Source organism: Manis javanica, chromosome 3, assembly GCF_040802235.1.
Source record: "Manis javanica isolate MJ-LG chromosome 3, MJ_LKY, whole genome shotgun sequence".
Lineage (NCBI taxonomy): Eukaryota > Metazoa > Chordata > Mammalia > Pholidota > Manidae > Manis > Manis javanica.
The window spans coordinates 41668447-41734497 of NC_133158.1; the positions used below are offsets into that span (position 1 = coordinate 41668447).

At 55.7% G+C, this 66051-nt stretch overlaps 1 protein-coding gene and 1 long non-coding RNA gene across 3 annotated transcripts; one reads left to right on the top strand and one right to left on the bottom strand.

Moving 5' to 3' along the window:
• Positions 1-36809: 36809 nt before the first annotated feature.
• LOC108392426 (uncharacterized) lies at positions 36810-44898 on the top strand. 2 transcript variants are annotated; one of them, XR_001852003.3, is made up of 4 exons: positions 36810-36912; positions 37416-37528; positions 37882-37971; positions 44761-44898. It is a non-coding gene; the product is annotated as an uncharacterized lncRNA (long non-coding RNA). The 2 variants fall into 2 exon arrangements; XR_012129102.1 differs by lacking the exon at positions 36810-36912 and adding an exon at positions 37064-37204.
• Positions 43633-46588, bottom strand: CRYAA (crystallin alpha A). The gene is made up of 3 exons (XM_017652657.3): positions 46309-46588; positions 44846-44968; positions 43633-44425 (listed from the first exon to the last, which is right to left on the bottom strand). Exons 1-3 carry the CDS (start codon positions 46495-46497, stop codon positions 44216-44218), a joined length of 522 nt encoding a protein of 173 aa, XP_017508146.1. The 5' UTR covers positions 46498-46588; the 3' UTR covers positions 43633-44215.
• Positions 46589-66051: the final 19463 nt, after the last annotated feature.

Sequence of the window (66051 nt, forward strand, 5' to 3'; positions counted from 1 at the left end):
TCTGCACCGCGGCACAGCTGACTTGTCCGCCCTCCCTCCGGGACACCATGATGGGAGAAGGTCCGAGTGGCTGGCAGAGGCCCTGCCAGGCTGACTTGCTGTCGCTCAGCAGGCACACCCTCCGGAGGGGGCCTCGGCAGGCCCAGCCCGCCCTCGCCAGCAGCTGCTGGCTGAGTGCCTCGGTTTCCATCCTGAAGGGGGGCATCTCTCAAGGGACAGGCCTCCCAGGTAGGTGCCCCCCAGTCCAGGGAACCCCAGAATCAGTGCTTTCTGCTCCACTTGTGTGCCTTCTGGAGTGAGCTCCAGGCAGGAGGCCCTTTGGCTGTGGCGGCCTGATCTCCAGCTGGGTCCAGGCTCCAGAAGCGGCAAACCTACAGGACACACAGGAACTTTTTTCTCTTGTGTTTTCTTGGTTGAGGTGCAATCTGTGTCCATGAAACTGCACCCATTTAAACTGTACAGAACAGCGTGTTTGGCAGATGTCTACCCCCGTAAAACCTACACTGCTGTGGAGACACAGAGCATCTCCATAACCCCCAAGGCTTCCTTGCTCCCCTCTGTGGCCTGCGGCCCCCCACCGCTGCCCCAGGCAACCACCGATCTGCTTCATGTTGGTGGGAGTGGGAGCTGGTGTGGACTTTCTGGAGGCTTCACCCTCAGAACCTTCTATGGCCCCCTCTCCTCTCCAGCCTCACTGGCCTGCCCCCCCCGCCAGGGCACCCAGGAGCCTTGTACATGCTGTGCCCTCTGCCCGGGTGCTCTTCCTCCAGGTGGCCACCTCCTCCCTGCCCCCAGGGCTGTGTTCGAATGTCACAGCACCAGGGAGGCTTGCCCGACGCTGAGCGGTCGCTGGCCCCCTGCATGCCATCTCCCCCAGGCCTTGCCGTATTCCCTGGCTTCACGTGCTCACTGGCCCTGTCGGTAAACTCCAGGAGAGCAGGGCCTTTATCTGCCGGCTTCCTGCTCTCAGAGCTCCCTGCCTCCATCACACCACTGGGGTGGGAGTGACTGCTTTAGGCGGCGAGTCCACACCTGAGCCTCAGTCCTGCTGCCACCGTGCATTAAAACAAAAACACCACCATAGGAGCTGCACAGTGTATGTGGAAGGAGAAGTGGTGGTGGGAGAGTCTGGCTTTTCATCCCATGCCAGACGGCGTCACAGCCAGCCTGAAACCCAGGCTCCTGAGTCCAGGCTAGAGGCGCTTTCCTCCCAAACACACCACCATCCATGGGTGAGGGGCCCTTGCCCGTGAGGGGCTGGGCTAGACTCCAGAGCCAATCTGGCTCAAATTTTGGCTCAGAGAGACCCTGGTGACATGTTTAACTGCCCTGTGCCTCAGTATCCCCTTCTGTAAAATGGGGACAGTAATAGTGACTGCCCCATGGAGTTGTACAAGGATCCAGTTTTGATTGTGAAGATGAAAGTACCTGGATGTATAGTCAGTGTGAGCTAAGCCAGGTGGAGAAGGAGCACCAGGGGACAGGGCAGGAAGTGCCAGAGTCCCCCAGGATGGGGTGCAGAGGAGGCTGGAGCCCCACAAACCCATCTCACTAACTTGCCTTGGGCCTGGACTGGAGTCGGTCACTCCCCACCCCCCTTGTCAGGCTGTTTACTCCCTACCTCCTTGCCCCGCAACCCCAAAAGGGGGCCCCAGTGGGTGGGCACACTGTGGGCATCTAGACTGATGAGCAGACACCATGAAATAGTCCAGATGGCAGAGCGCAATTGCCAGGGCAGATGGGAAGCCTGCACCAGAGGGCTGGCTACCTGCTGCCCAGGGAGGGTGTCCCCGCAGCCCACTCACAGCTCACCCCACTCAGCTGGTTGGCTGGAGGCCGAGACAGAGTCAGGCCTTCGGGGCTCCACGCCTGAGCCTGGGGGCTCGCTCTCCAGGTCAGGCCGCTCTGGGCACTACAGCACTGGGGTGACATGGTTTCAATATCCATCTCTATTTATATTATCTTGATTGCATAAGTCTATGGATCAAGGCAAGAAATGGACATTGATAGGTTTAGAGACCTTGCTCAGATTTCACCAGTGTTACACACACTTGTGTGTTTGTGTGTGTGCCTTGGGCTCTGTGCACTGCTAGCACACACAGAGCTTCACTGGGAGGCAGAAAGATGCTCTCCGCTCAGCTGCAGAGACCATGCTTTGCCAGGTGGGGAGAGATCAGGGCGAACACCAAGGATGAAAGTGACAGGAACAAACACAGAAAGACAGGAATGCCTGTATTCGTTTCCCTGAATTACTGAAGCAAACTACTGCAAAGTGGGCGGCTCACGACAACAGAAACATATCCCCTCACAGCCTAGAGGCCTGAAGCCTGGATCACGGAGTGGGCAGGGCTGGGCTGCTCCTCTGAAGACTCTAGGGGAGGGTCCTTCTGTTCTCTTCCAGCTCCAGGGGGCCCCACGCATTCCCTGAGAGTGACCCCACCTTCCTGCTCCATCTTCACATGGCTTCTCCGGGGTGTGTCTGTCCCATGTCCCTGGGCCTCTCTCCTGTAAGCGCACATGGGATGGCATTTGGGGGCACCCGCTAATCCAGGATAAACTCCTCCTCTCAAGATCCTTAACTTATCCCCTCTTTTGCAGTTAAAGGCAATAGTTCTGGGCATTAGAACTATCCCAGGCACCCACTGTAACACTCCAACTGCTCCTTGGGGAGCATGAGAAGAGAAGACCATTACGACTGGTATGAAAGAATCCAGCTGGAGTAGCAGGAAAGCATTGGCCGACTCACCAGGGACAGGCTCATGCGGGCTTTGAATTCTAAGCCAGGGCGTCTGGGCCACTTGTTCAGTGATGGGAAGACAGAGGCCAGCCCCACCCGAGGCCTGCCCTGAGGTGGGCAGGGGTTCCAGGAGGTCTGGGGCTCAACTGCCCACTGAGGACTGAGGTTGTGCCGAGCCTCAGAGCTCGCCATGAGGCCCGAAGGAAGACGGGAGTCTCTTGATGCCTTTAAACTTGACCCCATCAGCCACATGCCCCATGAAGTAATATTTTTAATAAGCTCCGTAATTTTATTTTGGACAGCATAATTATGTGGCATTTGACTTTTATGCACCAGAAGTTAATTTGATAAATATGAACATTATGTTCCACAATTTCTGAAACCCTTTTTAAAATATGTAAACTGGAGACTCATAAAATGGATGTCTCCTCAGAGAGGCCCTGCCAGACCCCATCCCAAAGGATTCGTTTGTGCCACTGAGGGACCTAAAGGCCCCATGGAGGATGGTCCCCTCCACAGGAATGACAAAGCCAAAGTGTCTCGTTCCCTGACAACAGGGCTTGGAAGCTCTGTGCTGTTTCAGCTCAAACTATCTTCATCCTGTGCAGGGGCCATGATGGGACTTTGCAGCTGTGGAATTGAGCATCTGTGGAGAGGGGCAGGGAAGCCATGCCCTGCCACCTGTCCCCCATGGCACAGTGCAGTGAGCACAGTTTATAAAGTCGGGGCCTGGGTGCACCTGGTGCGAGGCCCTCATCTCGCGAAACCTTCCCGCTTCCCCTCTGGCTGCACGTCTGTTCCAAGCGTGAGCGCCATCCCAAAGCTAACTCTCTTGCCAGCTCCACGCTGCTTCATCATCAGCCTACATCACTCCTGGTCTCCGGAAAGTCCTTTCACAGTCGCAACCCATCTGGCTGCATAATGGCCCAGGGGGCCAGCTGAGCAGGCAGATCCCTCTCCCCGCTCCTGGCTCCCAGGATCAGTGGGAAGGAGAGCAAGCACAGGGGCTGCCTCCAGCCTGGTTCCCACCTCCCTAGTTGAGTCCCCACCAGTCCCTAAGCTACTAAGTAGTGTTTTCTGGGCAGGAGTTCACGTCTGCATTTGCTGGCTTCTCACTACTCCCTCACCCCCAGCTACCAGACCCCAGCTACACGCAGTGGTTCTGATGCGCAGCTTCGTGTCCAGCCTTGCCCTGGGTGGTCCCAGGGACGAGACCCCACCTCTGAAGTATCGACAACTCAACATGAGCAGCAATTTATCAGTCAGGACCTTATTCCCTACAGGAAACAGAAAAAACCCCTGCAGTGGCCTAAGCCACCAGGCGTTATTTTTCCTGTGCAGGAGAGGGAGGTGCTTTTTACCTCCAGGTCTAAAGACAGCACCCCCTCCAGATCTCACAGCGCTGCTGCGAAGAAAAAGAGGAGACAAAGGCAAGGACCAGGCGGGGAAGTCCTCACCATGAAATAACCTACTGGCCGGCCTCCCAGGGGGTCCCCCAGGCTTGCCCATCCACAGGCCCAGGGCCCAAACCTGCTGGTGACAGCGAACTCTGACCCGGATCCCTGCTCTGGCCAAGCCTGTTCACAGCTCTGCCACTCAAGACTTGCGATGACGACCGGGACAGGCTCTTATCCTCCACATGTTTGCCCAACTCCTAGCCTGTGTGGAGCACCATTCTAGGCTCTGGGCCTCTGCACTTATCCAACACACCGGAAGCCTTACTGCTAACATAAACAGTGGGTTAACACATTTAGTATGGTCTAGTATTGTATACTGTATTCTTACAATAAAGTGAACCAGAGAAAAGATCATGTTTTTTTCAAATTGTTACAAATCTCCAAAAAATTTCCCAATGTATGTGTTGAAAACAGTCCACATAGAAGTGGGCCTGCACAGTTCAGACCTGTGGTGTTCAAGCAGCAGTTATAACTGGTTCCCAGCTTCTGTAACTGTTGCTGGTGAAGGAAAAGTTAGAAATGGCTTTAGGGACCAACGTCTACCCAACACAAAACACCCCAAATGCAAAAGCTCTGTAGCACAGTTTACCTGGGGAGCTGGGGCTCCAAACCGTCAACCCCCAACCCACAGCACCCGGCTCCTTAGTGGCTGGGCGACGTTTGGTTTTTTACTTCACCCCCTTCAATACAGTATAATATAAGCTGAGAACAAGCCATGCCTGTCTCTCTCAGCAGTTATGTCCTGTGCAGTCGCTGCTGCCTGACTGAGTGCTGAACCGCTGCTCCTGGGGACACACAGGGTCAGCTTCCCAGAAGTCTCCAGTCCAACATTTTCACCATCAGCCGATACATGGCCGTGCTTGACATGTGTTTCTGCTTGGAGACCCCTCACTGACGCAGTGACATTGAGCTCACAGCCAACACACCTTGGCTCACGTCTGAAGGAAGCTAACCTAACACACGTGTCGTCTCTGGAGGTACATCACGGCCTTGGTGCCCTTAGGACAGGAGGTGCCCTTCCCCACTGTGGCTTGGGGCCGTTTTAAACAGCAAAATAACCAGTGAAAAGCACAAAAATGCTAGAATGCAGCACTAAATGCACTGAGAAGGGTCGCTTGTCTCCGGGGTGCCCTGAAACCAGACAGCAGACCTCAGCTTGAACGTGAGCATCGACAACTCAAACTGATCACCTCTCTGTGCATGTCCACAAATGACCATGACTAATTTGGGGGGTTACAAATAAATTTCAGCAAATCTGCAAATCTGCAAAATGAAACCCACACATAGTGAGGATGGGGCCACCTGCCTTTTCTCCCTCCTATCAGTCCCCAGCCATCAGCTCTGCCTACAGAGGCAGGAGCAAGATGTCCCCAGCACAGGTGAGCACGTGCAGGGGTCACCTCCTTTCCAAGGAAGAAGTGGAAAGAAGATAGGCGTTGTCAGTGCTGTTGTTTGAGCTCTACTGTTGATCACGAGTTTCCACCTCTTGAGCCTCCACTGCCCCTGTTTGTGAGCTTACAGCTGGGGCTTCCTCCCATGATTTCCGGGGAAGTAACTGGGGTCAGTCAGTTTCTTCTGCAGATTGGCACCTCTGTGCTGGAAAGGGCTGAGGATGGGCCCTGGAGCCTGCTTCAGGAGGCCGCTCCCTCCAGCCAGCCCCACAGGGTGTGGAGGCCTCTGACAAAACGGGGGCACTTTTTCCACATTGTGGGAGCTTCTGGCCACTGGAACCTGTGCAGGAATGAGTACTAGAGCCAGATTCAAGAGCTCCATCTCTCCCCACTTTGGGGAAAATGTCCCACTTCCTAGTGGGTAAATGTGCCGGAGAAGGGCTGTCCTATCACACTTTGAAATTTGACAAAATGGAGCAATCAGTCAAACACACCCTCCCACCCACGCTGTGAGCAGGTCCACATTCTCAGATGGTGTACTGAAGGGGCCAGGGAAAATCAGACCCTCAGCAGTTCTGGGGATTCACACCGAGGGACCCCATGGGCAAGAGGCAGTCACCAGCAGGACATCATTCAGACGGTGCCAAGCTGCCATGCCCAGAGCAGGCAGCCCCGTGCACCAGCGCACAGCGGGCAGGGTCCACCATGCCACCAAGACCTCAGGGAGGCTTTGGGGAACTGGAACGGGCAGAATGAAGGCCCACCCTTGTACCAGCTCGGTAACGGCAGCCATGACTGCTGCAGGGCAAAGCGACTGCTGAGGCAAGTGGACGAGGGTGTTGGTGCTGTTTTCAAAACCACAGCTGTTGGAACTGGTGCTTCACAGTTGTTCTGGGTGGAGGGCAAATAGACACACTGGATTCTGCTCACATCATTTATTCTCTTTGCAACCCCTTTTCCACAGGCAGAAAGGAGAGAAGCTTCATTGAATTAATCACAAATTCCAAACGGGCTGTAACCACCTGAATTCCAGCAGGTGGCAGATTCTTCCGTCCCGGAAGGTGGAGGCTGGCCGGTGGCTGGCCAGGGGTGGAAGGTGGGTTCCAGGAAGCCAGGGGCGTCTCAGCTGCCGGGCTCAGCTGGGAAGCTCCCGTAGGAGAGGCCAAGTGGCCACCAGTTTGGGACGTAATTACAAGGCCATCTGCCTGAGAGGGGGACTTAATGGAGTTTCCAGGAAATCTCTGCACAAATAACACAACTTCAGAGAATAAGAGGAAAATTGCCTTTTTCCTCCTTGTGACTTCACACTGTGACCCTCAGGCCCAGACAACTGCGTTCTCCAAATGGATCTGGAATGACTTCTCAAGCCACATCCCCACCAGCTGGCTTTAAAGCAACCTGCAGGGTGGGGTCCTGGAGGCCAGCCCTGACCCCTGCCCCTCCAAGGAGCTCAGAGCCCTGGGACCCAGGCCCATGGGTGCTGTTCATCCTTGAGGCTGGCCTCCAGGACTGCTCCCCATCCTCCCTGACTGTCCCCTCCAGCCAACGGTGTGAGGGGGGCTGCTGGCCTCCAGGCAGGAAAGACCAAGAGGCAAATGCCCGGCCAGGGGCACGGGGAAGGCAGCGCCTGGCACACAGGGCTCACCGCCTCATTTCTGGCAAGAGCCGCCTCTGCCCTCAGCTTTCAGTCAGGACACCAAACCCAGAGGGAGCCCAGAGGCAGCACACAGGGCACAGAGCCAGCTTTCGGGGCTCTATTCCTGGGGTCTGGCCTTGTGTGACTTGAGTCAGCACAGCACCATTCAGAAAGAGAGACATGACTCATTGTGACTCACCACGGCTGCTTCTCCCCAGCCCTCACCCCTCACCTGGGCCCTGTGTGTCCCCTGCTGGCTCAGTCCCCTCCCCGTGTAGGGCCCCCACCGCCCTCTCTTGTCTCATCCCTCCCCGCACATGGCACGGCCCCATGCCCGAGGGGACCACCTGCATGTTGAGGAAGGCCAGTGGCAGGCCCCCTTGCTGGTCCGATGGCCAGGAGTGCCAGGACATGGGCTGGAAGCCAGAGGAAGAAGTGGGCCAGGCCCAGGCTACTAACATGACAAGACCTCTCCCATGAGGATGGGCGGTCAGCAGCAGGCCCAGCAAGGCTCTCCTGGTTTCCGTCACCTCCAGGGGAGGGCAAAACTCCCCCCACAGCCCGGCAGCCTCCAAAGCCCCTAATACCACCCTCCAACCTCCCTCTCCCCCGGCCCTGCCTCCCACAAGCACTCGGGGTCTCCCATCAGCAGCTTCTCCAGCCCCCAGCTCCTTCATTGAACCAAGGAAGCCAGGACCACCTGGCACTGACCTGCAGTGACAATGCTCAGCAGTTAGTGACCCTGAGAGTGTCCTTCAGCAGAGGCTCAGCTGTGCTGACCCACAGGGACCCCACATCTGCCCTCACCCAGGCCAGTGGCAAAAAGAGGAGCCATGCAAGTGGGGTACCCTCTGCAGTCTCAGAGCTACCCTGACGATGGGGGCCAATCTCCTGCCCTCACAAAAGGCCAGCCTGTCCCTTTGTCCTGCTCCTTCATATCTGCTGATTCTAAAGGCAAAAATGCACATGACATTCATGAACAAGAAATAACAGAGGTTCCTCTGCCGGCTGAGCATGTGTCCCTTCCTCCCACCCTTCCCACTGCAGCCCATTCAGGAAGAGCAGAATAGACATTGACAGAGATCTGGAGAGACAGCCAAGCAGACACGCTATTTCCAGGGCCCAAAACAGTGCCTCACACTGTGGACCTGCCCAAGGAAGGGGGCCTGTCCCCGGCGCCCGCCCACTAGGGGCCTGACCCCTGTGCCCATGCTGCAGAACATCTGAGCAGACTTACTGGTCACACTGGCAGGGAAATGAATGAAGCCATGGTAGCACACCCAAGGCAGGGGCAGTTTCCAGAATCTTCCAAAGTTAACCAAAGTAGCCTGAAGCCCCAATCCTAGAGGCAGGAGCCAGGGGTCTTCCTCATCTCAACAGACCAGAGAATCACTCTGGACCGCAGGAGAGGAAGCAGTTGGCTGAAGGAGCGGTGAAGTGAGACCTGGGAGGATGTGGGTCCTGGCCCACCCTCAGCCTTGCGGACCCAGCCCATCATGACTGGGCTCAGCCTGCGCAGGAAAGTCAGAGGGGAGTGGGTGGCCTCCTGCAGAAGAGGAAGCAGGCCCGTGAGGTTGTGGGCTGGGCTCCACATGGAGTCAGGCGTCCTGACAGCCCACAGGGCAGGTAGCACCCTCCCACACAAGGACACAGAACAGCCCACATAGAGGCTGGGGCCTCCTGGGCTGCCTGGCCGCCAGCAAGCCTCCCATTAACAGGTAGAGGCAGGAAAAGACAACATGCCGCTCTCTTAAGTGGCCCTGTTTTCTTCCCCTTCTTCACCTGAATCCACTTTTCCAAACCTTCCAGACCAGCAGGTCTGCTTTCCCCCCCGAGGCCATGCCCACCTGCCAAGAGCATGGAGCCCCAGCAGACGCCCGGTTCTTCACTGCACGGGATGGGGAGTTGTGTGCTGTGCCCGCTGGCTTCTCCCCACCCTACTGAGGATGGTGAGCCTGACTCAAAACCACAGGAGGTGCTGGGTCTCCTCAGACTGCTTGTGGGAGGGGTGCATGCAGAGAGCAGAGCTGCTGAGATGTGCGGGCCAGCACCTGCCGGGTCTCAGAGCGGCCAGCTGGCACAGCAGTGTGGGCAAGAGGCGCAACACAGTTGCTGAAGCCGTTCCCTAAGGGCCCACCCACAACCCACCTGGAAGACCCCATGTGCCTGGACCACCACAGAGGGCACATGAGTCGTGGCCACCCTCCAGAAAGAGGGTCATCTGTATGACACACAGGTGACATTTTCAGACTCCCAGAATTAGGGCAGTTGGTGGATTTGGGGGTCAGGCCCAGGAGACACAGATGGGGGCTGACCCCCACACCAGCACCCCTCCTGGCACACTCAGACTGGGCCCCTCCACTGGACCTCTGACCGCCTGTGATTAAGATCCCATTGCAGGAACCTAAGTTCTTATGGACAACACATTGGCGTGTGTGCCCCTCAGTGAGAGCTGGTGTTCAGGGGCAGAGGAGACCCGTGGTGGGGTGGTCCCTGAAGATCTTGCCTCCTTGACCTTCTGGCTTCAGCCACTTCATTTGGGGAGCAGATCAGAGGCTGACAGAAAAGCCTCCAAGTTCCTGGGACAAATGAGCATTTCAGAGGAGGTGCTTCCTGAGAGAAGAAAAGCATGGACTTTTAACAACCCAAAGATAGAGGGCTATGTACACATAAATGTAGAGAAAAACTTGCTCCTTTAGAAGACAGAAAATTCAGTTCACCTTTCAGAGCTCAGGAAAGCCAGTTGTTGTCTCTGCCCAAACTGCAGGGCCTTTTCCCTGAAATATGAAGGTACACCTGAAAAAGAGTTGCTGTCCAATTCACAAAAGCTGCTGCGACCCTAATTGTGCCCTACCCAAGCCAAGACTGCACCAGCCTAGGAGGGGGCAACACAGAGCCGCAGGTGTGAGGTCCCCATGGTGGCTGATGTGTGGCTGTGCAGTCACTCACCAGAGAGGTTGGATCCAAGGCCTTCTGTTTCTCAGTAATGACTTAGTTTCATCCAAGCAATGGAAGTTTCTCCCGCTGTTAAGTTGCTTTCGGGCAACTGACATCACCCTTAGCATGATATCCTTATCTTGCAGTGAAAATTGCTTTTCTTGTGATTCATCCCCACCGCCCAACCCCCACTGGCATATGCTGAATGAGCATTTTCCTCCCGAATGGCTGTGTATTTTATGGACAACAGGGAATGTGTTGTGCCCTGACAAGTAGATCCCTGAGTAAGGACCCAGGATGAGAGCTCTTCACCAGGAGGAATATTCATGGTGCAGTGTTCACATTGACTGGGAAATCGCTGGGGCTGCACAAATTGGACTTTCTCTGGGTAGATATTGACTATCGTCTCCTTCTTATAATAACTGCTACCAGCTCATCTGCTGCTTTCTCACCTAGATGGCTTTTCCATCAATACATTTGGCTCTTTTGATCTCTTTCCGCCTTTCAGAAAGGAGCTGCTGTTCCCCTTGGCTGGCAGGTGCTGAGGGTTAAGACTGATCTGTGGCCTCCTCCCTGTCTCCAGGGGCAGATTAACTTTGTGCTGGGACTACGGAGCACACCAGGCCGAGGCTTCCTTCCATTAATTAACCCCATTCACTGAATAGATGCTGTTGAGCAACCCCTGGGCCAAGGCCTGGAGATGGGAAAATAAACACCTGGTCTCTCCATGCTCTGGGGAAGTAGAGACCCCTGCAGCAGAGCTGGGGTGGGAGACCTGCCCCAGGAATACCCAGGTGGGGCCAGTGTAGCCAGCCTACCTAAACACAGACATGTGGACAGGAAGGAATCAGAAAGCCAGAGCAGGAAGGGCCCAGACTGAGAAAGCACCAGCCATGAGAGAGAGGTAGGGCTGCAGAAAGGGGAGACTTCAAGCCCCACTGAGGAACAGGGTTCTAAACAAGGGTGTGACCTTTCCACAAAGTGAAGCACGGGCAGGGATGTCCTGGAGGCAGCCAGAGGAGGGCTTTGCCAGCCTAGTCGAGAGGTGACGGAGGCCTCTGTGAAAGCAGTGCAGTCAGGGGTGAGAGAGGAGCAGAGCAAGGGAAATGACATCCCAGAGCTTCCTGTGAAGTTTGCCCTGGAGTCGCCCACACGCCAGCTCTTGTCAGTGGAGGGTTTTCCTGTGTTGAAAAGGGCATAGCTGAGCTCAAAAGCAAGCTAAACATTTTGAGGATCTTGAAAGGGAACAGAAACTCCCGACAGGAATCAGAAGTTGAAGCTACAGACTCAGGACTTGAGAAAGGCAACCGAAGTCAGGAGACACCCACGTCCTCAGCCAGGGTGCCAGGGGTTGAGGCCTTGGCTTTTAGGCAGAGGCTGAGCCAGCCTTGCCACCCTGACCAGGGAGCTTGCCAAGGCTGGGACTAGGCTGGTGTAGGGCTCCTCTGCCTGTAACTTACAGCTGGAAAGGAGCTGTTAACCTGCATGGGACAGATAGAGCTGTTCAACTTGCTGCGTCTGCTGCAGTCCCCTGGGAGGAAATCCCAGTCTGCTGATGGAACACCTGGTTCTGAATTTTGAAGCCACTAGAGGCAGCCACAAAGGGGCCCACAGAGAGGGGTAAGCAGGAGGGTGGGGGGAAAGGCAAAATAAAAGAGAACACATCACCTAAGATGGACTTACAAACTAAGCTTTCAAAAAGTATTCAAAAAACCAATGCCATGAAATCCAGACCAAAAAATTCAACAAATGGGAGAAATTGAAATAATAAAGCAATCAAAAGAGACATTATAATATTATATAGGTTTGAAATCCTCAGCTCTCAGTAAACAAGCCAAGAAGATTATCAATCAAGAACAGAAAAACATAAGGAAGAAACAATTAAAAATACTAGAAATGAAAAATATGGCTGGCCATGAAATTTTTTAAAACTTCAGTGGGTGAGATAAATGCTTCACAGAAGAAATAATTAGTGAATTGGAAGTTACTAATGAGGAATTGGCCAAGAAAAGAATACGGAGGTGTCCAGAGAAGAAAAATATGAAAGAAGAGTTAAAAGACATGGAAGCCAGCTAAAGGACATTTAGCACATGACCACTGGAAATTCTGATAGATAGAGGAAATGCACATAGAGGAATTGCAGTTAGGCACTGTGATTCTGCAGTAGATTGTGAGGTAATGACTCAAAAATTTTCAGAATTGAATACATGACTACTCAAGGCACATCAAATGTCAAACAGGAAAAATAAAAACAAACAAAAATCTTAAAAGTTACTAGGGAGAAAGACAGATTTCATACAAGGAAGAAACATTTAAGCTACAAACAGACTTCTCATCAAGAACAACATATGTCAAAAGGTGGTATCTACAAAATGCTGAAGAAAAATTACAGACAATATGGCAATTGCATACCCAGCTAAACCGTTCTTCACAGCAATGAACAACTAACATCATTTCGAAAAACAGAGACAGGTTGCAATTGCCTTTCCTAGACACTCAGTGAAAAGACTTTTTCAGTTTGTCCTTCAGAACCCCAGAATTGCTCAGGCATGGTAGGTGGGGTGAGGTAGACAGCTAAAATGGGTTTTAGTTTAAAGTGTACAGGTCTCCCTGTAGGCCCCACACCAGATATTGCAACAAGAATCTTGAGTTTCATTATCTGAAAGACTAGCATTAACTCTCTGAACCCAGGAGCCTCAGATAGAGATGGTCAGGAGTGACTGCCTGAAAATGGATTAAATGAAAACTTACATAGTGGCCATGATGGCTAATTTGCTTGACTAGGCTAAGGGATGCCCAGAGAGCTGGTAGAACATTATTTCTGGGAGTGTTTGTCAGGGTGTTTCCAGAGAGATTAACATTTGAATCAGTAGACTGAATAAAGACCTCCTTCACCAATGCTGTGGGCATCCTCTGATCTGTGGAGGGTCTGAATAGAGCATTAAGGCTTAGGAAGAGCATATTTGCTTTCTCTGCTGAAACCGGGATGTCCACCTCCTCCTGCCCTCGGACGTTAGCTCTTCTGGCTTTCGGGTCTTTAGACTCAGACTGGGACTTACACTATAGCTCCCGATTCTCAGGCCTTCAGACTCAAGCTGAATCGCACCGACAGCTCTCCTGGTCTCCAGTTTGCAGGAAGCAGATGGTGGGACTTGCTGATCTCCACACTGTATAGCCAATCGTGACAATAACTCTCCTCTTGTGTGTATCCATACATCTATGCTGCTAGCTTCGCTTCTCTGGAGAACCCTGACTAAATACAGCACGCCAGGGCCCTCTCATCCCTCCTCCCTCCCAGCTGGAAGATCACAGCCATCAAGGCTGGAGAAACTAGGTGACTCCAGAAAACAAATATCTAGATGGTGATTTTTTGAGGCCTGCTTATTAAGGGAAGGACTGAGGACCCCGTCAGCTTCTGTGGTTGGGGCATGGAGCACTGTGAGTGGCCAGACTCTGGCCAAAGGTCCATTCTTGAGGACAGGGCAGTGGACTCTGCCTGGCCACCTCACCCAGAATTAGTAACAGGGAAAGGTAGGCACTGACCTGAATGAAGGGGGAAGCAGATAAAAACAACAGCGGCCCATTAAGAGCACTGCAGAAAGATCAGATCTCAAAGACTCAAAGCAGGTAAAAATAATAAAATATATAGTAAAAAGGGTCCTCCCAGAAAAAACTCAGCTGTCTAATTACTTGATACATTTGGTACTAGAGGAATTAGAATTGTGGAACAATTCTGGCCTTAATCCCTCAAGGTGAATGAGAGGTTAACACTAAGGTCAGTGGAGGCCTGAGGACCAGCAGATTTGGCGCTGATTTTTCCTGCTCAATTCAATGGTGTGCTTCTGTATATCAAACTATTATACATTTTTTAAAGATCTGATGGAACAATATTTCCAATAAATACAAGATAAAATGATAAACATTTGTATCAGGTGAGATGTTCTTGACTTCAGGTGAGGTTTGCTGTGAAGTTGTCTTGGAGTGCGTCCAAGCTGGCTTTCCTGGGAGGCTAATTCATCCCTCCTGTGCAGGCACAGCGGCCCTTTCTTCCCTGCTGATTGGTCACAAGTGTTTTGCGACATCTCTAACTAGCTAGAGGGAATTCACACACCACCCTGCCTGGCCCGAGTTCCAGCATTTGCTCAGCCAACAGCTGTCCATTCTCTACCGGCCTCATGGAATTTCCCACTATATGTGTGTAGATTCAGATTCAGTAAAAGCTCAGTGGGACCTGACACAGACGTTTACTCTCTGGCGTATCTCCTCCTCTCTGGGACTCGGCCCTGCACCTCCAGGGTGCTTACACTCCCCTCCCTGCAGGCAGAGGCGACACTGCCTCCAGGAAGAAAACCAGGTGGACTGGACAGCTCACCCCATCTGGTGCCTCTCTCTCTCTCTCTCTCAGGGATCTCAGCCCCAGCCAGCCGACTGACTGATGTCCAAATCCAGTTGCTTCATATATTTTGTCCAGCTTTCTAGTTCTAGTTGGCAAAAGGAAAAGAACTCATAAGTTCCATACCAGTGACTCCTTCACGGCTGGCTGGAGAAATTCTGAAAATTGTGTCAATGTTTTGAAACACATCACTTCATTAGGACCCCTTAGAAATGGAATGTGATTAAATTGACTGCAGATTATTAAATTGACTGCAATAGATGCATCCTCAGGACTTACCAGCACCCCATCCTGGGAAGACTGTTTGAACAAGAGTCCTGAGTCTGGGGAAGAGAGAGGCAGGTCCAGTGTGGCCACACAGGAGCAGAGGCCAGGTGGTCCAGAGCAGAGCAGATGAGGGAGATGAATCAAAGTTCCTCCAAACTCCAACAATCTGTGGTCTGCATTTTTCTATGAATTTATAGACTCCCACTTTCAAAAACACAAAAGTAAAATGCAGAAATTGCAAACACGTGACCCTACTCAAAGAGAGATGCTCTGGGGTTTCCAACTGACAATGCTTCCTGGACAGACTCATTTCTGAGTAGAGTGGCCTAGGTCCACTGTTACCCAACATCCAATGAAGGGCTATTTCTAGTAAAGAGTTTTCTTCCCAGTTGGAATATCCTTGTACAATCAAGTTCCAAGGAAGTGATTGTCTATCAAGAGGACAGTGTTGGGCATTTGCTTACAGCCACACCCAGCTAGTGAGAGGTCCCTGGCCCACACACCTGCCAGCCAGGCTGGCCTTCAGATGCCACATTTTGTACCCTTGACCTGGCCCTTCTCCCCCAGCTGAGTTGACTGAGCTGGAGGGGACAGCTGACCAGAATAATGAGTGTATGTGCTTGCCAGTGGCCTGGGTGACCTACCAGGAAAAAATTCCTATGCTTAAAAAATATGAACTATTAAACAGCAAATGGATAGACATTTAGTGGTGAGTGCTGAAACTCAAAAGATATTTAGAGATATGAGCCATGAGTTTCATCTGGAACCTGTGGGGACAGGGACACGGGATGCTATTTGACAATCTTGAACTTGATCCTGGCCCTAGAATCATGGGAAGCAGCCATGGTAAAAAAGTTCCCCCAACACTGTGTGCTCTGGAAACGATGCACTGCAAGGAGCCACCTGCCCCATAAGATTCAGACAAGACTCGCCCTCACTCCCTTGCCCACCCCCCTGCCCACTGCCCCCCTCATGAATTCCCACTCAGCCTCATAATCAATCAGCTAAACTGCCACCCACTGACTGACAGGACAACTTTCTCCTTAGGCACGCTTGGCGGAGTCTCTCTCCCTGCCCCAGCCCCGGACCTGCAGGAGCCCAGCACAGGTGGGCCTCCAGGTGGCACACTCCCACCCCACCCTGTGCCCCCTCTGTCTCTTCCTAGCCCTGTTTACTCTGCTTTGGAAAGAGAAGCCCTCCTCTGCCAGCCCTTCAGACACCTTGTCTCAGCTGTGGCCCCAGTGCCGCCCTCCCACAATATTACTGGAATAAAGCCTCTCCTCTCCTAAGTCCCACTTGCCTTCTACTGATACCTGTCAAATGGCCTCTCTTGTCCCTGGGTCCCTGTCCCAGGGGATGCACATCTACATCAGGGCATTTCCTCTCCCTGAACACCCACCCCACCCTGAGCCAGGACACGGAGCCCCTGGCTCCTCCAGGGCACACCTCCTGGGGTGCAAGGAGTCTTCAGTAGGAGAGGAGCCTCCGCCTCACCTTTGAGAGAGAAGCGGAGGCACCACAGTGGGACCAGATCATATGTGACCCCCGCTGACAGTCACATCCGTTCCCACCACCACTGAGCTGTGACCTGCCCCTTTCCTTCATGCACGAAGCTAGACCAAGGCTTGCCCCTGTGTGAACCCGATCTAGGGCTGTCTCCCCAGAGGCCCTGGCCACCAGGATCCTGACTCAGCCAGGAGAGAGAGGCTGAGACAAGGAGCTGCATTTCAAGGTGCTTTATTGGCGTCCAGCTTCCAGTGTCGTGCTCTGACAAGACCGCTCTCAGGAGCCAGCCGGAGCCTGCTCCAGACCATCTTCTGTCATCCCCTAAAACCACATGGCTGTGGACGTGCAGGAAGGCATGGACACACCACTGAGTCACAGCAGCTGGGAGCCAGGGGAATTAGCCACAGAAGGAAAGCAATATGAAAACAGTAACCAGAACCAAATCAGAGGCTGGCTAGCGCTGTGCAAATACACAAACCTGCGGTGGTACACCCTCCAGTGGAGGGACGTCAACCCAGCAGCTACAAGGCTTGCTGACCCAGGTGCAGACCTCACTGGCACCCCACCCCACCATCTATCCTCACCTGGCCTGCCTCTGTGCTCTGTGCAGAGGCTCCACCTGGTCCTTGGGCACCTGGACAGGGACTCTAATCTCCTTCCATCCTCTCCAACAAAAGCATACTCCCGAAATCTCCCCATGGTCCTTCAGTCTCAGCTGCCACTGAGACTGTATTCACTCACCTCGTATGCAGTGTGGCCATGCATACAGTTGGTCCCCCATATCCCACCCTGACCTGATGGGGCCTGAGGAATGGGGAGGTAGGATCTAGGGGTGCGGCAGTGTCCATCTGCCCTCCAAGGGTGCATCTGTCTGCTCAGAATTCGGGTCCCAGGAGTGCCCTTGCAGCCCCTGTCTTTCCCCAAACCTGTCCCCCCGTTGGAACAGGGGCCTCCACTGGTAGAGACCATTCCCCTGGGAAATGCTGGGTCCCACCCCCTTCTCTTTTTCCTAAGTGCACAAGGACACATCAGTTCCCTGACTCCTTCACATGGCCCAGGTGACCCTGAGGAAGGCCAGCTCTGCACCACCGGGCCCAGGGGGCTCAGGGACAGGAGGAGCCCTGGGCAGACATCAGATATGCAGACCTGGGTAAAGAGATGCGGGGGGCCCATGGAGACATGGAGACAGCTCCCACGACAGGGCCAGCAAGCATCTGTCTGAAAGGGGAAGCATGAGCAAGGCTGGGAGAACTGGGGGTGGGTTGTGGGGGGTGGGCTGTGGGGGTGCAGAGGAATGAGCCTTGGGGGCAGGTATGTGCTGGAGGGTGAGTTTGGGTCAGGCTAGGCCTATGCATGGCGAGGTTCCTTCAGGAAGGAATCATTCCGATATTTGCATTAGGAGGGACAGAAGCTTATACAAATCTGAGAAACTGAGCAAAATATAGGGAGCCTGGGAGATAGTTGCCCCTCATTGAGCAAGGGGTGGGCAACGGAGCCGCGAGTGCTATGGACCTAGTCTGTGGCCCCCCAGATTCCCATGCTGAAGTTCCGGGTGGGTGAGGCGATACTGGATCCCTGCCGAGGTCCAGCGCCAGCAGGATGACCCACCGAGAGGGATTCTGGAGCGCCAAGCTAAGGCAGGAGCCACTCCGTACACACAGGACTCTTGCTCAGGCCTGCCTCCTGTTTTTACTCTTTTGCACAAAATTTAATTGGGTGGCAGTTTCATACAGCACAAAAATTAGCACTTGGTGTGTTAGCATCGAACTGATTGCTGTTGGGGGAAATTTATGGCTAATGACTCAAAGGTGTAAAGGAAAACATTTAAGTCACTGCTAACATTTAACAAATTCTGCACGGCTTGCCCCAGGCCCCTGCCGGCTTCCCTTCCCGGCTTGTGGTCACGGGTACAGCCCAGGAAGGAGGGGCTCTGATTCTCCCGAGAATGGAGAGGCAGTCTCCCTCCTGGCACTAGAAGACCTCCACCACCCCACGCCTGGACTGGCGCACGGGTGTCTTCCTCCCCGGGTACCAGAAGCCCTCCCCTCCCGCAGCACATGGGTATCCCGGAGGAGGCCTCCACCTGCCGATCCCCATCCCTGCCTGTCACCCACTCCCCTTCATACATTGTGACTCTGGTTGGACTTGACCTGAGTATTCCCACCGCATCCCTACCCCTTCACCCCTCATTGCCTACTACCAGGTAAACTCAATCGCTATCAAACTGACATCAGAAAATCCATGTTTCAAAGAAGAATTCTCCCAATTACCTAAAGGTCTGACAGGATGCCTTTTACAGGGACTCCCACACCTCACTTCGGATATGGTTGACTGGCAGAGGTGGGTTTTGACTGCAACCCCTCTCCATGGCTTCTCTGAATCAAAGCCTCATGCAAGCCCACCATGGGTCCTGGGCAGGAACTGGAGCGTCACCACCACGTTTCACAGGGGGCTACCTATAATGGTACATCTGCTGTTCACAAGCTCCTTGGGAGGTGGTGGGGGTAACATGAGCCACAGTGACCCACAAGTGCCACACTTCTGGAGAGGCCGAGCATGACTTTCTGTCCTGAGAATCTGCCATCCCTCCTGTGCTGGGTGACATGGCAGGTCACAGTGGGCAGACCCCTTTGTTAGGGCTGGAGCAGCAGTGCGTGAGCAGGGACACGTGGGCAGGTTCTCGCTGCCCTGAGGGCTGAGGGGCCTGCTGACAGGTCCCTTGCAGAGGCTGCCTCTCCCAGATGCTGTAGGCTGAGCTGCTCTGAGAAGCGGAGAAGGCCACTTGCACACGGCAGTGACCCACACCTGCCCTCTGCAGCTGAGGGTGGGAATCTAGCCCACAGAGGCACAAGGAGATGAGCCCTGGCAACTGGTGGGTCTTCCTGTGGGTCCTTCCTCCACACATGGCAGCCGCACTTGAGGGTGAGGGCTGGACGTATGAGCATTCACAGGAAGTGCTCTGACCAGGTGCCCCAGGGGGGCCAGGACACAGACCCCAACCAGCATGACTACCCGCATTGAGAATCACCGGCATAAGGATGCCTAGAAGTCAAGGAAAAGACCAAAATATAAAGGACATGGACAAAGATGTCAAAAAGAATAAATGCCTGTGAAAGGAGGTTCAGCCTCAGGGGTCGTCAGGGAAAATGGATCGACAGGCAGCACTCACTTCCTTGCCACCATGGACGTGGCCATCTGTCAGAGCTGCCGTTCCCTGGTGTGGTTGGGCACAGTATGCCCCACAACACAGCAACTTCATCCCTAGGGTCCAGAGACACAGAGAGCCAGGCCCCAGCGTGTTCCCTAACAACCATAAATCAGAAACCGTGCAGGTGTCCCAGAGGGGAGACGGATTGTGGGCTTTGGCTTATGGCCACACCCCAGAATACCACCCAAGCATGAACACCCTTGAGCAGTAGCCACGCTCATCCACGGGGATGGATCTCACAAATGAGCGAGGGCCAAAGACTGTCAGGACACACACAGCATCCGGTTGACGGGAAGTTCCCGACCGGCAGCCGGCACCCACACCCTGCCAGCTGCGTGCAGACGTGCAGACCCCCAAGTGAAGCAGGGGCTGATTGTCACGATATGACACAAGGCTTTTGCCCATGAGGGAAGAGTCAGGCGGGGAGGGGCCTCATGTTCTGTTTCCTGCGTATCCGGACTCCCAAGGGGATGCCTGGCACACAAGGACTCAGAGGTGTCCTGGATGAACGGCTGGATGGATGACGGAGGCGTGACCATGGGCAGCGCACAGGCAGCTTCCGAGGTCCTGGTGAATGTCCTATGTCACAATCTGGGAAGAGGCAGTGCTGTCTTTAAAAGATACGTATATTGTGTATACTCCCCTTATATACTGTACATTTCACATGAAGGTGTAAAACTGCTTTAAACCATGTAAACATTTGGAAAAACAGCAGTGAGGAGAGAACTTGCATTTACACACTGTAGATGCAGCGTGACCAAGGTGCTGAGACTCTGATGCAGAAACAAATGTCAGAAGGAAATGAGTACACAGAGTCCAGGAGAAAACACGGGATTTTTTTTTTTTCTTTTCTGGGCCCCAGAAGAGCTGAAGAAACTGAGCAGGATTGTGCTGCGATTTTGGAGAAAGCAGAGAAACGCCACGTGTTTGCCGAGGGAGGCTGGCCCTCACCCTCTGTGAGATGGTCCTCCTAGACGCGGCCTGGGTGCTGAGAGGCTCCCACAGGGAAGACAGCAGTGTGATTACAGGCGAGGCTGGCAGGGCCCCTCTGGCTAATGTTTCTGTGGCGGCAGGGCAGGGGACAGGGGAGGGCACGCCAGCATTCTGCAGCCCTCAGAAGCAGCCTCATTGAAGAGAACAAAATCAGAGGCATCTGGTAGAGAGCCCAGCTGGCGTTTGCCCATCTCTAGGATCATGCCCTGTGGGGAGAGGTGATCCGGGGCCAGGCAGCACTGTGTGGGCATGCACCTCTGCATAATGCTGGAATCAGAGGGTCCTGGACCAATGCCGAGTTCACAGTCAATTCTGTTTCTTCCTTAAAAGAAGGCTGGTGACCATCCACTACATTAATTTCATAACCTGCTAATAGCATGTGACCATAGGCCTATCTAAAGGTTTTCAACCTAAGACCCATGGATGGACTTCCCAGAGCCCATGGAACCCCTGGAGTGTGTGTGTGTGTGTGTGTGTGTGTGCGCGCACACACGCGCATACTTGCACATGTGTGTGCACTGTGTACATGGTGTGTTTGTACATGAGCATGTGTTTCTGTGCACAGGTGTGTGTTCATGTGTGAGTGGTGTGTGTGCACATGTGTGTGTGAATGAGTATATGTGTGTACTTTTCCAGGAAATGAGTTCCCTTTCTGATCACATTTTTCAGAGGTCCCCTTGGTCCTCTGAACTCATAACAGTCCATAAATCACAGACAAGGAAACTGAGGTCCAGGGAGGCCTGCTGTGAGTCCAGGCCAAATGGGGCAGGAGTCCCTCCTTCTGTCTCCTGCCCAGGGCTGAGCCCAGTCCCTTGAGAGGTACCCAGCCCAAGGCCACCCATGTTACTGGAAGGGGGGTGGGCCTGGCCTGACTGCCCCTAGAAGCCTGCCCTTTGCCTGCGCTGTCCTAAAGGTCGGTCGTATACTGACCACATCTGCCAGGCTGCACCCGCCCTGAGTCCCTGCGTAGTAGTGGACCTCAGGGCCAGAGAAGGTCCTCCAAGTGGGCCCTGACCTCATGGAAGAGCTGAGCAGCAGGCCCGGGCTGATGCCCCCACCAGCAATGTGTACGCTGCTCAAGGCCCACGGTAACATGCTGCTCAGCCCTGCCCCAGTGGGGGCGGGGGGCTGGGGTGGGAGGCGGAGCCGGGAGCTGAGGACACACAGGGCTAAATGGCAAATAAAGTGCGGGGCTTGTGTAGGCCAAGCAGGAGGAGGCGGTGGGCAAAGGGGGCCCGCAGGGAAAGACCCCCAGGCCTGGGGAGAACTGTCAATGAGTGCCTGAATCCTGAACAGGACTCACAGAAACCTGCCTGAGTGCCTGCTGGAGTGACAAGGGGACACAGAGGCCGTCCTGCCCAGACCTGCTGGCTCCTGGCTTCAAAATCAGAAACTCTGAGCGAAATTCTGGCTCTGCCAGGGCCAGTGGCCTCAGCCTCTGGAAGCACACCTCCTGGGGTGTGGAAGGGTGACAGGGGCATGACCTGCCTCGGGTGTTGAAGGCCAGCCCTTAGGACGGCCCCAAGGCCATGCAAGTGGCCAGCCAGGGGCCTGACTCAATTTAAAAGTACTCGGATCACGGCTGCTGGACGGCGCAGTGGAGGGGAGGGCTCTCATAAAACCTAAGCCGGGCCGTCCTGAGCACAGCCCCGCCGTCATGACATTAGCTGCTTCACATCACGTGTGCCGGGTGGGAAGAAGCCAGTCCCTAGCTCATGCTGGACAAGGAAATCCATCAGAAAGCAGTGGACGGGAGGGGCCCAGTCAAGGCCGGTACAGCCTCTCTGAGGTCCCCAGGTCACCCTGTTCCAATGTGGCTTCACTGTCACACCTGCAGCCAATGCCTGCAGCAGGCCAGCTCCCGTGTGATGGCATAGGGAAATGGAGAAAGGGCTGCCCTGGCCGCACTCTGCCAAGGGCGAGACGGAGCCCCAGGGCGCCTCTTCCTGAAGTCCAGCTCTGGGGGATTACCCTGTCCTGGCCCAGCCTTTCTTCCAGAGGAACACCAGGAGCTCACTGCTAAGGGTGCCCAGCCATGAACCCCTGGCTGGGACTCCAAAACCACCCAGCCACCCCTCAGCGGGGCAGGTGCTGGGAGGCAGAGTGCCGGGGACACAATGCTGCATCAGAAAAACATAGGCCAAGTGTCCCGGGCGTCACGAACCTGCAAGACCATCTTCTCTCTGATGCCCAAATCTCAAAGTCCTGAGCCTCCCCATTCACAGATGCCTTCCTGGCCTTTGGGAAAAGCTCACCCCTTCCACAGAGTGGCCTCAGGGGTGGCTGGCCCTGGCAGTGGTGAGCCCCTCAGCCGGCCTGGCCTGGGCACTTCTGTCTTTTGTGGGGGCCACTTCTAAGCATCTGGGAATCAGCTTCCCTCTTCCCTGCTCTTCTCTCTGCACCACTGAAGGCATGGGCCCCACCTCTGCTTCTCTCCAGGATGGGCGTGGCTCGGGGAATCCCTAACAAGCAACAGGACCCCCCTGAAGGCTGAGTTCTTGCAGGGAACCTCAACACAGGGCCTTCAAATCCGGATGAGTTGCCTCCGGCTTCCACAGGGGCCTCAGCCTCTGGTCTGTCCCCAGACCACCCCAGTGGCCTCCCCCTCCTGAGTCCAGGCCCCCAGGGCTCAAGGTCCAGACTACTGCTGCCCCCTTGCTGTGGCCAGGGCCTGCCTCTAAAATCCCACTCCCAGCCCATAACCCCTTCAGAGGATCATTGGTTGGTTGGGCAAAATCAGCAACTGCTTGAGACATGTCACTCCCACCGCTGGGTGGTCTTTCCCTTGGGGTCCCATAGACAGCAGGATGGGGTAGTTCAAAACTAGGACATTTCCCAAGCAGTGGTTTACTTATTTGCCTCTTTTTCTATGCTTTTATTCTCTGCTGCGTCATTTTGGGTCAATTAAAAGTTTTGTAAAATCCCTTTATCCATCTCCTATTTTGAGTTATCTTTTGTTAATCTCAGCATGCACCCCTCACTCCCTCCCCTGCTCCTGAGTACAGCAAACACCTGGTCCACTTCCAACTCCTTCTGACCAATGTTCTAGATGTTTTTAAAAATCATCCAAAAGAAGTCCTCCAGGGAGAGTCTGTTGTTAGTAAACTCTTGTATTTTGTGTATCTGAAATGTTTATTTTGCTATAGTTCTTGAATAATAGTTTCCCTGGATATACAGTTCTGGGTTAATGGTTCTTCTCTCAGCAGTTTGAGTGTAAATTCTCCTTTCTCCTGGCTGTATAGTTAACAGTCATTTTATTTCAGCACATGGAAGATTTCACTCCACTTCAGGTGCTTACCCAGTTCCTCTAACCTGGTGAGACACAGCTGCCCACCAGGCCTTCCCAGCACCGGCCGGGTGCTGACCCCCTGCCCAGCCCTTTCCACCCAGCTGTAGCTTTTTCTTGGGCTTCCTGGGGTCTTGCTTTACATACGTGCACGTCAGAGTCAGCCAAGGACTTGAGGGGAGATCATGCCTGGGTTAGGGGTTCTCCCTATGTGGCTTTTTTGAGATTTCTTCCTCAATTGCCAGAAATTCTGGCAATCCCCAGTTCCAGCATCTGACCTCTCAGCCCAGCTTTACAGCCACCCTGTGCTCGAGCTCCTTCCCACTCAGGAGAAAAGCAGGCTCAGTGGGACCCCTCCTTTCAAAGCTTACACCCTTCTAGGGTGTTTTCTCCTGCTTTATGTCACTTTCCAAAGTCTTCAAATAATTGCTATTTATATTGTGTCCAGAGTTCATAATCAGCAAGAAGATTAGTGAAACAAAACCTTCTCTAGAAGCTAGAAGTCCTTGGTCAAGTTTACTTAATAACATGGTGCCATGTGGCGCTTCCTCAGCATTGAGGAGGGCCAGCAATCCCGGGGTGGTGCCTGGCACAGCGTGGCTCAGCGTGGCTCTCACACTGACCTGAGGCTTCCCCGACCTTTTCTTCCAGCCCCATGTTGCTCACTTCTCAATTCCCAGTGCTTGGAAAGGGCCAGCCTGTCTCCCAGGAAATGAAGAAGGGAGAAGAAACACTATATGTAAAGGAAACATAACGTGTGAAGACTGAGTTCTTCTAAAACATATCCCCAATTTATACAGCTGGAAGCTTCCAGATCTTCCAGGAATAAACCTGGCAGCCAGCTATACATTTTCAGAATCTCAAGGGACCCAGAACAGGTGGACAGTAGTCCCCGAATGCAAACATGGGCTTGTTCTGTGCAGAAGACGCCGCCTGCAGCTTTGAGGCAGTGATTCCTTGTCTCTCCTCCTCACGCCCTGGCTCTGCTCTCCCAGTCTGGGTCTTGCCCAGTCGCCTCCTTCAGCTGTGCAGATGATCGGTGGGCCTCCCCAGCCATAGCAGTGCCCTGGGATGACCACTGAAAACAAGCTCTGAAAGACAGGATGCGCGGCTCAGCAGGGCCTCTGCTGCGTGTTGTTACCGTGGGCACTGTCGCATGGTCTTAACTTTTACTTGCTGCAGGGCGGCAGACGTAGAAAATGGTGGGACTTGTTCAATGTATACTTGCTAATTAGCTGCATTAATTTGCATGTGATTTTTCTACCTCCTAAGGCCATGCCAGGGAAAAAAACATTCTTCTCCTGGCGAGATGGTTACACCGCCAACTGTCCCAGCCCAGCCTGCCGCAGGTGCTCACAGGTGCAGCCAAGCCACGGGGAGGCCACTACCTGGTGGTTGCTTCTTCCCAAAGGCACCTGCCCTGGTGGACCCTTCTGCCACAGGTGTGCCCGTCCTTGGGAACTTGGGGAAAGGCTGCTGGTTGGCATGTCTGGAAAAGTGTGAGCCCCAGAGCTTGGCTGAGTGGACATAGTGATGCCATCACAGGGAGACATTCGCCCCCCGGCCACCAGACCTCCTATCCCCATGTGTCCCCCTGACAGGCAGGCACTGAGTGCCTTCCTGCCCCCCAGTCATTCAGAGGCACCGCGCACGCCTCACCTGGGAAGCCACCACGGTGTGGGGAGAGCTCATCCCTGCAGCTACACTGCATGCGGTGACCTTAGGGGCAAGACCTGGAAGTCCAGTCCCAGGGAAGGCATAAACAAGCCCTCACGTCAGATGTCAGAGTCAAGAAGAATGCCCTAAAAACTGAGGAGAGGCGACAAAAGAAGCCACATCCATGATGGGAAGGGGTCCCCCCATGTCTGCAGGAAGGATGGCTTGCGAGGCGATGCAGGGAGCTTCCTCACCCTGCCCCAAACGACGGTCGCGATGTCTGCTGCTCCCACGGGGTGTCCCAGACATACCTCGGCCTCAGCAGAGACTCTCGGCCATGGTGCTCCGGCAAGGAATGGAGGCCAAGTGCACGTGCCTGTTGCGTGTGATCCAGGGTCCACTTTGCTGGGCCTACGATCCCATGTGTCCCTTCCTGGGCACTCTCTCCCGGAAGCCTAACATCTAAAGTGACTTGTGTCTTTGAGACACCACCCGGCATCCCACAAACAAAGCCTGACGTTGCTTCCCGAACCTGGATGACCACCGATCAGGGCCTTGCCTGCTCCGTCTTCAGCAAGTTTAGCCAAACTTGCCCCAGTTTAAAACATTTGGGGTTCTATGCTATCAATCAAGGGCTGACGATGGAAAACCTCCAGGCTGTTAGTATGAAAAGCTTTTCAACCTTTGCCCGCTTGATGTGGAGGAACAGCCAGCAGGGGAGTATCTTTTCTTGGCTTCTTTAGGCAGCCTCAGAGAACTAGAAAATGTAGCTGAAATAATTCCCCCTTTTAAAAACACACTCACGGAGAGCCCACTGTCTTAATTTGACTGCCTCAAAAATTAGTCAACCGGTGTGCAAACTCCCCCTCCCAAACCATCCTCACCTCCTCCCATTCGCATGCTAATTTGGCAAAAAGCTCCAACTGTATTTGCATGTTTTTCCATCTAATTTAGCCTGAGTGCAATTTAGAGCAGGTGTAACTCCAGCAGGTGACCTGAGCTACCAGCCAGGTCCCCCTGTGGGTGTACAGGAAATCATTTAAAGGGACTTTGCCTGTGTGCAGTTGGCACAAATTATGCAGGAAGCTCAGCCACACACACAAGTGAGCCCTGGGAACATGTACCCGCCATGGCTGTCCCCACTGTCACCTCTGCTTAGTGGGCACTATACACTGAGCACCCCAAGGAATTACAAGCATACCAGGGGGATGCCTTCTGCCCTCCACGAGCTCAGGCTGAGTCCCTGGACACTCTGCAGGCCAGAGGACATGGTACATGGGCGCCGGGCCATCCCAGGGATTCCGACAACGCTGCAGAGCAGTCACAGATGAGGTCCTGCAGCAGCTGCCCCGCGGCGGGGCCCCACCCATCACCAACCCAGCACCCCCCTGTTGCTCCACCCCCATCAGCAGAGAGATGGCCCCTGGCAGCTTCCTTTGCTCGAAGGCACCCCACAAGAGGCCTCCCTGCCTAGCAGATTCGCATGCTAAGTGGCCCCTGAGAGAGCAAAGCCAGACTTCCTGGCTGATGCAGAAATGAGCGGCCTGCACGCAGCACAGCCCAGAGCCCCCCAAACAACCTCCCCCGGGGAGCCCCGGCCACAGGTATTTGCCACCCAAAGGCCCACAGGCAGGCTGATTTCCCTGCAGGCCAAGTGTCTGGGCTCAGGAACAGTCTCCACTTTCTATCCTGCCATCCACTCACAGATGCACACCCACTAACTAACACTCACCCACACATGCACCTGCCTTTGGGCACACACACACGCAGATATCCCACACCTGCTCTCACACAGTTGCACACCCAATGCACCTTCACATCACACATACTTGTTCACAGATGCACGTTCACACGTTCATGGACACGCTCACACTTTCGTGGGCATGCGCTTGCACACCTGCTCACACACTGTCGCATTCACACACACACACCACTGTAATGCACAGAGCTTGTCTTCAGCTCTGTGTGTGGGAACCTCAGGGCTGCTCGAGGCAAAGCATAAATGCCCGGGCCGCAGGGAGGGGAGCTGCTGGCTGGTGGTCCGGCACCTGCACGGAGCACACAGCACACCCTCTGGTGTGAGTCCCCCACAACACTGTCACCCAGCTTCCCTTTCCCCCTCCTGGGGTCTTGCCCACCCCAGCCCTGCCATCCCATCTGTCTTCAGGCCAGAATTCCTGCAGGCACCTACCCAGCAGCCAGCACCTCCTGGCACCCCAGCTCTGCCCAGAGGCTTTTGGAACCAGCCTTGTGGCCGAAGGCCCCACCTGGCCACTCCCCTGGGTCAGCCTCCTTAGCCCCCAACTGCCTCACCCACCCATAACCCTCACTCTGTGCTCTCTGGGCTTAACCTGAACCCCCAGCCTTGAGACACCCCCCCACACACACACAGACACACATACATAAATACACCACACGCACAGCCAGTTCACTGTGCTCCAGGTCTGACACCCTCCCAGCCGAGAACTTCCTCACCGAGGGTCCATGTCTCTTTCCCACAGTCCTCTTTCGCATCCCCAAGCCCCAGGCAGTGCTGTGTCCCCGGTTCTCCTCACTCACTGTATTCCGTCTCAGGGATTCTCCTGGGCCTGACCGGGCCTGACCTCCCGCTGTATGCGGCAGCCTAGCCTTGCCCTCCACAGAGCCCTGCTAGGCGATGGAAGCCAGGACCTACCCTATGTGCCAACCCACTACCACCGCCTCCTTCCTCGTCTCCCCCAGCCCTGTGCCCCACCCCATGCCCGATCTGCAGTCAGGGTTAGAGAGGTCAGCGTTCGGTCCTGTCCCCTCCTTCGTGCTCTCCTTTCTGCACTGGGGGCTAGACCCTCAAAAGTGTACTGACACTCAGGCAGTCAGACCCAGCAATTATGGTGGTGGTGGTGGTGGTGGTGGTGGTGGTGGTGGTGATGGTCGTGGTGGTTGTGATGATGGTTGTGGTGGTGGCAGTGATGGTGAAGTGGCAGTGATGGTGACGTGGTGGTGTCTGTGATGATGGTGACGTGGTGGTGGTGGCTGTGTTGGTAGTGGTGGTGGTGATGGTGGTGGTCGTGGTCATGGTGGTGATTGTGATGATGGTTGTGGCGGCAGTGGTGATGGTGATGTGCTGGTGATGGTGGCGTGGTGGTTTTGTGGTGATGGTGACATGGTGGTGGTGGTCGTGGTGGTGGTGATGGTGGTGATGGTCATGGTGGTGGTGGTGGAGATGATGGTGATGGTGTTATAATTCATCGAGGACTTACTCTTGGCTGAGTTGCAGGTATGCCAAGGGTTTTACATTTGCTTTTAATCCTTAGAACAATTCTATGAGGTAGACATTATTAGTCCCATTTTATGGAAAAGGAAATTGAGACTTGGGGAGCCTCCATAACCTGCCAAGGTCCCATAACTAGCGACAAGAGCCTGCCTGCCCCAAATCTCATGGCCACACCACCACCCCTACTTAGCTGTGTGGGAAGAAGCCGGGTCATTCTCTTTAGAATCCAAATCTAGGAGCAGGCCCACAGCACACTCCTGGGGACTGCATGGGTGGGTGCAAGGCAGCCCTCCCTGATTCCCCCCAGCGCTGTGGGCCTTCCAGACCTTTCTGTGAGGAACCCCGTCCCCAGGCTCCCCTGGCCCTTCATCTGCCAACCTCCCAGGAACTTTGATCCAGAGGTCCTGTCCCGCCTGTCCTGTGGGACTCCATCCCAAGGTGCGCTCAGCTTTCTTTGCTTTTTTAATTGAGACACAATTATCATATAATTGTATAAGTTTAAGGTGTTGATTTGACACATTTATGTTACCATGGTAGCACATTACCTAACACCTCTGTTACATCACATAATGACAACTTTTTTGCAGTGAGAACAATTAAAATCTAGTTTCTTAGCAACTTGAAGTTTGTAAACAGTGTTATTGACTATAATCACTACGCTGTGGAGTTGATTTCCAGGACTTATTTATCTACCCATTGCCAGCTTGTGTCCTTAAACAGCAGTCCTCTGCCCTCTACTTTCCCCCATAACCATTTCAAAAGCGGAGACACTAGCGGGACCCAGAGCACCAGGGTGCAGCATTCACCCCACGGCCGGTTTGAGCACCCCAGGCCCACTGCCGGCACCCGGGACTGCCCCATTATCCACCCTGACAGCCATGTCACGGGGCAGTCTCACGCAGGGTGGCAAGGCCAGGGGTCTGAGGCAGTCTGGGGGGTGTGAGATGCTCTCCAATCAGCAAGCGCTCCCACAGGCTCTACCCAGAGGGCAGGGGCCAGGAGGGCCGCCTCCCCCCTCCTCCTCACACGCCCTCAGCTCTGAGTCAGGGCAAGGCCCAGAAGGGGAGGGCTTGGCCCAAGGATCCACCGGGAAAGCCATGCTCAGTGCCTGCTGTGAGCGACACCAGAGGCGCTGGAGCTGAGGGCCCTGAGTGGCAGGCGGCCTGGGGAGAGGGTGTCAAGCTCAGTAAGGTCCAACCACGCAGGGCGAGTGGGCGGCCTGGGTTAGTGCCCCCCCTCCCACCCATGTGTTCTGCTGTGGCCTCCACGCGTCCACACGTGCTGGGCACAGACAGACCATGTGGAGGGAACAGCTGCAGGGCCTGGGCCAACAACAATAAATAAACAGAGCAGAGAGATGTGCTTGGACCAGGCCACAGGTTTCAGAGCCAGGCCCACTGGGGGCCCCAGGCTGTGGCAGGCTCCTGCTACCCAGCGGCGCTCAGTGCGTCCAGGTGACTTCAAAGGGGAAATCCACCCTGCTGCCCCAAACACAAAGCTGTCCTGCTGTTACACAGGCGCAGGAGCAAGGAGAGGCAGGGAGCGCCTGGAAAGCCTAGGACTAAAGTCTTACCAAATTGGGCTACAGCGCCTCAGAGGCCCGGAGGCAGGGAGAAGCATGCATGGCTACGAAGTAAAGGAGGGGACGGGAGGCGGGCTGCCCCTCCGCGTGGAGGGCCGTAAAGAGCCCTGGGGAGGGCTGCCAGCCCTGGTGCCCCACGCCTTCCTGTAGCCATGCTTTCTTCAGGGTGGCTCTGCAGCTCTGCCTCCAGGCGATACAGCCTAGCTCCTGCCCCTTGAGCCCAGGCCGGCCTTGCAAACCTGCTTTGGCCCATAGAGGAGATCTGAAGTGATGGCGGCCAGCTCCAAGCCCAGACGTCCTGGGACCCTGAGCACTTCACTCTTTCTTGGGCCTCACCTGGACCATGAGAACATGCGCTGGCCTGCCGCCAGAGGATGCGAGACTGTGTGGAGCAGAGACCAGCAGAAACACAGGCACTGGCTGCCCTGAAGTGACCCCAGACACATGAGGGAGCCAAGCCAGCCCAGCAGAACCACCCAGAGGGTCCAAACAAAACTCATGATCTGCGGTATCACACACTAGTGATTTTGTCTGGGCTTTGTTTAGTTTGTTATGCAGCAATAGCTAACTGTTACAAGTGGCTTTCCTGGGAACCAGTTCTGGGTGCAGTCAAAGATGATCTAGGAAGAGAGCATAACAAAATGTCCAGAACCACAGGTGCCACATGGCCCTGTGGACACACTAGCCATACCTCTCATCAGAAAGGCTGGGATAGTTACGAGTATACTTGCCGTGAATGTGGCCGTGCAGCCTTCCTGAATGGCAGTTCTCAAGCCCTCAGCCCTAATCCAGAAATTACCAAAGCTGCCATTTATTGGGCCCTTATTACATGCTCAGAACTCAGTGAATATTTTAGAGTGAATGGCCTCTGGGGAGACCAGACTACTGGCTCGGTTCTGAGAGGAGAGGAGGTGGGACTCTCCATGGCCATCTTGCCCTCCCTGCCAGAATCACTGCAGCAGTGCAGGCTGCCACATCTCCCCTTTGCTCCCTAAGGATAGGGGAGGGTCTAGAGGCCACAAACACCCACCACTTCCTCTGGGAAGCCCTCGGGGTGGGCCCATGCATGGGGGTCAGAACAGGTTCCCTCAACAGAAGTCACAAGGGTCCTGCTATACTTTTCACATAGCAAATCCTTTGGGAGTGAAGAATGAGTCCCTCTGGCCCATTTGCCCATCCCCCAAATGGTCACAGTGTCCTCCCCCATCCCAGGCTGTGGCGAATGAATGAGACAATATGTCCAAGTATGCACAGCACCCAGCTGGGGCAGGAGCTCAGGGGAGACCCCTTTCCTCTTGGTCACTCGCCTGGTTCACAGCAGACGGCACAGTCCCTTCCTCAGGAGGAACCACTGAAAGTGGGGTATATACATAAAGCCTCCCTGTGAGGCCAAACGACTGCCACAGTCAGTGTCCACAGCCCCAGCATCAGGAGCAAGGCCACTGAGGTTTAGGGTGTATTTGTTATGAAACAAAACCAGCCTATCCTGACTGCTGCAGGAATGGATGCTGGGAGACCCACGCCCATCGCCACCCTGAGTAGGGCTAAAGTACCAGTTTCCTTGACGTTAGCTTTACCTTCCCATTTATGCCTACCTGCCTCCTCTTCCCCTTCTACTTTCCTTCCCCAGTAGGGCATTTTCCAAGGACAAGGACCTGCCTCTCCAAACCCAGGCCAGCCTAGGATGCAGTAAACACTCAATAAATCATCGGCAAATGAATGAACAGATGTATCCATTAATGAATTACCTGGACAGTCCTGAGCAGACCACACTAGTAACATAAACTGTGTCGACGGACTTGACACATCCCCCAGCCGACCAAACCCTGTGTGTACTGGGCACGCAGGGCCTTCCGCACACAGGCTCACAGCACAGTCACAGACACAGGCTGGGCTTCATAGGGGACCCACAGACCAGCAGAGCTCCACATGAAGACCAGGCTGTAGTCAAACCAGGCTGCAACCCCTCTTGGCACAGAGCTCTGAAGGAGGGCTGGGTCACCATCATAGAACAAATGCATGCATACACACACATCTTCACACTCACATGCACACATGCACAGTGGAGACACGTGTGGTGATGCAACATGCATAGTCATGCATGATCATGTATATAAGTACACAGAGGTGATGCACAAATGCATGGGGGCACAGACACACCCATGCACACCCATGCACACATGTATGTGCACACACACATTCAGGAGCCCAGGCCCCGTGAGTGGTGCCTTGGTTGGTAGCCGTGAAGCTGTAGAACCACCTCTCCTACTAAATGTTGCATTAGTCTCCTACAGCTCCTGCTTTGTTGACCCAAAGGCAGATCTGTGGCAGTTTTGCTGGGCAACAATCAGCAAGGATCTTGGCAACCTGGGGCTCAGGTGGCCAAATCAGGTGACCACTTTTTCTGCAGAGAGCCCTCCTCCTTTTGGTTTTCAACATCCAGTGCACACCTGTGTGTACAGGACTAACAGTCCCATCTGGGCTGGGCTGACAGGAGGCTGGTGACAGGGTATGAGCAAGGGATTGGGTTTCCAGGACTTGTAAGAATGGCTTCTGGCCCAGTGCACTGTCTCTCCGAGGTGGATTATATGCATGTACACTTACAGGGACAAGGGGGTCCTAGGACAAGAGAAAGTGCAGGGAAGGCCCCGGAAGTTACATCAGCTCCATCTCTGCTGTAGGTGAGAGCGCAGGTAAGCAAAGGAGAACCAAGCCTGGTCTCCAGAACTCCCGGTAACCTGCCTCTGCACTGCCCCTGCAGGCCTGAGCCCCCTTTCTGGACCTAGGAACCCCATTATAATCAATCACCATTGACCTGCCGAGTGCTAGCTGGTCCCCCAACAACAGGAGACCTTGGCCAGATGCAGAGACTGAGGCCAGAGAAGCAGATAGCGTGACCATGAGCCAGCACCCAGGAGACCCAGGTTGGGCAGGCTTCAGGGTCACCATCCTGGAAGCAAGGGCATCATGTTCGGTACTGTGGTGATATTCAATGGCATGTGCTTAAGGGAGGGCTTCCTTCTCAGATGGGGTCACAATCTTATGGGATAGTGGGGAACCCAGGCAGACCAGAAGGGGTCTGTTGTGACAGGATGTGGGTGATCCGCCTGGGCAGGGGGCTGCAGGGGGTGCTGTAGGGAGGGGGCTAGCCTCTGACCTGCCCAGGCTTTGGGGACCTTGGTCAGGCTGGGTCCTGGCACACTGTGCCACAAGCACGGTGACAGGACAGGTGACTGCCCCTGCCCGCATTGTGGGGTGGGGCTTGGGAACCATGGATGTCACCTGCCTAAAAATGCATGGCTAACGCCCACTGCCACCCCCCTGCAGACCAGGGGGGCTGGAGAAGCTGGTCTAGGAACAGTGAGATGTCCTGCATCCCCGCCCATTCCCCCGCACTCTGGGCCCTGCCTCCCTCCTGCAGTGCTTTAGCTTCCTGGGCTGTAAAATGGGTTGAATAGTCCAGCTTCTTGGAGATTTCCAGAACTTAAGCTCTAGTATGAAAGCCCTGGGCTCATGTGAGCCTTAAGCATGATTCGCTCCCTCCCCTACCCCAGTACCTGCTTCCACATAGTGGAAGTGGGCTCAGCGCCTCCTCCTGTCTTGCACCCCAACCTGCCCTGGACAGGCATGATTTCTGAAGGCACACAGCTCAGGCGTCCAGGTGCCGGTGGCCTGCCTTGGACTCCACACCCCACACCTGCCCCATCCCAGTTCCTCCTGGACCTCAGCCCTGCCTTCATCTACACGGGCCTGGGTACCCTGAAGCCCAGAAAGCAGCGGTAGAACCTTAGAGATCTGGGACCCCAAAGCCAGGTTCCCTGCTCAACATGTGGAATAAGCTGTGGGCCCCACCTCTGCCCACAGCGGATCACTCACCCCCAGCCAGGCCGTAACTCAACTCAGTGGCTGGAATAGGCAGAGTTTCTGATACCAGGAAGCCACTGGCCCCGGGCACGCCACTCTCCCCTGTGCACAGGGCTCAGGACCCGGCCCCCACCCAGCTGGCCAACCCCAACAGGGCGCTAATACCAAGGTAAAGAGCACATTGATTAAAGAAACTTCTTTTGAATTTTCAATAGTGGAATTCATTAAACTCACCGCTTTTGATTTGTCACTTTCAAACTCAGTTTCTGTGTGGCCACCCTCCCCTCTTCTGAAGCACAGATCAAGTGCCTGTTCAGTCCTGTTCACACTCAGCCTTGGCCTTCCTGCTGACAGTGACCCTGCACCTGCTCAAGGTCACATGCCTCTAAAGGATGTGACTCCCAGACCCCAGCTCTGAGATGGCTCCCTTGTTCCCTGGGGGCCACTTGGGGAGGACAGCAACCTGCAGAAGGCTTTACCTGGAAGCAGGTGTGGACTGAGGAGGGCCTGGGTGTGTGCCCTGGGGGACCTTGGCCTGTGGGGCCCAGCCGGCTCCAGCATCACTTTCCTCTTCTGTGAAACAAGGGTGTGACGCCCATTCTCAGGCAACTCTGAAACCGGTGGGCACAGAGTTTCAGGAGGACTTCTTGCAATCCAGCCCTACCCAGGAATTTCAAGGGTCCTGCCCCAGACTCAGAAACTGCACTGCAGGCGCAGGGACCTGCTCTGGGCACCATAGCTGCAGGTCACTGGGGAGGCCAAACCTCAGGTGAGTGCGGGTCCTTACAGACAGAGAGCAAGGTGGGGACCACTGGACCCCGTGGGTCAGAATGAGCCAGCGGGGACCACGGGGAGGAGCCGGCAAGACCCTGCCGTCAACTGACGGTCATCAAGTGGTCATGAGCCTCAGCTCAGAGCACCTCCGTCTCCTCGGCTGGGCGGGAAAGTCCAGCTGCACCCTCAGTAGGAGGCAGTGTCCTAGCCTGGCCCCAGGAAACACCCGAGAGCAGGACACCCTCTCTTTCACCTCCTGGAGGTCGCTTCCTCTCCCTCTCACCTCCAAGTCCTTAAATCCTCGTGCCTGCCCAAGGACTTTGAATCCCAAAACCACCTTTCTCTTTCTTCTCCCCCACCCAGAAAATGTCCCACTCCCTCAGACCTGTCTAACCCAGCAAAGCATGAGGAAAAAAAAAAGCAGACCCCTCCGCTAATTCATACTCAAGGGTGAATGGCTGATGAGACCTAGCAGAACCTGCCAGTGTACCTAAATTCCCCTCCGTTTGGTAGAGAATTTGAAATAAAGCCAACCCATGGTCCTGCCCACACATCAGAGTCACCTGGGAGTTTTTACAACATACCTATGGAGGCCCAGCCAGACTACATCCAGACAGGGACGGGCAGTGACCTGGGATTCATAGTTTTAAAAGCTCCCCAAGTATCTAATGTCCACTGAGTCTCTGGGGAAGTTTAGGTGGAGGAGGGGTGGGGGACCGGGGGAGCTTCTTTCACAGGTGATGACCAAGGCCTGCTCAGCTTCGCACACTTGTCATCACACCGTGTCTGTCAAGACCACATTCATTCGCTCGTTCACCCCCATACCTAGGGAGCACCTACTCAGGACCAGGCCTTGTCTGAGGTCTGGGGCTTAGACTCCTGGGCAGGGCCGGAGAGGCCGCGACGCCTCAACATGAGCTCTGTCTGAGCACGGCTGGACCAGCAGGCTGCTGGGGGGGTGGGGGGCGCTGCCTCCAAGAGGGTGCTCAAGGCAGGCCCCCAAGCAAGGGGGCTGGGGGCCAGGCAGGAGGGAGTGTGCCGCACACTGGAGCACTCCAGGGGGAGCTTTGTGTGCAAAGGCCCTGGGGTAGCATGTGAACCATCCCAAGCTGAAAATGGGGAGGAAGTGGGGAGGAAGTAGGGGCCTCAAGGGCCCCAGGACAGGCTTCCTTCTCCTCAGAGTGAGTGGGGACTTGAAAGGCGCTGGACCCATTCATGCTTAGCAGGACTCACAACTTCCCAGACAGATCTTCCCGGTGCTCCTATGATGCAGGAACCCATGCAGGTCCTGCATCCGTTCCGACCTCCGAGCGCCTGTTGGCTCTCCACCGTGCGGCTCTGGGGGCAGTTTGCAGAGCTGGAGCCGGAGGTGCCTCCTGCTGACACATGTGCTGAGGGTCAATGGCGCGTTTCCTACAAGTGCAAGAGATGCTTAGCTGGGGGGGTCACCCAGCTGCTGGGTGAGACAGGGTGCTGGGAGGGCCAGGGTGAAGGTCGGGGTCAGTGTCCCATGCGACAGATTCAGAGACTGAGGCAAGAAGCCCAGAGCTCACGCTCTGCTTCCCTCCTGCTCCCTGCACATCCACGCTGCGGGGCCCCAGTCCCTCCCCCAGCCCCCACGGCCCCCGGTGCAGACGACCAGCTGTTAACTGCCCATGGTCCCCTGGGAGACAGGCCACAGAGGAGGTGACAGCTGCCAGCCAGGCCCCGTTCCCCACAGGCTCAAAGAAAGGTCCCTGGAGGGGCTGTGACTCAGTGCCCCCACCTCCCTGCACTCACCGTGCCCAGACACTCCCCTGGGGTGTTCTCATTCCCCCACTTCCGCTCCACCCCCAGATCATGAACCAGAGGAGTCCTCACAGCCCCCTACACCCGCTCCACTGCCGACCATTACACCCCGGGCTCCGGGGTGGGTCCAGGCACAGCCATCTGGGAGCTTCTGTGTGGTCCAGGGTGCAGCCACAGCGCTGAGGTAGGTGTTGTCAGGTGGCCTTAGAGAAGAGGGAGAGATGTATGCTGGGCCAGGGGCGAACCAGATAGAGGCCACGACTCCTCGCAAAGGGGGGCTGTGGGCACCCCACTTCTCATCCTCTTTCCCTCAACTGACAGAGTCACCCCAGAGCTTTCCCAGGGCCTCCATGAGTCACAGCCCAGCCACATCGACAGGATCCCTACAGTCACATCCGGGGTGCAGACTCCACAAGCGGGACAGCAGTGGCCCAGGCCAAAGGCAGGGACAGCCCCTCCTGTGCTCCACGGTGAAGGTGGGCCTGGGCCTGGGGCCTGGAGGGAATGTTCTCTGCTCTCCACACAGGTCCCAGCCCCTTTCCTGGGCTGCCCACCCCACCACCACCTGACCCACCCCTACAACACGCCCACCCTTGCAAACCCAAGACCTCTCGACAGGTGGAGGGAGCCGCGTCCAGGGGCACATGGGTGCCTGATTTACATAAATCCATCCCTGTCTCCACTTAGCCTCAGACCCCACGCATCCACTCGGACACACAGGAGCCGCACGCCACCCTGCTTCCCTCATCATTGTCACCAGAAGCAGGGACGAGCCCTCCAGGACCCACGTCCTGACTCAGGTGACGCCTGGTTCTCCTCTCGGGGCTGGCAGAGCCCAGGGGTGGAGGCATCTCGGAAAGCTGGTTAGGCGTGCCCTGCACCTGAGCTAGTGGGGACCCAGAGCCCCCTCGGCCTGCCCCTGCCCCTTGGCCCCCTGCCCCTCCCCTGTTGCCTAGGGCCCACCCTGATACCAGGAAGCCACTGTCCCCGGGCAGAGTCAGTGCCCTTGAGCCCACCATCCCACCCTCGTTCTTGCCAATCCTGAGCATCAGGAGGTAATCAGGTGCTTCGAGCAACACAAAGAATATCAGCTCTCCACAGGGCACAGGGCGCCCTGAGCAAGGCTCTAGGTTCAGGACCCTCTTGCTGGCAGGCCCTGAAGCCGTGACCGAGGGGCACCCACAGCCTCCCCAGGTTCCAGCAGCAGGGCTGAGCTGAGTCAGCAGCCACCCCGAGTTAAAAGGTGAGTCACTGATGGACACCAGATATTGGGTCATCCATGGTGGGCGGCCGTGGGCTGCCACAGAAACTCCCAAACAGAAACACAGGCCCTGGAGAGTTGGCACACAGGCTTGGCTCCGGGGGCAGGGCAGGGCAGGGAGGAGGTGTCCAGAAGTCCAAACTGCACCTCCACCTTCCAAATCCAGCTCTTGAAACAGAGGCTCTGCTGCCGTGACAGCACGAGGGGCCCGGTCTAGAGGGCTTTCATCAAATGCAGCACGAGCCACTCACTGTCACTTATCACAAAACCAAGAAGTCAGAATCTTCTCACAGGGGACTGCAGGACCTTGCCCTTCACTTCCTGTGCAGTGATGTCAGCCCAGGCGTCTCCAGCCGGTGGCCAAGTCCAGCTCCCACCCAGGCCTCTTGACCTGTGCCATTAGGTTTCTGGACCGTAGTCTCTTCACCTTTAGAGATGGCCGGTGCCTGTCCTGCTGACCTCAGGGCTCTTCAAGGAACAAGCATGGTGGTGTATATCCAAGTGTGCAGGAAGGTGAGCGCCGTGTGGCCAGGGTGTAACTCAGGGGTGTCAGGGCTGGTCATGGTGGAATAGTGGCCCCCGAGACACGTCTAAGTTTTAAACCCCAGAACCAGCACATGTAGCCTTATTCAGACAAAGGGTGTGCAGAAGTGACCAAGGTAAGGGTCAAGGAGAGACCGTCCTGGATATCCAGGTGGACACTAGCCCCAGGGCTGGTATCCTAACAGAAGAAGAGACGGACACACAGGGCATCTGCACAGACCCACACAGTCACGGCCCCAAGCATGGGCTTTAGCGTCAGAAAGAAGCGGGCCTTAAGCTGTGCCCCTTCCAGTCTGCCAGTCTGCATGGGGCCTCCAGGTTTGTGCAGATGTGTGGGAGGAATTTGGGGTGCCCCATCTCCTACCTCAGTCCTCCAGGTAGGATTGGTCCCCTTGACAGTACCCTGTGCCCCCAATAGTTAGTAATCTGCAAACTACCCCTAAATGCCAAAGGCTCTGTCTGAACAGGCCCATGCTGGCTTCAGAAAGCTGTGCTTTTGAGCCAGATCATCTGTTTTATTGATTTCTCACTCCTGGTGACTGACAGCTCCACCCCAGCTCCTCACCATCCCCTCCTCCCAGTGACCTTGGGGTGCCCTTGAGCCCACCATCCCACCCTCGTTCTTGCCAATCCCGAGCATCAGGAGGTAATCAGGTACTTCGAGCAACACAAAGAATATCAGCTCTCCAAAAACACCCTAATACCAAAAGGTCTGCTGGCCACCACACAGGGGCTTTTCCCTCAAGAAGGAGAAACAGTGGGAAATGTCTTTGTGTGACTGTGTCTCTCAAGTACAAATCAGACACAGAAGGAAGTCAGTGCAATGAGAGGCAGGAAATAGGGCCCAGACCATCCCACGGCCTCCACAGGCTGTGTGTGTGTGTGTGTGTGTGTGTGTGTGTGTGTGTGTGTGTGTGTGTGTGTGTGTGTGTGTGTGTGTGTGTGTGCGTGTGTGTGTATTGTGCTTGCATGTGTCTCATGTATGGGCATCTGTGTGTTGCTGTATGTGTGTATACACATGCATGTATGTATCATGTGTTGTGCATGTGCATGTTTGAGTGTGCATGTGAGTCACACTATTCTGTGTGTATGCCTACGTGTGTGTGCGTTTATCTTTTATTCAGTGCTGTTGTCATGACAACAGCCTGCCCACACAGTGTGGGGCCTGCCCACCTCCCTGCCCCACAAACTCAATCCAAGGGTCTGGGAAAGAATTGCACAACAGAGCCTGCAGCCTGGCCACCCAATAGGGCTGCAGCCTTTGGCCAGGCCCCTCTTACTGGGCCCCCAGCCTGAGTGAAGCTTCTCAGCCTTAAGGCAGAGGCGGTGCTGGGTGGCAGGAGCCTGCCCTGGGGACGCAGAGCCTGGCCTTGTCCCCCAGCTGCCCGGCCCCCCTGTGGCCCGTCCCTGTCAGACTGCGGTCTCACATGTGTGCGTAAGCCTCTAGGTCTCAGCCCGCGCCCAGGCACCACATGCAGCATCTGGCTGGTAGGACTTTTGACCCATGACCCAGCCACTTGTGTCAGCCTTTGAGGCTGCCTGCCAGGGCCACTTCCCATCCTGGGACGAGGCAGGAAGGGAGGCTGAGGGAGCCGGGGAGCCAGGGGCTGGGGGAGGGCTGATGTACCGGGTTATTCTGCACAAAGGAGACCCTGCCAGGACTCCAGGGGACCCCCAGCACAGTGCAATCTTCCAGGCAGTGATTTCTCCTTTTTAAAATATTTTACAAACAAGTGAATGAGACGAAACTGCTTACTATAAAGAAATACCACTGGCTCCCTGTTCCTGGCTCCTGTTCCTGATTCCCATGCCAGATACTGACTCCCTAGGGTCGGGTGGGGTGTCCCAGAACCCTGCATCGCCCAGTCCAGCCTGGAGGAGCCTGGCCTCCGCTAAAGTGTGCTGGCTGCCTCCCAAGGTCCGGACTCAATGAAGGTGACCTTTGAGAAAAACTCCGTGCCTCTCGCCCTGGCGTCTTGGCCGCCAAAGCAAAGGCCTCTTCTGCCACCTGGTGGTGAGGCTTGGAATCGCAGGTGTCCATCTGGGGCTGGACGCCCCTGGGGAGTGTGCCGCCCACCCCTCCGAGCTGGTGAACTGGTGAGGACGGGAGTCTAAAAGTCTAATAATCAGAGGAGCTGCAAATCTTCACAGCCACACAGCAACTCGCCAGCAGAACTGGGCCAGCCCGGCTTCCTCAGGGCCTCTGAGTTACAGGTAGGGGTGGGCCCGTTGAGCCGAGGTTCAGGCCCTCCCCAGAGTGGGGACACAGGCAGGTGACCCCCTGGAATCCTGGGTCTCCCCCACTTCCGGTGGAGCCCATTACAGGCTGCAGGGCTGGCTGCATGTGAGTCACCAGTGGCCGGTGTGTTTGGCACAGTGCGGGGCACACAATAAGTGCTCAGTTAATGGTTTCCATGCTGCTGTCAATAATGATGCTAATGCTGCTTGAGGTGGACACAAGGCCCCAGGAGAGGGATGTGATCGTTCCTGCCCCAGAATCACGAACTCTGCTCAAGACTCGTGCTGGGCAGGATGAACGGATGCCCACACGGAGACCTAGAACTGAGACCCCGAGACGGGAGAGGCGGCTCCCAGTGAGACCTCCTCCCTTGCTCGCTCACCCACAGAGGTGGCCACGGTTATCCCAGGGTCCCGAGAGTTACGGAGACCAGACTCGTGGACTCCACCCTGCCCACTCCAATCCCGGGCAGGGCAGGGCCCAGGAGCCTGTATTTGCAAAGCACTCTAGGTGAGTCCCTGGGCTTGCAGGTGGTGAACCCCAGGCCACACCAGGTGCAGGAGGGTGAACTCGAGAGAAGAAGCAGGGGCGCAGATGGTCCCCCGGGTTCAGAAGTTCTGCAGCAGCAGCCTGTGGGGCTGATAGTCAGCAGGCAGTCCCAGTCAGGGAGCCTCTGCCGCCCTCAGAGCCCCAGCCAGGGCGTGGCTGGTGGAGCCGTGCCCCTGCGCTCCCATGGCATCATCCTAGCCTCCTGCCCGCAGGCTTCAGGCAGACTGGCTCTCACCTCTGCAGAAGATGCCGTCACCTGGGGGCCTGCACGCTGTCCGTGTGACACCGCCGACAGTGGCCCATGCAGGGGGGCTGCTCCAGAACAGCCCCTTGGCGAGGAGATGCAGGGTGCCCGCTGACGTGCCAGCCTCAGACAGGCCCGCGAGGCCACTCTCCTCACCCCAGTGGATTCAGGTGTGTCTGGTCCACCCAGAGGCCCCAGGGCCAGCTCGGAAGGCATGAAGATTACCCCCAGGCAGCGTGGAAGCTGAAGAGCAGCCCTTCCCCAGCTGTGCCAGCCAAGAGCCAGCAGGGAGCAGAGGCAGGCGGCCACACGGGGGCAGGCGGGCATCCTCAGCCCCTGCCACCCAGCCCCTGCGTGCGATCCCCAAGGAGCATGACCCTAGATTCCATGGCCACTGCACAGCCTCAAGCCCCACAGGCGGCCCAGCCACGGCAGTGCCTCCAGGCCCGGGCGAGAGTGCGGGGGCCGCTGGGAGGGGCACCACAGGCTAGGCTCAAGCCACACATTCATTCTCGCACATGCTGGAGCTGACCCTGGGGACCCGGGCAGGGGCAGGGGCAGGGCCAGCCCACCCACCCCCACTCTGTCCTGGGCAAGCAGATGGCTGTCTGCTCCCCGTGTCCCCCGCGGTTGTCCCTCTGTGCACATCTGTGTCCCCATCTCCCTTTATGAGGACCCCAGTCAGATTGGATTAGCCCCCCAGTGACCCTGTTTTTAATTTAATCTGTCTGTTAAAGACCCCATCTCCAAACAGAGTCACATTCTGAGGTGTCGGGGCAGGACTTCAACAAATGACTTTTGGGGACACAGCTCAGCCTATCATAAGGCCTAAGCAAGACCATCATATCTGATAGCTGAGCTCTGACTCAGCCACCAGACGCCCCCCACCCAGCCTCGGGGCAATGACACCAGGCCATGCCATGCGGAGTGCAGGCACCCTCCAAGGACAGCGGGCTGGGGCAGAGCCAGGAGGAGCAGGAAGCCTCATGCTGATCTTCAGAAGTGCCCAGCCCGGCCCCTGTGCAGTGGCCACTCCTCTGCCCACCACAGAGACCCTCACATCCTCATGGATGTGGCTCACGTGGCAGGACAGCCCGGGGGCTTCCTGTTGGAAGGGGTGGGGTGGGAGGAGTCTGGGAACCCCCTGCAGGGGCGCGGGCCCTTCTGCAGACAGGGCTGCCCAGAGACACAAGAGGAGATAGGGGCGTGTGCGTGCGTGCTCCCCTCCCACGGTGTGAGCAGTGCCATGTTTCCCACGTGTGGAACTGGGGTTGTTTTGGACATCCTCCCATGCATTCTCCCTGCTCGGTGCCCAGTTTCCCCCGGGAGGAGGGGCACGGGCACAGCCCTGGGAACACTCCACTGGGCCCCATCAAGGCCCCAGGCCCACCTGCTGCCTGGGAGAGGGTGGGCATGAGCCTGGTCCCCCACAGCGCCCCCTCCGCTCCCGGAGGCTGTGTCCCAGGGTCACGTGCAGCTGTGGGGACTGAGGCACCTGGCCCTCCCCCAGGCCTCCAGGCCTAGTCCCCTCCCTGCCAAGGGAGGCCATCCCCTCTGGGGCGGGCGGGCAGGGTGAGCAGGGGCTCTTCCCGCTCATGGAGCACAGGGCCCGGGGTCTACTGGTGGTGGGCACGATCTGATCACGCTCAGCCACCCTTCCTTGTTCCTAAGGGAGCAGCGGGGCCCGGGCCCTTGCCCTGCAACCCAAGGGAGCCAGGGGCACGCCCCCAGAGGGAGGCACACGGCAGGATGGGGAAGCCCTGCTCGTACCCCATTTCCATGCAGGGCTAGAGAAGGGAGCCCCGATTCTCTGCTGTCCTCCAACCTCCACCCTCGAGTCCTCCGTGAAAGCCCTCTCCTTCGTGCCAAGCCAGGGGCTCAGGAGTCACTTGGGTCTGGGAATGAGAAGTAGCCAGTCACCTTAGAGACGGCAGGGCTGGCATGGGAGTAGGTCATCCCATCCTCTCCCACCCCATGGCACCACCGTGCCGCAGGCCCCCACCAGGACATCAACCGGGAGCATCGCCCTCACACCTCCCCCACACAGAATGGCCACCACTTGGCAGACTGCTTGTGTCGCCTTCTTTATTGACGGCCGCAGGCTGCACTCTCACAGGCTCCCAGGTGCCCAGGAGCCACACTACACAGGGGGTGCCGGAGGGAGGGTGGTCTGGGAGAAGCAGGCCACTGAGAGTCCTGGAGCAGAGGCCCCCAGACGGACCTCAGGGCACCCGGGAAAGGGCCACGCAGCTCTGCCCGGATGGAGGCGCCGGCCACCAAGGGTCAAGGTGTCCCTGGCTGGCCCCGGAGACACAGAGGTCATCAGATAGCTTGGCAGGAGACGTTCTTCTGGCCTCAGTCACAAGACTGCCTGCATCCCCGGGGAAGCTGTCTCCAGAAGCTGGGGCAGCGATCACTCCCACCAGCTGGCTGGTGCTGGGATCTGGGTCACCCAGAGGCCACAGCACCTGAGGCCCAGCCCCACGCTCTCTGGCTGCCCTCTCAAACCCTCATTTGGTTTGAGAAGAGGAAAGGAAGTGAAAACAAGGAAAGGAAAGGATACAGATGCCCCACTTCCTAGGGTCCCCCAGGACTGAGGGGTCACAGTGGGGATGGGGGAGAGCTAGTGGCAGCCGATGCCGAGGCCGAGCTTAGGACGAGGGTGCCGAGCTAGGCTTCTCCTCCCGGGACACTGGGATGGCTCGCTCGCTGTGGCTGGTGTCCACGCCGGACGGGACCTTAGGGCCAGCGAAGGTCAGCATGCCATCTGCAGACAGGGAGCAGGAGAGAGCCGACTGGTCCACGTTGGAGGGCAGGCGGTAGCGGCGATGGAATTCACGGGAAATGTAGCCGTGGTCGTCCTGGGGACGGTCAGGGGAGGGCGTGGTCAGAGAAGCTGATGGCAGCACGTGGCCGCCAACCCCACACGGAGCTGGCCCTCCTCGACTGCACGAGAGTCAAGCCTGCGACACCCTCATGGGGCAGGAGCTCCTGCTGAGATCTACCTGCCCAGCCCCTTCCTTCCTGCCCACGGTGGGGCCGCTCACTGCCACAGAACTGGTTCCTCAGACTCCAAAGTCTCATGGCTGTTCCTGCCCCTGGCCCCTACCTGGTCAGGCCCCCTTTACCTGTGACCCTACAGACAGCCCAGGCTCAGGGTCTCTGGCCCCATCTAACGGAGCCCACTTCCCCTCAGGGCCTGGTCCCAGACCCCAGCACTTCCCTCTGGGAGAGGCGGCTGCCGCAGGCTGAGCGTGCCCGTGGGGCTCTGTGCCGCTCACCTGCCTCTCGCTGTGTTTGCCATGGATCTCCACGGAGTCCTCCAGCACCTTCACCGTGAGGTCCTCGGGAGAGAAGTGCTTCACATCCAGGTAGATGACAAACTTGTCCCGGTCAGATCGGACCTGAAACCAGGCACTCGTGGGGGTCCCCCTGGGCCACGGCTCGGGGAGGGAGCCACGTGTCCCTGCAGGGCTGGCCGGAGCAGCCAGCTGCAGTGGCTGGTAGGTGGGTGCCCAGCTCCTCAGACAGAAACTCCCCCTGCCCAGGGCACAGGCCCAGGGGCTGTGATGGGGCTGTGCGGGCTCAGCTGACCAGACCTGGGGGTCAAGTCGGTGGTGCCTGTGGGCTGCCTGGCTGATGAGCACCTGCCTGGCTGCCTGGTTAGCAATTAGGAGGTTGGTTATAGGTTGGCTGGCTGGTTAGGGGCTGGTTAGCTGGCTGGTTAGGGATTGGTTGTCTGGTTAGAGGTTGGTAGGCTGGTTAGTTAGGGGTTGGTTGACTGGCTGGTAAGGAGTTGGTGAGCTGGCTGGTTAGAAGTTAGTTAGTTGGCTGGTTAGTGGTTGGTGGGCTGGCTGGTTAGGGGTTGGTGAGCTGGCTGGTTAGGGGTTGGTCTGACTGGTTGGACCCAGCACTTGGCATGAGGTCACTGCCCTTGGCTTCCCTCATCTCTCCACAAACAGCCAAGCTGCGTCTTGTCGCAGCAGTGTGATGTGCCCGCTGGCCCACTGCGCCTGAAGCTCCCTCCTCTGCTCTCCTCTCCTCCAGCTCCAAGTGCCCCTTCAGGCCCTGTTGGCCCCTGGGGCTGACCGGACTCTCCACAGCTCTGGCAGGCCTCTGCTTCCTGGGCAGTGGGTGCGGCCTTGCACCTCCAGAATCCTGGGCCTGGGGTCAGCCTCGTGGCTCGGGGAGGGAAGCCTGGTGGTCTGGACACTCCCCTCGGCCTGGCCTGGGGTACAGGCAGGCATGGAAAGAGCCCACCCTCTGCAGTTCCACTGGGGGCAGGAGGGCATCAGAGAGGAGGCCACCCTCGGGCCTCGGGCCGCACAGTCCAGTCCAGCCAGGCTCCCCGCAGAAGGGAAAGTACAGAGGCCATGAACTCAGGGCTGGCATCTGCCATCATGCTGGCCTGGGCGGGGCTGCCCTGGGGCTTCCAGCATACGGTTGGTGCTACAGACCATCGATGGGCCCTGAGCTACGGGAGGAGAGCGGGTGGCTCAGACCCCTTCTCCAGCCCCTCCCAGACACCCAGGAGGCTCTGCTGGGGAACAGCCCTCCTGGCCTCTGGGTGTGGAGGAGGGATGAGGCAGGCAAGGTGGGAGAGTGGCCCCATGGCATCGCCGTCCACACTGCCGAACAGGACGGGAGCATGCCTCTGCACCAGGCTGCCCTCAGAGGCCCCTGCTCCCCTGGGCACCACCCAGACCCCACGCCACTCTCCAGCCAGCAGGACAGGCAGGCTCACCTCTGAGATGCCAGAATCCAGTACAGTGCGGAAGAGAGACTGGCGGTAGTAGGGGCTGATGGTGGAGGACAGGAAGGGCAGCAGGTCGTACTCGAAGAGGCCCTCGCCAAAAAACTGGTCGAACAGCCGGCTGGGGTAGAAGGGGCCCAGGGCACGTTTGAACCAGGGGTGCTGGATGGCGATGTCCATGTCTGGCGTCGGCACTGCAGGGACCAGGTACTGGCGGAGAGTCCGGGCAGGGGCCTCCGGGCAGCACAGTGGGGAGCTGGGAGGCAAGCCCTCCCTATATACGCAGGGACAGAATGGAGGCATTAGGGGGATTTGCCTGGGAAGCGTGAGCTCATGGGGGAGGCTGCCCAGTCAGCAGAATCAGGGGCTGGGCTTAGCGCTGCCAAGGCCCAGGCCCTGAGGCTCTGACCAGCAGGGCGCTGTGATCCTTGGCTGCCCCCACCCCTGCTCCAGGACGGTGAAGACTTACCTCCAGTTACCAGGTTGGGGCACTCTGTGCAGGGACTGGGCCAGGCCTCTGCTTGCACGGGTCTGTGATGCCCCACGGCAGCCCTGGCGGGCCCATTTCACAATCAGGGAAACTGAGGCATGGAGTCCGACAGGAGGTCCCCAAGTCTCACAGCTACTAGGTGAGAGTGCATCACCTTCCAGAAGGAATTACCTCTGTTACTTCTTCCTGCCAACAGAAATTACACACAAGCATCGTGAAAATCTGAGGAGGGTTCACATTGAAGACGTTACTTCGAAGCCACATTGGTGGCAGGAGCTATTGGATGGGCACTGGTGGGCTGTGGTGTCTACAGAGATTTAAAAACAGTAATGAAACCTCCTAATAGTCTGTGTGCTTTTCATGATCCCATGCGCCAATTCTAAGTAATGCCAGCGCAAAATATGCCTCTCCTGTGTGGGTCTAAATTCCAAGCAATCACCACATAAGCAATAGAGTCGACTCCCAGTTCTCAGGAGCCTGATACAGTGTGTGGACACCGAGCCCCCGCTCCTGGGGAAACACAGGCCAGGCCCCTGTGAGCCTCTGGTCCCACTGCTGTCAGCGAGCCATAGCTCACCTTCCTTGGTGTGTGCTGCTGTGCAAGGATACCTGATGGAGCGTCTACTAGCCGTGAGCCCATGGCCAGCAGCTGTGACTTGTGCCGAGTGGGCGGTGGTACACCTGTGTTTTCTCCCAGTGCCCACGGCAGCCCTCAATGCTTGGGCCATGCAGCGGCGCTGTAGTGTGACACGGAGGCCATTTTAAATGGTGAAATGGCCACCAACCAAAAAAAAGATGTGAACAAACACTAAGTGGGCCCCGGGGACCCTTGTTTACCATCTGAGATGTGCAGTCGGAGGGCAGAGCATGCCCCGGTTCCACAGCAGCCGGGGACGTGCCCATAGGGCGACCCCAGTGCTTCACCTCAGCCACCCGGGTCAGCCAGTGACTCTGAAAGGCTGTGAGTGTTGATTTGGGGTTACAGATAAATGTTGGAGAGTCTGCATCCCCCCAGATTCATATGTTGGAATCCTCACCCCCAGCCCCTCAGAGGGGGTCTGTGCTGGGAGATGGGCCCTTTAGGAAGCGATTGAGTGATGTTCAGGCTGTTAGGGTGGCCCTGATCCGATAGAACCTGTGTCCCCATAAGAGGAGGAGACACCAGGGGTCCTCACACACAGAGGTCAGGCTGCGTGGGGACCCAGGGCAGAGGCAGCTGCCCACGTGCCCAGAAGAGGGGCCTCAGGAGGAAGCAGCCCTGCCCACCACTGGATCTCGGCCGGCCAGCCCCCGGAACTGAGACAGCGCAGTGATGTCCCCTAACCACCGTCTGCAGCACTGTGTGCGGCAAGACATCCAGCTAAGACAGTTGGCAAGTTCTCAAAATCAGACTCCACCGAGGAACGGCTGTTTCTGTGATCTTCAGCTCAGCACTCTTTCTTTTCTGCTCACAGACAGTTGCTAGGCAGGAGTCCTCCCTTGAGCAGCCAGGGTCCCCACCAGCAGGATGCCACAGACCTGCTCTGCACACTGGGGCCGGCCTCCAAGGCTGGGCCCTGCCAGGTCCAGGACCTGGCTTACCGCGTTCCTGAAGCTAGGCAGGGTTCGCACTTAAATGGCAGTTTCTCATCAACAGCGGCCACCCACAGGAAGACTCAGAACTGGAGCGTTTCGGTTGTTTTTCTGTGGGACTTCTTGGTGCTTTTATTGTGAGTTTAAAATTTCAAACTATGAGACTGCACAAACTGTGAGGTGTAACATTTCAGCACAAATGTTAGTTTGTGCATTAAATATTTCACTGAGTCAGAAAATCTTTAAGGCTGAAATATATTCTTCTTTGTGGTTAACTGTTTGTCCTAAAGCACAAATCAGGAAACCGCAATCACTCCATGACGGTGCTCTCAGCAAGGAGGATGGGTACCTACATGTGTCTCTGTGTGTGCGGCTCTGTGTCTGTATGTGTCTGTGTGTGTGTACAGCTCTGTGTTTCTGTGTACTGCTCTATGTATGAGTCTCTGTGTGTCTGTGTGTGCGGCTCTGTGCCTGTATGTCTGTCTGTGTGTGTGTGTGTGTCTCTGTGCGTCTGTTTGTATCTCTATGTCTGTACGTGTCTCTGTGTATGTGTCTCTATGTGTGGTATGTGTGTTTGGGGTGCATGACCCAAAATCCCTGACCTCTACTATCCAAACAAATCAGGGCCTGTCAGGATCTTTTTGTCCGATCCCTGCAAAGCCCAACAGCGGCAGGAAACAGGCCTCAAAGACTATCCCGGGGATGTGCTGTCCATCTCCATTGTTTCCATGCTTGGCTTAAGTCTGTTCTCAGCAATTTGGCATTCCGCTGCATTCGAGCTAAATGTCAGCCCTTCTCACACAAAGGCTGGTATTTGCTTCATCTACAGGATTCCCATAACGCCAGCAGTTTGCCACCATGTGCACAGACCCATGCCAGGGCCCAAGGCACTCACACGCCAGTCTGCCCTGTGCAGGCCAACTGCACTGCTAAGGGTCAGTGGGCATGCCCTGGGCTACGCCCTTGCCCCTACTCCCTCGAGGTCTGCTGGCTCAAGGACAGCCCACCGCCCACCCCACCACCGGCCCCAGAAAGGATCGAGGGCCAGCCATGCTCCGCCGGCCCTTTCCAGGATGAAGCCCCTGGGCAGATGCCCAGACACCATCTGATGGAGCACAGGGGGGAGTGGGAGACAGTCCTGCTCCACGCAGTCATGGAGGGCCACGGATGATGGCCACAGCTGCCCGGCCCACCAGCATGTAATATGTTCAATAATTTGTGCCATGTGAGTAAAGCACTACCTCATTGGGTTTATTTTTATAACAAAATTTGTCACACATTCTCAAAAGCAGAGGAAATGGTACAATGACACTCACACCATTCTCAGCCAGATTCAGCAGTTATGAGGGCTCTGGCCCATTCGCTCCGCCTGTCTTCCTTTCTTTCCAGAAAATTTTAAAGCAAAGCCCAGACTTCATGTCGTCTCACACTGTGGGGGCCTGGGGACATGTTTTCCATTTTTCTTTTCTCTGGAAGAGTTTCTATGAAAATGAGGCTATTGCTTAAACGTGGGTGAAACTCACCCATGAATATCTGGGCCTGTTCTCCTCAGTCACATTTGGCAGGTTGTCGTTATCCTTAGTTAAGTCCTGTCTGTGCTCGGCTTTCTGGCTCACGCAGCTCAGTCCCCTCCGACTGCGTCTCCATGTCAGGAGAGCATCATGTACTCACGCTTTGTCAGCCCTGCTATCGTTTACTGATGCCTCTTCGCCTTTCCCTTGATTAACCTGGAGAGCTTTATCGATTTATTATATTTTTTCAAGAACCAATGTTTGGCTTTGTTGACCTTCTGTGTGGTATATTTTCTGTTTTATTAATTTCTGCTCAAGGTATTATGTTCTTCCTTCTGTGTATCCTGGATTTATTCCACTATTAATTTTCTTACCCTACATGGTGTCTTGCCTGCTCGGTTTTTCCCTTTCCCCCCATGCGCTGGCAGGTACGCTCCACACCACCCATAGTGCTGCACCTCACAGGGTCTGTTGTGTGAGTGGCTGAATCAGAGCCCGTGACACAGACCAAACTAGGTGGGTGAGCCAGAGGTCCCCAGGGGGACAGCCCACCAGGATGAATGGGTAGACGGGTAGGGTGGGAGATGATGATGACAGGCAGATAGATCAGTGATAGGCCATGAGATGTATTTCAGGGAATTGGCCCATGTGATTGTCGGGGCTGCCAAGTCTGAAGTCTGTAGGGCAGGAGTGCAAGCTAGAAATTCAGATGAGAGTTGAGGTCACCGTCTCGAGTCTGAATTCCATGGGGACAGCAGGGTAGACACTCAGCAGGGTTTCTACATTGCAGTCTGAGAGAGAGAAGATTCCTTCTTCATTTGGAAGATCTGCCTTCACACTAAGGCCTTGAACTGATTGGATGAGACCCACCTCCATTTTGCTTTACTCAAAACCCACTGATTTAGATGTTCATCTCATCTACAAAACACCTTCCCAGCATCATCCAGGGGCCGCCTGCCCAGCAGTGCACCCAGGCCTGGTCGCATCAGCTCATCAGCCTCACGGCCGGGCACAAAGATCCCCTCTTGGACACAAACAGCCTCCCAGAGCACCAAGCCCAGACAGGCTGCTCAGATCCCACTGCAACAAGGCAAAGCACGGCCCCAGGTGACCTGTGCCAGCCCAGAAGCAAGATGGCCACACCCACCGAAGGCCAGGCAGACACCCGCCGGCTTTCTGACGGCTTCTGCTCTGACACACACCCCTCAGCCCTCGACCCGCCTCAGACTACTTGCCGGAGCCCAAGCCTAGGGCAGGTCCTTTCTGACACCCTCTCACCGAGACCCCGGTTCCCAGTGACAAGTTATAGACCCAACCTGTGCACCTACAAGTGTGGCCCCCTGACCCCTGTGGAGGCCCAGGTTAGGGTCAACCACCGGTGACCCACGCTGAGTGACCACCAGCCAAGCCTGTGCTGGGCCCTGGCGACACAAATGCTGACTCGGACTTTGTCCTCAGTCCCAGAGACATGGGGGGGTGCCAGGGGCTCCCGGCTGGTCTCCAGCCCCTGCTGCGAGGCTCTGCCTGCATCAGGGCTTCCAAGTCCCAGGTCCATGTTCCCAGCCTGGCCTCTGACCAGCGGGTCCCTACTTCTCGCCGTGCCGTCTCCACCAGCTTCTGGGTCCCCGGGTGTCCTGACCCAGCTCACACCGCACCTGCTGCCCTCCCCATGTTCCCAGCCCATCGACATGAGGGCCCAGGGCCTGCACCCCTTCTCCCTTCTGCCCACACTCCTCCCAGGCTGATCTCAGAAGTCTCAATCTCCAAATGCTGCCTCTGAGCTGTGGGCTCCTGAGCGCCTCCATGTGTCCGCTGCCTCCCCCACATGTGGGTGCCTAACAGCACCTCAGCTGTGTGCCCCGCTGGCTCCCTGTGCCCCTGCCCAGCGGCCTCCCCTGCTCAGCCATCCAGCTCCATCTGGCAGCTGCTCAAGCCAAAACTTTTACTTGAGGCTGGACCTCTCCTTTCCGTCACAGCCTGTCATGGACTAGACTGTGTCCCCCAAGTCCATAAGCTGAAACCCTAGCCCCCAGTGTGACTGTGGGATGGGGCCTTTAAGGAGGCAATTCAGGTTACAAGAGGTCCTAAGGGTGGCCCTGGTCCAGTGGGACTGGTGTCCTTATAAGAGGAGGTGGCAGCAGGGACACACACACAGGGGACAGGTTGTGGGGACACAGCAAGAAGGGGCCCTGCTGGCCAAGGAGTGAGGCCTCAGAGGCCAATCCTGCCAACAGCCTGATCTTGGCTTCAGCCTCCAGAGCTGCGGGAGAATGGCTTTCTGCGCTTTAAGCCCCCCACCTGTGGCTCTTGGTCACAACAGCCTGAGCACCGCGGTACACCTCTGGCACCTGGCACCCAGCAGGTCCTGTCATTGCTGCCTGCAAAGTATCCAGAATCCATCACTGCTCACCATCCCCGCCACCACACCTGAGACGCCGTCGTCTCCTGCCTGGATCACTGCACTTACTTGCTTGCTGGGCTCCCCGTGCTGTGCCTGCCCCCAGGCTGTTCACCTGGCCGCCAGGACGACCCCTTAGAGTGTGAGTCACACTGGCCACTCGTGTGCCCCGAACCTCGCCTGGCTTTCCATCTCAGCCAGAGGAAAAGCTGGCTTCACTGTAGCCAGCAGTGCCCTTCAGGATCTGGCCTTGCCCTCCCTCCACCACTGCCCCTTGCGGCTGCTCAGCTGCTTGGAGATGCTGGGCAGTCTCCTGCCCCTGCACCTGCTGCTCCTCTGCACAGGAAGCTCCTTCTCCAGTTCTCTGCGCTGTGGGGCCACTCACTCCCTTGAGAGCTTCCCGAAACCACCTCCTCGGTGACAGCGTCCTCCTGTGGCGCCTGGGTCCCCCATAGGCAGAGCGCTCCTCCCATGCCCTCGTGGCCTGCTTTGGGCAATGGAGTGTGTGCAGACATAACTTCGGTGGTGTCTGCCTGGAGACTGTTGGTGTGCGTGGTCTGGGCCCATCCCATGGGGAGAGTCTACCCAGGCAGACGCTGCTCCCGTGGCCTAAACCCCAGAGGAGAAATGCGTGGAGCAGACCTGACCCATCCCGGAGCCTGAAGCAGAACCACCCAGACTGCAGACCCATGAAGGGAAGCGATGTTGGGGGGCTGTGAGCACGGAGGCTTGGGTGGGGGGAGGCAGGGGTGTGTATCACGCAGCATCACCACAGCACGAGCTGACCTGTGCACGAGGACTTCTGCCCACGACATTTCACATCCTCCCTTCCTGTTTGAACTTTCTTCTCCACATTTATTATTCTCTAACATGCATTGTATTCTTATTTATCTTATGTATTGTCTGCCTTCCCTACTGGGAGGTAAGGTCCACAAGAGCAAGATTTTCACCTGTTTTGTTCACCATTGGAGTCCAGGGCTTGACAGAGGAGGCACTGGAGAAAAAGAATGAATGAATGTGATGGATCTGATACAAGAGCTCAGTCCTGGGTGCAACGGAGCAGATAAGGAGAGCCATTATCCCAGCCCTGGAGATCAGGGTGGGCTTTCCAGAGGAGGCAACAGAAATCCTAGGTGGCCATGTCGACCATCGACCTACCAGATGAAGAATCCCTGGAGAGCTATTCCTTTTACCAAAGTGCAGAAACCACCTAGGCGAGGTAGGGGTGGCTGATACTAACAAGGAGAGAGAGAAAACCCAAGATCACCAAAGGGCATTCATCAGCCATCAGCCTGGCAGGGGCAGCTCTCTGCTTCTAAAGCACTTCTGTGTGGGCACTGGTGTAACCAGAAGGGAACTACATTTCATTAGCACCTATTAGGTATCACACTGATTGAATACAGTCTTATAGTCCCATGGGAGAGACAGACAAGGAGACAGACTCTCTATGACTCAGGGAGAAACAGGACAGAGCGAGAGAGGTGGCTGCCAAGTCCAGGCTTTGCCAGCAGGCCAGCAGGCTAGAGACGAGGCAGGAGTTGATGTTGTGTTCTTGAGGCAGAATTCCATCTTCCCCAGAAAACTAGTCTTTGCTCTGAAGTCCTTTCAACTGACTAAATGAGGCCCACCCAGATTGTCTAGAATAATCTCCTTTATTTAAAGTCAGCTGAACGTAGATCTTAACTGCATCTACAAAATAACCTCCCAGCCACACCAAGACTAGTGTTTGATTGCATTACTGGGGACCTGGCCACGCTGACACTCAACACTGACTGTCACATGGTGGATTGTTATGTATTTAATGTATTTAACACCACAGCCTGGACACTTGAAAGTGGGAAAGACACTCCATTTTATGTTGTGTATATTTTATCACAATTAAAATAAAACCTGGCCATCACAAACTCTGACCAGATGGAATATCCAGATGTATTGATGCCAGAAGCCACCCAGGAGGTTCAAGAAACTTCACCTGGAGGCCGTGAGGATCCCCCGCCGCCACCCCCGTGATGGCTGTGGCCAGAGGAGGCTCTGCTTAGCACACTGGGCTTTCCTGCAACAGCAGAGTTGGTTTCTGGCTGCAGCTCAGCTCTGCTCTGGGTACACAGCGCTGCAGGCGGGTCTCTACCTCACCTCACAAGCACAGCAAGTCCACACTTCAGGGCATAAGCCAGCAGAACTGTCCTGGGATCCCATTCAGCTCTCTGTCCTGCTGTTTTTAATTAGCTGCTGAGGTGTGCCAAACAACCCCTCCAAGATGCCCGTCGTAATCCTCACAATCTGTTTATACAGTAAAAGGGGCTCTGAAGTTGGGATTAAGTTAAGCATCTTAATCGGGGAGATGATCCTGGATTATCCAGGGGGCCCAGTGTTATCACAGGGTCCTTACAAGGGAAAGAGAGAGGCCTGAGGGTCAGAGAAGGGATATGATGAGGAAAACACAGGTCAAAGTGATACAGCCCAGGCGTTAAAGAATACAGCACTTCTAGAAGCTGGAGAGGGGAGGACTCTGCCCTAGAGCCCCCGGTGAGCTCCGGTGAGCAGCCTTATGCGAGCCCAGTGAGACCCATTCTGGACATCTGGCCTCCACTGTAAACAGCAATACATATGAGCTGTTTTAAGCCACTAAGTTTGTGATAATTTGTTATAGCAGCTGCAAGACACCAATACAGCTGTAAACAACACACTGTTAATTCAGACCCCTCTCTAGCCCTATGTGCAAAATTTGCAAAACATGGCAACCAAATCCCAGGTGTGGATCCTGGTTTAAGTAAGCTCACTGTAAAAAGATACTTTTGAGGCAATTGGGGAAATTTGGGGAGACAGGCTGTAACCTTTAATTTAAAAGTTATTGCTAATTTTGTCAGGTGTGGCAACAATGTAATAATGGCTCTGTAAGAAATTTTCTGTACTTAGAAGAGTATCTTGAAGCAGGTAGGGAGTGAGCTGGCATGACGTCCAGATTGGGTTTTAAATAGTTGGGGCAGAGACAGGGGAAGTAAGAAAATGGGGTAGATGAAGGGAATGTGGACATTCTGAGGATGACTGAATGTGCCGATGGTGCCGGGTGCCTTTGTGGGAGTGACTTCTGGCCTCACACAGATGAGACCACACTGCACAGAACATTTTGCAACTGGCTTCTTTACCTCCTGGCCCTTGGGTGCACCAGGCTTTTTCCAAGAGCCAGTGGAGACTCCACTCCACCCGTGCCTGTGAGCTGCACACAGGAGGCCTCCCACATTGCTTGCTGTAAGTACCACCCTGGAAACTACCGCTGCACACACGGGCTGTGCGAGTATTCCTGCCAAATTCCCAGAAGTGAAATTGCTGAATCAAATAATCAAATCTCCATTGAGACGAGAAATAAAACTCCCTCCTCACCCACCCTATAAACTCATGACCACAGACGTGAAATGAGCAAGTCCAGTGATTGCTGTGTCCTGCTCCTTTGGGAATCATACAAGTGGGTTTCTCCAAATCTAGCGAGGGGTCCTTCACCTGTCAAAATAGACAAGGTTATCTCTAACGCTTTTTGGGGGCTTACCCAAGATGCTCCCCTATTAGAAGAAAAAATACGCAACCCGTTGGTCATTCATTCTGCTTTGGCTGCTCCCCCAGGACTGATCCTGGCCAGGACAGGTGGCCAGCGCTTGTCTTCGACCTGGCCTAGAACATAGTTTAGTGCTATGTGAACAAACCCAGCATTTTCTCCCCGTAAGCCTCTTTCAAAAACCTAGGGCTGGCCACCAAGACGGAGGGACCACAGGGCTGACTGTGGGTCGGGGGGTGGTCTTCCCTGCTGCAGGCGGCCTGCAGAGCAAGTGGGCCCACAGGAATGAGTGGCTGAGTCTGAGCAGAGACATTCCCCTGAGTGCCTCACTCAGTAATTCTATGTGTTGGGGAATGACTGACTTTTCAATTCCCTTCTGAGACCACGCTCACCTGTGCCTTCCCATGAACCCCCGGACATGAAGGAAGAAGAAGTTCTCATCAGACAAGCGCTGGCAGGCGGTCACTTGGCTGACAATCTAAGAGCAGCACTTCCATTTGTGTCCACCTGCCCTGGGTAGCCATTGTCCAGGGCCACCAGCACCTGTCCTCTAGCCAGGGGCTCCCAGGAAGCCCACACACCTTCATCTTTGCAACTTGGGAGCCCTTAGTCCACCATTCCAGAGCAAGTTATTCCCTGTGCCACCCCTGCCTGGGTGGACAGTGCCAGCACAAGGGAGCCACCAGGCCAGCAGCAGCGACAACCCCCTTACTGTTCATGTCCACACAAATGCCCACAGGCTCCTCCAAACCCTCCTGAGTGCCCACAGAGGGGTCTGAGAAATGACCAGCTGAAATTTCCAGTTACCATCTGTGTCCCCAGGCAAGGCAGTCCTCTAGAGCCACTGTCTACACCGCCAGCTCATACACACCTGACAGTTCACGGAGGCCCTGTAGTGAGCTGAATCGGGTCTCCAGAAAGCTATGTTCACATCCTAACCTCCAGAACTCAGGAGTGTGACTTTATTTGGAAATCAGGTGTTTGCAGATGTGATCATGTTGAGATGAGGTCAGACTGGGATTAGGGTGGCCCCTAATCTAAAGACCGGTGTCCTTATATCCTTATAAAAAGGGAGAAATTTGGTCAGGAGACCCACAGAGGGCACCACACAACGGTGGAGACAGAGGCCAGACGATGCTGCTGTGAGCCAAGGACTTGCATCAATTGCCAGGAGCTGGCGGCGCAAGGAGGCTGCTCCCTGGGGCCTTCGGGGGCAGCAGAGCCCACCGATGCCCTCACGGAGGACTTGGGGCCTCCAGACTGTGGGACAGTGAATGACTGTGGTTGAGGCCTCCTAGTCTGTGGCGCGTTGTTACCACAGCCCCAGGACCCCCACAAGTCCTCTGCTCCCCCTTCTGGGGCAGCATCAACTCTGTCCTCCCAACACCTGGGAGTGGTTGCCTGGAGAGGTGGGTCCCGCATGGTGAGGCACAGTGACGTCATGACGCGAAGTCACGACTGGGCCATATGAGCAGGCTCCATCTCCATGTCTGTTTCCTCCCCCATGAAACAAGGGTCTAGATGGCCATCTCCAAAGTCCCACGAACTCACTGTCCCCAGTTCTAAACGGGTCCTGCTCCTCTGTAGGCTCTGAGCACAGTGAGCTAGCCCCCAGCCTTGCTGAGGCACATCACCACATAGGTTAGGCATCAAGACCCGCGCACCGCAGCCCTGCCCCAGCAGACCCCCACGAGCATGGCACAGCCCCTGGCCCCGGCACTGACGGAGCCCCTGGGGTGGCTTTCCCAAAACAGGAAGGTCTGAGTCACACAGGGAGTGGCCCCGTGGGCGCAGACAGTGCTGCAGCCAGGTTGCTGGCAGGGCAGCCCACCTGTGGGGCTTGGGCTGATGCCAGCACTCTACCAGGACCAGGGTGACCGGGACAGGGCCACCAGCAGGCAGGCCCATTTGACACATTTGACGGAGCAACCCCGTCTCCGGGAGAGGCAGGCAGGGGCAGGGACATCATCACTAACGCACACCTGCGTGAAGACGGCCGGTTCCAGCGGCAGAGATTGGGGCTCCGGCTCATGCAGACCGTCAGGGGCTCCTGGAGAAGGGGAGAGGAGAAGCACACCTCTGCCCCAGCATCTGTCCAGCTGGCAGCCCCTTCTGGGCTCCTGCAAACACTCCAAACCTTGTTTTTTAGAGCAGCCTGGACAGCCAGGATGGGATGGTGGCCCCCACGTTGTGTGGGTAGGTGGAAGGAGGGGGAGGCTGGACAGATGGTGAAAACCCAGTCACTGACCACTACTGATAGCCCCAGGGGAGACCTGGCCCCCTCCTCCGCCTCCCTGCAAGGCTGTGACCCACGGCAGACATCCCCACCCCGCAGCTCAGCCCTGCACCCCTGCAGCCAGGTGGGGTGGCAGCCCCAAGCATCGACCTGGCCAGTGGCGAGAAGGAAGTGATGTAAGCCCAGCAGCAGGGCCACCGTGAACTTAAGGCCAGGGCAAGTCGGCTAGACAAATAAACAAATACGCCGTTATCTGTTTAAAAGAACTTACAAATTGCAGCCCTTGTTCCCATTTCTGTCGGGGCCAATGACCTGACCCCGGGGAGAGCCCGAGGCTGGGGAGCCGGCGTTGGGCTGAGGCTCTAGAAAGGGAAATCTAGAAACAAATCCTGTGGTGCATCTCTTGAGAAGGCACCTGTTTTTTTGCATTCACGAGTCTTTATTACCCAAAGGGAGGCAGAAGCAGAGAGATGGACTGAGCCTTCTCTCTGAAAGCGGGAGGATAGCGCCCACTAGCGTCCACCGCCGCGGCAAGCCGGGATTCTGCTTCCAGGGCGGAGTGACTGGTCGTCACAGATGTAGCAGGTGCGGCAAATTCTGCAATTCACAAACCTGTCCTGACTGTTGCTGGTAGATACACCCGCAACCCACTCAGCATCTGAAACCAGCTCCCAACAGCCACCAGGCAGAAGTGATTTAAAGACACAGGGTTGCCAAAGCACCTTCCTTTGTAGCCCCAATTGCACCTGTAGAAATGTATCCTACAAGCACATGGCCCCACACGTATGGAGCAGCCTATGCACTCAGTCACTTGGTACAGCCGTGCTCATGATGGCAAAAAGCAGACGCTCGCTAAAGGTGCGTGTAAAGGGCAAGTGCTCTGAATCCAGCTCCTTGGCTGTTGTGCAGCAGCCTAGCAAACAAGGGGACGTGCACGCCCAAGTTCATAACAACACAGTCACGATAGCCAGGAGGTGGAAAGGCCCAAGCATCCTTCAGTGGATGAATGGATTTTTTTTAAATGTGAAATATACATGCTTCAGTGGAGTATGAACAGTGGACTTTTACTCAGACTCAAAAAAAGGATGTTCTAACTATCTTGCCAATGGGTTTCAGCACCGGGCAAGTTCGCTATGGATTCAAGGTGACCAAAGAAATTGAGCAAAATGTTCTTTGGGGTGAAAGGGTTTATTACGCAGCTGTTCTCCAGTGGTAGGTCGAGCACTAGCGTCTCTGCCTCCATGCAGAGCACTGGGCCGAGCTCTCTATATAGTGCAATAATAGCTTATTGCCTAAAGGTGTGGAAGTGGCAGCTGAGCAACAGGCCACTTACATCATCAGGTGGTTTAAGTTCAGTGAGGATCCTGGCCATAGGAACCCCAACTTCCCCACACTGACACACGCTACAGTGTGATGGACCTTGAGGTGGTGACACCGAGTGAAGTGAGCCGGACACCCCCACAAAGGCCTGGTACTGTGTGTGTCCCCCTGCATGAGGAGCAAACTCACGGAGACAGAAGGTCAGATGGGGGGTGGGGGGCTTGGAGGGGAGTCAGCGTTTCATGGGGACGCAGTGTCATTTGGGGAAGATGACAAAGTGCTGGAGGAGGTGGTGAGGCAGCACAGCAATGTGCATGTACCTAACACCACTGAACTGTACACCTGAAATTGGTTAAAATGGTAAACTTTGTGTTATATATATTTTACAAAAATTTTTTAAATGAGGAAATTTTGTATGTTGTGATATGGAAATATCTCCAAGTTATTACAAGAAATAAGGTAGAAAACATGTACTGTGTGTGGTCATCTGTGCTGAAGCAAAGGAAACACGAAGCTGCGGGTAGCTGCAGGGGACTACCCAGGGGACCCACGGGACCCCGGTGGTGCGACTGCCCTTGGGAAGGGCAGCAGAGGCCGGCACAGAGCCCCTGGGAATGCTCATTTTGAATTTTAAAACATGAGAGTCTATTACCCACACATAAAGTCATTAATGACAATAAAATTGCAAAGAATGGAGACATAGAGCTCACTATGGAGAGCCGTGCGCGTGCACTCAAGTACATGTTTGTGCATGTGGATGGGTGTGTACGTGTGTGCACATGTGTGTGTTACTGCGTGTGTGTCTTGCATGTGAGTGGCGTATGCAGGTGGGTGGGTGGGTGCTTATTTGTGATGACCACCTTTACTCTGCCAGAAATTAAGGTGGCCCAGGGCTCAGGTGACACCTTAAGCCTTCTTAAGGATTTGACCACATGGTCTGATGGATTGCACATGCTTAAATGGAAACACAAATCCAGTTTCTTTTGTTGAGCCCAGGTTAACAGCTTCTCCCAGGGGCCCCTAGTAATGGACCACGTGTCACCACATCAGAAGAGTGCGGCAGCTACGGGCCAGTGGGACCCTTCCAGGCCTCTTTGCCCTTGAAGGCTGTGCTTAGGGCCACAGAGAGGTGGACGCCCACCTTCCTCTTAAACATGGGGAGTGAGATTTTGCCGCTTCCCTCTGACCATGACAGGGGGATCACAGAACTAGGGTTTTAGACAGGACTTCAGGAAACAACCCATTCAGCCCCATTTTACAGACTAGCAAGCCAAGGCCCAGAGGGAAGCATGGCCTTCCAGAACCTTGCAGCTGAACTCCACACTCGGTCCTCACATGCACCTCACACCTTCTTGCATCTAATCCCAGCAACACCCGAGAGGTAGGTAAGATAATGTCCCCATCTCACCAGCGGGGACCCTCCTGAGACCTGGCTGCAGCCCAGGGCACCCACCTTCCCATGGTGGAGCTGGGGTTAAGCCCTGGTCTGGGCCGGGGGTTCCAGGGACGGGGCCCGACCGTTGCCTGCCCTCATTCCCTGCTCAGACGCCCACCTGTCTCTGCTGGGTGAGAAGCAGGGCAACCGGACATGGAACCACGGACACCCCACCCCACTATCAAGCCTGTACTCAGGCTGCAGATGCCTTCCTCTTGTGCCCTCACCTCCCCGTCCCCCTCAGTGGGGTCTAGCAGCTACTTCCCGGGCACTCCCGGAACCCGCTTCGGGGTGTCCAAGGTCCAGCCGCCCGCCCACCCCATCAGCTCCCTAACCCCTGCCCCCTGCTGCCCACCCCCAACTCCAATAAAGCTCTTTAAAAAACAGCTTTGAGATGTAATTTGCATGCCATAAAGTTTACTCTTTTAAAGTGTACAATTAAGTGGGTTTTTATTCACAGAATTGTACATCTATGGCCACTGCCAAATTTCAGGACATCTCCAACACCCCAAAGAGAAACCACCACCTCCATCAGTGGTCACTCCCCATCCCCTCCCCCAAGCCCTGGGCACCCCCCAGTCGCTCCCTGTCTGCACGGATCTGCCTGTTCTGCATATGTCACAGAGGGAATCACACAACATGTGGTCCTCCATGCCTGCCTCTCACTCAGCCGAGTGTTTCCAAGGTTCATCCGTGCAGAGTGTGTGTCAGAATTTCCTTCCTTTTTGTAGCTGGTCATGTTCCCCTGTACTAGCCACATTTTGTTTATCCACCCACCCGTTGATGGGCTTGGGGTGTGTCCACCCCTCGGCGATGGTGAACGATGCTGCTGGGCACATCCGTGGGCAAGTGTCCGCAAAAGGATGACATCCTAAACCAGTGGGTGCCGCTGACATGCTGTACTTTGGGGAATCTTTAAAACATGCATCCCGTCTCAATCCTCTTCTTGCTTAAACTCCCCTGGGCACAGTCTGAAGTGAATTCATGCATTTTCTTGCTGGTTTTCTCCCTTACCCTGAGCGTGGGCTCCCTGGGGACAGGGACCTGCTCTCCTGCGCCCTGCACCCCCAGTGCCTCCAGCGATGTCTGGTCTTAGGGGATGCTCAGTAAACATGTGACGAATGAAGAGGTAAAAAGCAGGGTGACAGGAAGCTCCTGGGACCCCAGCCCAGCAGAGCTGCATTTCGTGAAGTGTTGACTGTGAAATCCCTGCCATCTGCATATTACTTCGGCACATCTGCATGGGATTTTGCTTGTTGGTCGGTTGGTGATTTGAGTTTGGGGTTTTTTCAGATATCATCAGCATGTAAGAAGGAAAAAGATACATCCTGCTTCTTAGGGCTGTGAGACTATACTGCTGGGGGTCTGTGCGCTGCAGCACAGGTGCATTACCATTCTCCCTTCTCCTTTAAACCTAAAATGAGATGGATGCACACACTGTGCTGGCTTAGGGATGGAGAACAGTTCTGAGGAGGGGAGCAGCAGGCCCACCCCTTCTGTGGAGGCTGTTCTGACCCAGCCAGAGGACCACGCCCCCTCCCCACGGCAGCTCTGGACGGCCAGCTCCAGCCAGTCCTCCGGAATGTCAACTCCTGGTCTCCTTCTGCAGCACCTCCACCCTGGTGTGCCCACCAGCATCCTTGGCCCAGCTGACACTCCGAGACTCTGTCCCCCCACCAGCTGCAGAGAGACAGGCGTGAAGAGAGCAGGCCAACTGGGCAAGTCCTGGGTGGAACTCCAATTACCATGAGGGAGATAATGTTTAGTTCAGTTTGAAACAACACACGTGGCAAAGACCCTGCCTCAATTATCCATTTCCACAACCTATGTTGCATAACAAACCACCCCAAACAGCGGCCCTTCTATGAGCTCATGGTTCTGGGGGTCAGCCATGGGGCTGGCCACATGCGGCTGGGTACCCCACAGCCAGCACTGGGCATCGCTGCCATGGGCTTTGTGCTCCCACGGGGTGGCCGAGGCATGTTGGCAGCCCTGAGAGAGGAAGTGTGAATCTTCCAGGGCTCAGGCTTGGAGTTGCACCACACTCCTGCCACGTCACACTGCTTAAAGCTGTTCTTCTGGACATACCTAACTCAAGGAGAGGGAAACAGGTCACCTTTTGATATGAGACACTGCGAAGTCATTTCTAGGGGCAGAGAATGAGCAGGTTTGCAAACACCCTTGCACAGGACTGGGGAGCTGAAACAACATGCCTCCAGCCCTGTTGGAAGCAGGAGAGAAGCAACTGGACTTAACCCTGCAAACTCCCTCCCCGGTTTCTGACTCAGTGGGGTGAGGCTGCATGCTCAGCCAGTGCCAGGCCACTCACATGGGGGTCCTTGACCATTCCTTGGAAGACACGCACTGAGGCCAATGGGTCCTGACCCAGATCCACAGACCCAGACAGGCAGAATGTTCCTGAACCCCCAGAAAGCTTGTGCAAAATTTCATGTTTGACCACAACATATATTTAGAACTGGAAAGGGCTTCATGACCCAAGAAAGGTTAAAATTCTCCAGTAACTGTAAGTACCTCACATTGTGAGTCCCCCACTCTGCACGTGGACCTTAAGCTCCAGGACTTGCCGGCAGCAGGATCTCACTGCACTTGGAAGGGCCATCTGCCTGATTTCACACACAGGGTTGTGCATCTAAGTGCCTCTGCTGTGCCGAGGGGAAATGGGGCCATTTCAGGGCATGTGCAGGAGGGTGTCCCTGTGGACAGGCTTCAGGGCTGGCCTCGGACTGCTGTGGCTGAGACTACATGCTTACAGGACACACTCAGGTGGATTAAAGTCTTGTGGAGGCAAAAATGCTCATGAGGGGAAAAGAGGGTTGAAGATTTGGTTTTCTTATCTAAAAAGACCCCAGAGCCTTCGGTGTACCTGCCCCCAGCCCCACTCAGACATGGCTGCTGCTGGGGTTTCCTCTGTTGGGCTTGACAGAATCCATGCCCACAGGGGTCCTTACAAAGTGGCGGCCTGCTATCCACTCTGGGAGTGAGAATCACATGACTTCTCCACCCTTAGCAGCTGAGCGGGGGTGTCAGAGTCTCTAAAGTAAAGCTCTGTTTGAACAAACGGTGACCCTATAATTCAAATAGGACATCCCTAGTGAAACCAGAGAACAAACCAGCTGGAGAAGCTTCTGAGACAAGCATGAGCTCAGAGTTTCCATCAGCCCAGACCTTGGAGGGGTCAGTTCAAAGGCCAGCAGGCCAGGCAGCTCAGGTCCAGTGATTTTTAGTCCCCAGCACTGAGGTGGCCAAAGCTAAAGGATGGCGCCCCCTCACCTAGTTCTGCTGGGAGACACTCCCCAACTCAGCCTGACTGGAATAAGCCCAGGCCCCTGGGGCTCAGAAGCCCCCTTCCAGCTGCAGTGAAAGGCAGGGGCTTCCCACAAAAATGCCATGAGAGCCCAGAGCAGTTGAGGGCCCCCCAAAATAGCAGCCCCGAGAGGCTCTGGGGCCCTCAGACTTCTCCACTGACCAAAACAGGCCTCATTCCAAGGCCTTCTGTCTGACGAGGGCCTTGCAGCGTCTGCCCTAGCCTGCTGGGCCCCAGGCTACTGCTAGATGGGTGGGAGACCACTTTCAAGGTTCTTACAAAAAGAAGGTCCCTCAGAGCACCCTGTCCCCTGGTCTAGGCACACAGCTTCCTTTATCCTGACTGAAATTGAACCCCTGGAGCATGGGGGCACCACTGTGTCCAGGCCAGAAGGAACTCTGTGCTCTTGTTAGGAATGGTCTCAGCTAACTTGGAGTTCCAAAACCCTCCTCCTTAGGAAAACCCTCACATCCATCTCCTCGGCATCCCTACCCCCACCCCAGGCTGACCCAGCTCCCCCTTCCAAACCCAGAGATCTGGCTCCCCATTCAGCCAGCGGTGCTGGCTGGTGGGAGCAAAGGCCTCCATGTAGCCAGCACTTCTAGGGAAGCAGACATGGTCTAAGGGGCCTCAGGAGGCCTGTACCAGTTGAGTCTTGGGTCTCCACCGGTGTTAGTGGCAGCTAAACCAACCAACTAGCAAACACAGACCCATTCTGAAATAGAAAATCAGCCTTGGTTAATAATAAAAGCATAACTCCAGAGATGCTTCATGCCTGGGTCCACTCAGGAGACAGAAACCACAGTAATCAGAACAGGGAAAGTTTCTTATGAGCAGGGCGTTGGAGGGACAGACTCAGCGATCCCGTTATGGAGAACACTGAAGAGCACAGTAACGGCAGACACAGGGGAGCCCTCGAGCTGACACGGAGTGCCCGACGATACCCCCTAGACCTTATTGGAGCAGACACGGCCTGGCCCCTGTGCAGCCGGCTGCACAGGCAGGAGCGGCAGGCATGGCTCACCGCATGGCAGAAAAGTTGCTGAAGGCCTTGCCGATGGGCTTGCTGGAGGCCTGTCCCTGGGGTGCCAGGGAAGCTCTCCACAGAAGGTGCCCTGCCTCAGAACTCTCTGCAAAGCCACCCAAGGGGTGCCAGGGGAAGCTGCTCATGGGAGGGCCCTGCCAGCTCAGTCCACTGTGACACTGACAGGAATGCCAAGGGAAGAGTCGCCAGTCCCAACACGCTGCAGAGACCAGAAGCTCCATGGGCCAGGACCATGGAACCAGGAAGAGAAACCCCTCCTCCACCACGCCCTGTACTCTTCCTCTGTCATCCAGAGCAGGCAAAGAAGGGGGATCTGAAGCAAAGAGCCAAAATAATCTGACATCTGGCACAGCTCACACCCTTCCAGAAGCCCATCCCTACATTCCATCAGTCCACAGACATCTACTGAGGACCGTGTGCCAGCTCCGAGCTAGGGGACCATTTACGAGGAGACTGAGACCCTGGCAAGGGTTGCCAGAATAAGCACATAAAAGCGTAGGACAAATTTCAGATAAGCGATGCACACTTTCTTGGTACAGATCCCCTGTGATACCTAGGATGCACTTATACTAAAGAAGCATTCATCATTTGTCTGAAACTCAAATTTAGCTAGGCATCCCAGCACTGCCCTCAGGGACGCAAAGTCTAATGAACACAGTGAGTCCCTTAAAGGCCTTCCCCTCCGTATCTTCTGTTCCCGAGAGTCACTGCCACATGCCTGGCTGATTCCTGCTCCCCCTCCCTTCCCCTCCCAAGGGTCCAGCTTGGGCCATCTCTTCCTGTCAGGGTCTGGCACACCGTACTGTGGCCACCCTTTATGACCCTTCATTCTGCTCACAGACAGTTCCTGGG

Excerpts from the sequence above, each read along its gene's own strand:
- CRYAA (XM_017652657.3), bottom strand. The coding sequence starts at position 46,497 with ATGGACATCGCCATCCAGCACCCCTGGTTCAAACGTGCCCTGGGCCCC. Across the intron at positions 44,969-46,308 it reads TGGATTCTGGCATCTCAGAG|GTCCGATCTGACCGGGACAA; the intron begins GTGAGCCTGCCT and ends GCCTGGTTTCAG. Across the intron at positions 44,426-44,845 it reads GCAAACACAGCGAGAGGCAG|GACGACCACGGCTACATTTC; the intron begins GTGAGCGGCACA and ends GACCGTCCCCAG.